The sequence below is a fragment of the Rhizophagus irregularis genome, chromosome 26 (genome assembly GCF_026210795.1).
Source record: "Rhizophagus irregularis chromosome 26, complete sequence".
NCBI classification, from domain to species: Eukaryota; Fungi; Glomeromycota; class Glomeromycetes; order Glomerales; family Glomeraceae; genus Rhizophagus; species Rhizophagus irregularis.
The window spans coordinates 1,379,600-1,435,717 of NC_089454.1; the positions used below are offsets into that span (position 1 = coordinate 1,379,600).

General features: G+C 28.0%; 14 protein-coding genes across 15 annotated transcripts in view; 4 read left to right on the forward strand and 10 right to left on the reverse strand.

The window, feature by feature from the left end:
- Nucleotides 1-399, reverse strand: part of OCT59_017472 (uncharacterized protein) — a gene marked incomplete at both ends in the record, with an annotated part of 540 nt that extends 141 nt beyond the window's left edge. Inside the window, one exon of the mRNA XM_066137513.1 lies at nt 4-399. Within this exon, the coding sequence (XP_066004091.1) occupies nt 4-399 (396 nt within the window). The remainder of the gene's footprint in view (nt 1-3) is intronic.
- Nucleotides 400-2,485: 2,086 nt separating this feature from the next.
- Nucleotides 2,486-3,213, reverse strand: OCT59_017473 (uncharacterized protein; the record flags this gene model as incomplete). Its single annotated transcript, XM_066137514.1, has 3 exons — nt 2,486-2,504; nt 2,700-3,003; nt 3,177-3,213. 3 exons carry the CDS (start codon nt 3,211-3,213, stop codon nt 2,486-2,488), a joined length of 360 nt encoding a protein of 119 aa, XP_066004092.1.
- Nucleotides 3,214-4,721: 1,508 nt separating this feature from the next.
- OCT59_017474 (uncharacterized protein) lies at nt 4,722-5,050 on the reverse strand (the record flags this gene model as incomplete). Its single annotated transcript, XM_066137516.1, has 3 exons — nt 4,722-4,797; nt 4,867-4,980; nt 5,037-5,050. 3 exons carry the CDS (start codon nt 5,048-5,050, stop codon nt 4,722-4,724), a joined length of 204 nt encoding a protein of 67 aa, XP_066004093.1.
- A 15,220-nt stretch (nt 5,051-20,270) lies between these two features.
- On the reverse strand, nt 20,271-23,546 carry OCT59_017475 (uncharacterized protein; the record flags this gene model as incomplete). 2 transcript variants are annotated; one of them, XM_066137517.1, is made up of 11 exons in its annotated part: nt 20,271-20,503; nt 20,604-20,644; nt 20,712-20,891; nt 20,957-21,058; nt 21,134-22,172; nt 22,258-22,465; nt 22,531-22,620; nt 22,684-22,766; nt 22,848-22,962; nt 23,250-23,437; nt 23,513-23,546. In XM_066137517.1, 10 exons carry the CDS (start codon nt 23,544-23,546, stop codon nt 20,605-20,607), a joined length of 2,079 nt encoding a protein of 692 aa, XP_066004094.1. In that variant the 3' UTR covers nt 20,271-20,503; nt 20,604. The 2 variants fall into 2 exon arrangements, with proteins under 2 accessions (XP_066004094.1, XP_066004095.1); XM_066137518.1 differs by lacking the exons at nt 22,684-22,766; nt 22,848-22,962; nt 23,250-23,437; nt 23,513-23,546 and having other exon boundaries at nt 20,356-20,493; nt 22,531-22,641.
- Nucleotides 23,547-24,445: 899 nt separating this feature from the next.
- Nucleotides 24,446-27,039, reverse strand: OCT59_017476 (MAP kinase kinase Wis1). The gene is made up of 8 exons (XM_025317121.2): nt 26,505-27,039; nt 26,237-26,426; nt 25,943-26,161; nt 25,819-25,870; nt 25,545-25,669; nt 25,250-25,479; nt 25,077-25,122; nt 24,446-25,011 (listed from the first exon to the last, which is right to left on the reverse strand). The coding sequence occupies exons 1-8, from the start codon at nt 26,594-26,596 to the stop codon at nt 24,910-24,912; spliced, it is 1,056 nt and encodes a 351-aa protein (XP_025178881.1). The 5' UTR covers nt 26,597-27,039; the 3' UTR covers nt 24,446-24,909.
- A 181-nt stretch (nt 27,040-27,220) lies between these two features.
- Nucleotides 27,221-29,390, reverse strand: OCT59_017477 (uncharacterized protein). Its single transcript, XM_025323279.2, has 9 exons — nt 29,260-29,390; nt 29,121-29,193; nt 28,955-29,043; nt 28,684-28,864; nt 28,483-28,610; nt 28,294-28,402; nt 27,969-28,219; nt 27,747-27,884; nt 27,221-27,676 (listed from the first exon to the last, which is right to left on the reverse strand). Exons 1-9 carry the CDS (start codon nt 29,326-29,328, stop codon nt 27,563-27,565), a joined length of 1,152 nt encoding a protein of 383 aa, XP_025178882.1. The 5' UTR covers nt 29,329-29,390; the 3' UTR covers nt 27,221-27,562.
- A 211-nt stretch (nt 29,391-29,601) lies between these two features.
- On the forward strand, nt 29,602-30,061 carry OCT59_017478 (uncharacterized protein; the record flags this gene model as incomplete). The annotated part of the gene is made up of 3 exons (XM_066137519.1): nt 29,602-29,612; nt 29,694-29,762; nt 29,908-30,061. 3 exons carry the CDS (start codon nt 29,602-29,604, stop codon nt 30,059-30,061), a joined length of 234 nt encoding a protein of 77 aa, XP_066004096.1.
- Nucleotides 30,062-30,433: 372 nt separating this feature from the next.
- Nucleotides 30,434-32,851, forward strand: OCT59_017479 (uncharacterized protein). The gene is made up of 3 exons (XM_025317122.2): nt 30,434-30,667; nt 30,741-30,888; nt 30,995-32,851. Exons 1-3 carry the CDS (start codon nt 30,441-30,443, stop codon nt 32,540-32,542), a joined length of 1,923 nt encoding a protein of 640 aa, XP_025178883.2. The 5' UTR covers nt 30,434-30,440; the 3' UTR covers nt 32,543-32,851.
- A 169-nt stretch (nt 32,852-33,020) lies between these two features.
- On the reverse strand, nt 33,021-36,216 carry OCT59_017480 (uncharacterized protein). Its single transcript, XM_025310769.2, has 12 exons — nt 36,150-36,216; nt 35,940-36,073; nt 35,482-35,776; nt 35,263-35,410; nt 34,841-35,180; nt 34,585-34,771; nt 34,331-34,513; nt 33,979-34,241; nt 33,780-33,911; nt 33,614-33,697; nt 33,402-33,530; nt 33,021-33,325 (listed from the first exon to the last, which is right to left on the reverse strand). The coding sequence occupies exons 1-12, from the start codon at nt 36,190-36,192 to the stop codon at nt 33,173-33,175; spliced, it is 2,091 nt and encodes a 696-aa protein (XP_025178884.1). The 5' UTR covers nt 36,193-36,216; the 3' UTR covers nt 33,021-33,172.
- A 183-nt stretch (nt 36,217-36,399) lies between these two features.
- Nucleotides 36,400-38,769, reverse strand: OCT59_017481 (uncharacterized protein). Its single transcript, XM_066137520.1, has 10 exons — nt 38,482-38,769; nt 38,284-38,390; nt 38,133-38,219; nt 38,008-38,064; nt 37,812-37,934; nt 37,460-37,742; nt 37,336-37,383; nt 37,165-37,267; nt 36,638-37,078; nt 36,400-36,525 (listed from the first exon to the last, which is right to left on the reverse strand). Exons 1-10 carry the CDS (start codon nt 38,654-38,656, stop codon nt 36,477-36,479), a joined length of 1,473 nt encoding a protein of 490 aa, XP_066004097.1. The 5' UTR covers nt 38,657-38,769; the 3' UTR covers nt 36,400-36,476.
- Nucleotides 38,770-39,706: 937 nt separating this feature from the next.
- Nucleotides 39,707-41,643, reverse strand: OCT59_017482 (Golgi to ER traffic- protein). The gene is made up of 8 exons (XM_025317124.2): nt 41,457-41,643; nt 41,195-41,358; nt 41,059-41,101; nt 40,871-40,970; nt 40,602-40,752; nt 40,389-40,493; nt 40,186-40,324; nt 39,707-40,100 (listed from the first exon to the last, which is right to left on the reverse strand). Exons 1-8 carry the CDS (start codon nt 41,566-41,568, stop codon nt 39,892-39,894), a joined length of 1,023 nt encoding a protein of 340 aa, XP_025178886.1. The 5' UTR covers nt 41,569-41,643; the 3' UTR covers nt 39,707-39,891.
- A 136-nt stretch (nt 41,644-41,779) lies between these two features.
- OCT59_017483 (uncharacterized protein) lies at nt 41,780-43,399 on the forward strand (the record flags this gene model as incomplete). Its single annotated transcript, XM_066137521.1, has 5 exons — nt 41,780-41,980; nt 42,085-42,126; nt 42,217-42,379; nt 42,468-42,870; nt 42,940-43,399. The coding sequence occupies 5 exons, from the start codon at nt 41,780-41,782 to the stop codon at nt 43,397-43,399; spliced, it is 1,269 nt and encodes a 422-aa protein (XP_066004098.1).
- A 107-nt stretch (nt 43,400-43,506) lies between these two features.
- On the reverse strand, nt 43,507-45,136 carry OCT59_017484 (uncharacterized protein; the record flags this gene model as incomplete). Its single annotated transcript, XM_025325888.1, has 8 exons — nt 43,507-43,625; nt 43,702-43,801; nt 43,904-43,996; nt 44,072-44,364; nt 44,445-44,558; nt 44,646-44,788; nt 44,859-44,933; nt 45,006-45,136. The coding sequence occupies 8 exons, from the start codon at nt 45,134-45,136 to the stop codon at nt 43,507-43,509; spliced, it is 1,068 nt and encodes a 355-aa protein (XP_025178888.1).
- Nucleotides 45,137-45,328: 192 nt separating this feature from the next.
- OCT59_017485 (uncharacterized protein) lies at nt 45,329-47,040 on the forward strand. Its single transcript, XM_025317126.2, has 6 exons — nt 45,329-45,548; nt 45,640-45,765; nt 45,882-46,099; nt 46,177-46,301; nt 46,501-46,601; nt 46,698-47,040. The coding sequence occupies exons 1-6, from the start codon at nt 45,351-45,353 to the stop codon at nt 46,884-46,886; spliced, it is 957 nt and encodes a 318-aa protein (XP_025178889.1). The 5' UTR covers nt 45,329-45,350; the 3' UTR covers nt 46,887-47,040.
- Nucleotides 47,041-56,118: the final 9,078 nt, after the last annotated feature.

A 56,118-nucleotide genomic window follows, 5' to 3' on the forward strand; every position in this document is an offset into this window, starting at 1 on the left:
TACCATACCATGCGAAGTAAGTTGCTGAAAGATTCTTGTGGTATTATTTAAAGTTGAAATAATTTGTTGTTGATAATTTTGATCATTAATATTCTCATTCTCAATATTTGAAAAATTAAAAACATTATCAATCATGTTGGTAGTATGCTTGGAAGCTTGACTGATCACATTGGAAACTTCTTTATCGATTTTAAAAAATTCATCTGGATTATCTGAACTTAATTCAATTCCAGTTGATACTTCTAAATTTTGCTCCTCTATTAGTATAAATGGTTGTAATGATTTCTCATTTGGAGTAGAGTTCATATCAAGTGCTTTGGCAAGATCTGATGCTAATTTATATGAAGTTTTAATAGTTGAAGTAATATCGGTATCTAATGGCCAAATACACAATGTCATTAATTTGCTCACATTAATATTTCCTATATTATAATCAAAATGGTATCCTATTTTAAAAAAAAATATATCAAAATTAGATAAATAATTTAATAAATATATTCGTAATTAATAATTATACCCTTACCTTCATACACAGATTTTTCTTTTTCTAATATAATATTTTTTGTTCTTAATGCTTTGGCGCATTGAGAAATTTTTGGAACTAATTGTAATAATTCAGAATAATTAAAATCTGAATTAATTTGACGCGCCATACCAAAAAAGCGTTCACAAGCCTCTGATCCATGCATCTATAGTAAAAATGGATAATTTGGGTAATATTCCTGATGTACTTTTACCAATAAAACCATAGACTCCGCAAGAGAAGTAAAAATTGCAAAGCTTTAATCCGCTGAAAAATTCTTGCTCACAGAAACAAAATCAGAATACTTTTCACTCATATTCGTTATATATTCTTTTCAAATTCGTAGGAAAAAAAAGGATGTAATTGACATTTTAATTCTTTCTAATGGAGTTATTTCATGGTTTAAGTAACTATCAATAAGTTTACCTAATAACAAATTTAAAAGATATATTAAAAATAACGAAAAAATTTTATTATTTATAATAAAATTATTTTTATCCAACTTATTACCCATAATAAAAAGGTATACAAAAAGTCCTTGTGTGTCTTCAATATCACGGCAATTTTGTAGATTTCTTGAACAAAATACACGATATGCTGCACCATCGTCTTGGCGGTCAAGCTTTATTACATGAGAAGGTTTGACAATTTTAATAATTGTTCAAATCGTGCTGTTGACTTTCCTAAAGTAAGAAGACATGCACCAGACATAATTGCATTCTGACTAATTTTTTTGGCGTGTTTGGGATCTTGTACACAGATAACAGGGCCTATATTTGGAAAAACTGGACAGCTAAAATCAACACCAAGTTTTTTATTTTGAAAAGTTAACTGCTCACTTGTTGAATATAATTGGATTGCAACTTGAGCTTTAAATTCAACAATAGCACCATCTGATCCAATTGATAGTATTGGAAGGTTAAGCTGTAGTGCTATTTGAGTTAATAATTCTTGATGAAAGCTGGTTATAGTTGATGCATTATCGGATCTGTCATTTGCAATTAATGCAATAATTACTGGAGGGAAGTTTGGTAACGGTATCTAATAATTGGTAAAATAGAATAGTAAATTGTTATTAATATAATTAAGGGATTTAGTCATTTAGATAAATAAATTACCTGCAATATATAAGCATGAACATCCTTCGCAATCGCTTTTTTTGTTTTAATATTATTAATAATTGGTTGAATATCTTTATATGTATTAATTTTAGTTTGTTCAATTGGTAACGTTGATCTGATGATACAGCCTAAAATAGAACTATAATGAAGAGCAGGTTTCAACTTGGTATTATCTGACATAGCAACAATTAGTCCTGATAATTTAGTGTATCGATAAGCCTTTTAAATTTGGCAACATTCTCAAATGTAAGAGCAGTATTTGTAAGTGTATTTTCATTGTTAGTCCAGAGTTTACTATTATTTTTTATAATAAAGATATTTTTTAGAAAAAATTTCAAATAATATTAATAAATAAATAAAATAAATAAAATACCGTATATTTTGAATTGTACGTCCTTCCAAATTTTGACGAAAAAGATCAAGAGCTCGAGTATTAAAACTTTCCAATATAATAAGAAAATTTGTAAAATCTTCATTATATTGAATATTTTGTTTGCCTTTATTATTATCTTTACGAATTGCAGCTTGAACCATTATATCACAAAGTCCCGTAAATACAGGTTTTTCTTTAAATGCACCATTATTTGCTTTATCTGCTAATGTAATCCATACATTTGTATTATAATCATCTTTAATAATAGTTCAAATTTCATGAAGATCCTGATTTTGCAAATGTTTTTTTAAAGAATTATTCTCAAAATAGAATTTTGACGTAAATTTGAAATTTTCAGGTGCAGGTTTTGGTATAGTAATAAGACAATGATTTAATATGAGATTATACTTTAGTGTTAAGCATTTGTCACAAATTGTTTTTTCAGATTCAGAATATCCTATGCATTCTTTAGCACGCATAGCAACACCTATTAATAATATTTGGAAAAGATTTTTATTAATAATCGTTAAAGAAAAAATATATTAAATATACTGTAAATAAATACTTACAATCGTTATCGACACGCCATTGAGATTCTGCATAAATTTTCTGATTTAATGCATGTTTTTGAAATAGTTTAAGTTTTTTTTTTGTAAATTTGTGAGGAAATTTCTTAGGATACATTTCTTTAGCAATTACTTCAATACGACAAGCTCCACCATAACTTGCTGGTGTTCTATCAACATATTTTGCAATCAAATCTGAATGTAATCCTAAATATGGCTTTCTTTTTCTATCTGTTTGATTAGTTTCTGGACTAATAATAATCTCTATATTAACATTTCCTTCACCATTAATTTCTTCATCATTTTTGTCTACTGTAATAATATCATCATCATCCATTGTGTTTTCTACTTCACTTTCCCAATCATTCCAATCATCATCTGAATTTATATTATCCTCATCATCAGCTTCTTTATCAGTCACTATTGGATTAAAAAAACACAAAATACTTTGTTGTTTTTTTCGGTTGCATCCTGGAAGGACCCCGAATAATACTGATATAACTCACAAACGGGTTTGCGTAGAGTTTATATGAAATTACTTTCAAACCCATAAATTGAGTTTGCGTAGATCGGTCAATTTTGGGATAACTCACATATCACGTTTGCGTAGAGTTTATAAATATATTGCATTATATGTTGATCAATTGTATAATATTGATAAAAATTAAGTTGCGCAAAACCATTAAGGATGGGTCCGTAATATATTTATGAAATTTGCAATATTACAGATTTTGGTAATTAATTGTATATAGTAACAAAAAGTAATGCATTTCGCATTATTTTAATATTTTTTAATAAAAAAAAAAGTGCGAAATGCACTACTTTAACAAAAAATGGTGAATTTCGCACCATTTTATTAACATTTTAATAGAAAAAAGTGCGAAATGCACAATTTTAATAAATAATTGGTGAGTTTCGCACCATTTAATTAATATTTTAATATAAAAAAGTGCGAAACGTACCATTTTATTAATATTTTAATAGAAAAAGTGTGAAATGCGCCATTTTATTAATAATTTAATAGAAAAGTGCGAAACACAGCGTTTTAATAAAAAAATCGGGAGTTTCGCACATTTTATTAATATTTTAATATAAAAAAGTGCGAAACGCACCAATTTTAAGCTAAAAAATAGAGTTTCGCACTATTTTATTAATATTTTAATATAAAAAAGTGCGAAACGCACCATTTTAACAAATAAATGGAGAGTTTCGCACCATTTTATTAATATTTTAATATAAAAAAGTGCGAAACACACCATTTTGACAAATAAATAGAGAGTTTCGCACTATTTTATTAATATTTTATTATAAAAAAGTGCGAAATGCACTATTTTAACAAATAAATGGTGAGTTTCGCATGATATTATTAATATTTTAATAGAAAAAGTGCGAAACGCACCATTTTAACAAATAAATGGTGATTTTCGCACCATTTTATTAATATTTTAATAGAAAAAAGTGCGAAACACACTATTTTAATATAAAATGGTGAGGTTTGCATGATTTTATTAATATTTTAATAGAAAAAATGTGAAATGAATTATATTAGTAACAAAAATTTTTTTGAACTAAGATTTGGATTTGCGTAGCGTTACTATGAAAAAAAAGTTGCGTAGAGTTAATAGTAAATGCATGCCGATCATTTGTGAGTTATATTAGTATTATTCGGGGTCCTATCCTGAACCATTTGCATGCCAGTTAATATAATCCTCATCGTATTTCCTATTAAGTTTTATTGCAGCTCCACATACACAAATTACCTTTTTAGCACGTGCAACTTTAGCAACAAATGGATTTTTTTGTAATCGTTGTTTTGAATATTTTCAACCAGCCATAATGTAAGATAAGATAAATATGTAAAGATAACGATAATATTAATAATGAAGTGATAACGATATGTAAAGATAAAGATGAGTAATCGAAATCTTTTTTTAAAATATATAAATATGATAATTGCCAGATTTGGTATTTGCTACGCAAACTCAATACTAAGTTTAGTTAAATTCATGCCTTGTTACGCATTTATAAATCTGACTAGTTTAAAATTAAACTATTGGTTAAGCAAATAAAAATCTCACATGTGATAAAATTTCCTATGATCGTTAAGTAAACTCAAATCTAACATATTTGTATATTGTTCAGGGTCCTATTTCAATTGCAGTTTCTTCAATTCGACTACGACCTACAATTTTAAACGCTAATGCTATTGGATATCTAAACAATAAAATAATTAATTTGGTTATTAATTTTAATAAAAAAAAATTAATATAATATATAATTTACCTGAATTTTGCAGGTATCTGCCATTTATTTAAATTTTTACTAAAAGTTTTCATAATATGAAACCAACATAAAATTGGTTTATGTGAAGCATTTTGGATAGCAAGTTTAGATGGTCTATACTTATTAATTAAGATATATGACTTCCAATTATTGTTTTGACATTCACGAACTTGTTGAAATCCATTTTTAGATAAAAGATTTTTATAGTACCACTTGTGTTCACAGAACTTGTTATCACATGGGATATTTTTTTTTAATAGCGTCAATAACCAATTTTATAGTATGATGATTTTTCTTATTAAATAGCGCTAATATATATATTTTATTTACAATTTAATAAATTACAATAAATTATATACTAAATAATTTAATATATGTCAAATTTTATTTATCAAATGCAACAGGTAATCCACAACCAGCACTATTCTCAGTGACAATTAATAATACCAGTGTACGATCCAAATTTAAATCATATTTACCATCTATTCCGATACAGATTTTACCGTAATCACAAGCATTTTTTAACTAAAACTCATCAGAAATTGTAAGTTGATAATATCGGTTAGGTGAATCAGCTGGTTGATTAATGTCTGCTATTTGATAATATAATATAAAACCTTGAGATTTTCATATTGGCTGATTTGTCTACTCTGCATTAAAAAGAGTTATTGATTGATTTTCACAATTTTTGTTACTCAAAATTGTTTTGTAATACCTAAGGTTGCTTGCCGAAACCTAGGGATTTAGGCAAGATGGCGTTTCGCCGAAAAGTGAAATTCTGCTGAAACTATATTAAAGTTATATTAAAAAACTGGCGAAACTTTGGAGAAAGGCGAAACTGCCAAAACTTATTATAAATGCCGAAACTGCCGAAACTCTGCTGAAACTATAATAAATCTATAGTAAAATTTTGACGAAACTAATCGTAGGATTTTGAAGAGGTTTAGACAAGCAACCTTAGTAATACCAAAAAATCATCTGATTGATAATCACTTAACTAAATAATAAGTTGAACAAAAATTTACATTTGCAAAACTTAAATTATTAAATGTAAAAGAGCTGTAAAAAAACCCATTTCACTAATAAAAAACCCATTTCTCATATATATGGAATTTTTAACATATATTATTAAAAAGTAAGTATATTTTAATAAAATATAAAGTAAAATAAAAATTTATATAGCCTTAGTAGCTATAAATGTTTATAAAAGTATAATAAAAATATCATATAAAAGATGGTATCATAATGAATATTTTCAAACAATAAAAATAATTATTTTATATCAGAGTTTGTATTACCATCTTTAAACGTAAATATATCAAGATTCACTGATCTGTTTTCTATAATTTTAGGCTCGTTGGAAAGCCTTTGTTCTGGACTTTATAGGCGAAAAAAGAGCTCGCCGATTGAATCATTAGATCCAGAGATATTTACATTTAAAGTTAAGATATGAACTTTTTAACATGCTTAAATGCAAATATCTTGGGATTCACTGATCCATTTTTTATAAATTTAGGCTCTTTGGAAAGCCTTTGATCTGATCTATATAAACGAAAAAAGAGCTTGCCAATTGGATCACTGGATTTGGAGATATTTACGATTTAAGTTGAGATACAAATTTTAACATATATAGTAAGTGCTAAGAATTATATTAATTTAAAAGAAATATTTACCAAATTATAGTATAATAACATTAAATAAAAATTTTTTAATACTCATTTCTAATTTACTGTATATTATATAGTATTTTGTATAATAAAAATGTAATAAAATTAATATTTTAATTAAAGGTAGACAAATTAGCCCATATGTAATATATTATTTACTAAACTATCAAATTGAGTCCAAAGACCAGTATCATCCTTTAATTTCTTATCATCTCTAGCAGCAAATTGGCGGAGTTTGTTATTATTACATATTATACGTTGGCTTGCTAATGCATTGTTAATTACTTCTTCTAATGCACCATTAAGTGATATTAATAATTTTGCTTTTATCCTTTTGGCTGTCCTGTGGTCTGCTTTTCTGTTTAATGCTATTGAATCTCTGACAAAATAAGTTAAATTTATTCTTGAAATTTTAGGAATATTATTATTGTGAAATGTATGATGAATTCCTTGAATAGTAATTTGCAATGGATTTTCTAATGATAGCTAAGATAACTGACATTTAGAAATAACTCTGACACTACAATGATGCATATCATTTCCATTTTTCAAATTATTTCGTAAATTATAATTTTTGCAATTTTCATTATATTTTCCAACACTACTGCATAATCTTTGACAGTTATCTCCATCTAGTGTTCCGAACGGGTTGGGTCGGGTCGGGTAATCCGTCTTACCTGACCTAACCCAACCCGTTTGACCCGTTTGACCCGTTTGACCTGTGTATCAAAAATGATTAAAAAATAAAAAAAACCCAGGTTTTTTAATTGAAAACGTCAACCTGACGTTTTTTAGTTAAAAAAAACAAAAAACACCAAACTTGACATTTTTCTGTTAAAAAGTAATGTTTCGGCATTTTTTTTTTAATATAATTTACATGAAAAAATGCCAAAACGTTTTTTCTTAATAATTAATATAAAAAAAACGTTTCAGCATTTTTTTTTAATAATTTTATATGAAAAAATGCTGAAATGTTTTTTCTTAATAATAATACAAAAAAAAAAACGTTTTGGTATTTTTTTTACATATTTGACCTATCTGACCAGAAATATTATGTCAGGTCAAACGGGTCAATGGGTCAGGTCAAACTGTGACCCAACCTGAGGTCGGGTCATGAATTTGATGACCTGACCTGAAATTTTTGGGTCAACCCGACGGGTCACTCAAATTGCCCGACCCGTTCAGAACACTATTTCCATCACCCGAACAATACATAACCCAATACCAACATTGTTAGTTTTTGGCTAATTCTAATTCAATTTGAGAAACCAAATCTCTTTCTAAACTGGTTAAAACTAAAATATTATCAATACAATTTGTTAATTTTACCGTTCCAGTTTTAGTTTTCCATGCTAAGTAATTTATTGCCCCTTGTACATGTTCTACCGTTAAGATTCCAGCTTTAACAAGTTTAGGAGTAACTTGTTTATTTTGATTTTTTAAGTAATGATTTTTTAAAAGATTTATATTTGATATATACCATTCCGCAGCATAACAAAATGGTACATTTACTGAGCCTCATCGTTGTATTTGATTTGATTTTCATAAGTTTCTATATTATAATATATAATAACATTACACAAATTTATAGAAAAAAAATTATTACAAATAATTATCACGTAAAAAATATAAACAAGGTTATAAAACGCAAAATATTTTATAAAAACTATTATATAATAAAGAAAAAAATATCAAAAGAGAAATCAAAATTTTTGAAAAAGAAAAAGAATTAAACCATTTGTTATGTGAAGAAAAGTATTATGTGAACGCATTAAATGTTATACAATGATACATTAACTTATTTAGTATAAATTAAATAAATAAAACGTAATACTATTGAATAATCAAAAACGATAGAATTTTTTTTTCAATAATCAAAAATGGCAGAATTTTTTTTCAATAATCAAAAACGATACAACAGTTTGTACAACTAACTTCTATAATCAAAAGGCATCACCTTAGGGATTGGAATCGATTATCATTATTAGAATCAATTTTAAAATCAATTAATCGCGATTAATTGTTTCGCAAAATTTTGATTCTATAATTTGATTTTTGATTTTTGATAATTGGATTTATACTTCAAAAACAATACTGTTTTATGGTGCAGCATTTTGTTAAACGTTTTAATAAACTTTTTATTTTCTATAATTTGTAATTATAGAATTTTTTTATACTTAAAATAATGCATTTTTTATATTTTAAATTTTAATGAATTTATTCAAATAACTAATGTCAATTTAAAATAATAAATTTTTTTATTTTTTAAATTTTAACAAATTTATTCAAATAACTAATGTATAATAATATCACTATCTGCTAGAAAATTTGATACTTAGACATCTTCTACTCCATATATATCAATATATTCTCTATTTCTTTTTAAAAACATGAGCTGGTTAATAACAGATGAACTCAAACGGGTTCTTAGAGAAGTAATTAAGTTTTTAGCATCAGAAAAAAGTCTTTCTGATGGCATTGAAGTAGCAGGTATAGAGAGATACTTCATTGCTAGTTTGTGTAATACTGGATATTGATTTTTGTTTGTTGACCACCATAAATAAGGATCATATTCTTCAAGAACAGGCAATTCTACTAAATCAAAATAATGTTGGAATTCATCCTTTATTGGTGCAGCTTTAGCATTCTTTTTTTTCCAAAAACTACTCATTTCTGTCATTAAATCATTTGTATCCTTATCAGCAGATGTTATAGAAATATCAATTTGTTCATTTTGTTTAAAGATCATAAACTCCTCTCTTAACTGGCTAAAAATATCATCACATTCTTCTTGAGAATTAATAAAATCTAAGCTTTTGAAGCGAGGGTCAAAAAAAGATCCTTTCATGCATAATTCTTGGAAAATATTCCATCTTGATGTTAAATCTTCTAATATTGCATTTTTGCAATATTTTGCATCACTAGTTTTCAATGAAGTAAAATCAATTTCAAGTCTTTCTCATAAATTACATATGCATGGATATGTAAAACCAATGGTTGGATATTTTACATCACTTAAGAGACATGTTGCAGCTTCAAAAGGATTTAAAAGCTCTACTATTTCTTTGATTACTTTCCATTCATGAATTGTTGGATACAGTTCTTCTAACTTTTCACCTTCTTTATGAATATTTAAACTTACATTACTTATTAGGGAAGCCTTTAACATTGCAATTGCTGGTTTTAAAATAATGAGTTTTTGAAAAGCATACAGAGTTGAATTCCATCGTATATTGTTTACTTTTATAACATCAAGATAAATAAGATTTTCATCTTCTTTTTCCAACTCATTATTATCCTATAAAACTTCTTGCTGTCGATGTAAATACATTTGTGCTTCCTTTAACTGTTATTTTTTCTTATCTTCTGCCAAAAAAGTAATGAGATGCTTACATTTATCAACTAATTGTCTTATCTTATCTAACCCCTTTTCAATGCTCAGTTGGAATGTATGGGCAGCACAAGGAATTCTTTCACCAATACCTATTTCATTACATGCTTTTTTTATATTTGAACCATTATCAGTTACTAGTGCAATTATCTTTGATTCAATCTCCCATTCATAAAACAAATCAATCAAATGTTCCTGAATTTCAGTTGCACCATATGGATATGGTAACTCTTTTATACTGAGAAGTACTTCATTTGGCTCAAAATCAGATGTTATCCAATGGGCTGTAACACCTAGATAAGGCAAATGTGCTGGTGAACTCCAGGCATCTAATGTCAAGGAAATATGTTTCACTTGTACCAGTTGATTTTTAAGTGTAACTTTTCCTATTTCAAATGTTTTTGAAATCCTATTTTTAATGGTTTTAGTGCAAGGAACCTTATAATGCTTATCAAATCCATTTATCATTTTAATAAAATCTGGATCTTCTACAACATTTAAGGGTTGTACTGTTCCAATAACAAATCCTATGACATTTTGAGTTAGAGATTCTTGTTTAGAATTTTTATATGACTTAATAGAAGATTCAGAAGGATTTTTTAATTCTTCTTCATCATGTTTCATAGCAATCTCTTTGGTAATACCATGTGCACCTGACAAATGTGTTGCTAATAAGCTTGGAGAACCACACCATGTGAGCATTTTTTCACAACCACTAATTTGACATACAGCCTTGGTATTATCTTTATTGAGCTCAAAAAACTGCCATATCCAGCTTGTTTTTGATCTTCTAATTTTAGTTGATGCTTTTTGCTGTTTTGATTGTTTGCTAATTTCTAAATATTCTGCTTCAATATCATCAATAGTTATATTAGAAATATCAGCAGATAGTGTAGTAATATCTTGCAGTAACACATGACTGTCTTTAGCTTCATAATCAGGATCATTTTCACTTTCTTCTATTGTTAAATGACTTGTTTCAACCTCATAGACTGAGTCATCTTCACGTTCTTTTATTACATCCTGTGCTAAATTTTCTTTCTCTACTACTGCTTCTTTGGCCATCTGTTCCATTTATTTATGTTTACTTCGTGTAGTAGTTGCCATTTTTTAAAAAAAAGTTTTATGGTGTGGGAATTTTTACGGTATTGACAGAAATAAAAGATAAATGATCGGCATTATAACCTGATTAAAACTTATTTTTTGGTGTAACAGAAAAATTTTATAATGATCATTTAATAAACTACTTTTATTATCAATACTGCGTTGCAATAAATAATTTCGATTTTTGTTCGATAATTGATTTAAAATCGATTCTTATCAATTTTCAATAAATTCGATTATTATAAAATCGATTCCAATCTCTACATCACCTCCTTAATCAAAAATGATATATTTGCATTTTTTGGTATTACAAAACAATTTTGAGTAACAAAAATTGTGAAAATCAATCAATAACTCTTTTTAATGCAGAATAAATAAATCAGCCCATATATAGGGTTGATCACCCTATCTCAGTAATTGGTTACTAAAACCTTCATTAAGCCTAAGTATGGTGAGGTCGCAGGTTCAATTTCTATGATCACGAAAATAAAAAAAAATTTTACTGCAGACGCTATTACCAATAGCGAGAAGATACAGGGATTAGGTAGTTGGATTGCACTATGATGAATTAGTGTGTATGGTTAGGCTGCACATTTTAACAAAGGGTCATGATGTCCTTCTAACGTTCCCTATGAGGTCATTAGAATGTTTGGAGTAGTGCTCCTAACAGATCGGTTCAGATCGGATTCAGCTTAAATCTGATCTGATCTGATTTTTATTTTAATAGATCTGATCTGATCCAAATCCGATCAGATCTGGTTCAATTTGATCTGAATCTGGTTCGGATACATTTGAATCCGATTTGAATCTGATCCGAATCTAGTTCAGATCTGGTCCTTGTCTTAAAAAAAGGAAGGGAACATTAATTACGTTCCTCAAGTAAAAGAAAAAAAACAAAAAAAAGAAATGAACTTACCATAGTTCATTTTTTTTTTGAATCCCGATCGTTCAGCTTCGTCTTACGTCCAGGTTCCCTAAAAAAAAGAAAGAAAACGTTAATTAGTACGTTCCCTTAAGTAAAAATACAAAAAAAACAAAAAAAAAATGAACTTACCATAGTTCGTTCTTTTTTTTAGATCTTTGTCGTTCAGCTTCGTCTCATGTCCAGGTTTTCTAAAAAAAGAAAGGGAACGTTAATTAGTACGTTCCCTTAAGTAAAAATAAAAAAAAATAAAAAAAAAGAAACGAACTTACCATAGTTCGTTCTTTTTTTTGAATCCTGGTCGTTCACCTTCGCCTCACATTCAGGTTTTCTAAAAAAAAGAAAGGGAACGTTAATTAGTACGTTCCCTTAAGTAAAAATAAAAAAAAAATAAAAAAAAATGAACTTACCATAGTTTGTTCTTTTTTTTAAATCCTGGTCGTTCAGCTTCGCCTCACGTCCAGGTTTCCTAAAAAAAGAAAGGGAACATTAATTACGTTCCCTTAAGTAAAAATAAAAAAAAAATAAAAAAAAAATGAACCTACCATAGTTCGTTCTTTTTTTAAATCCTGGTCGTTCAGCTTCGTCTTACATCCAGATTTCCTAAAAAAAAGAAAGGGAATGTTAATTACATTCCCTTAAGTAAAAAAAAATAAAATAAAATAAAAGAAACGAACTTACCATAGTTCGTTCTTTTAAATTCTGGTCGTTCTTTCGTCTCACGTCCAGGTTTCCTAAAAAAAAGAAAGGGAACGTTAATTACGTTCCCTAAGTAAAAAAAATAAAATAAAATAAAAGAAACGTACTTACCATAGTTCATTCTCTTAAATCCTAGTCGTTCCTTCGTCTCACGTCCAGGTTTCTTAAAAAAAAAAAAGAAAGGGAACGTTAATTACGTTCCCTTAAGTAAAAAAAAATAAAATAGAAATAAAAGAAACGAACTTACCATAGTTTGTTCTTTTTTTAAATCCTGGTCGTTCCTTTGTCTCACGTCCAGGTTTCTAAAAAAAAGAAAGGGAACGTTAATTACGTTCCCTTAAATAAAAAATAAAAAATAAAATAAAAAAAAGGAACAAACTTACCATAGTTCGTTCATTTTTTTTAAATCCTGGTCATATTGTTAGGCTTCGTTTGTCCAGGCTTCCTACTAAAAAAGAAGGGAACCGTTAATTACGTTCCCTCAAGTAAAAAAAACAAAAAAAAGAAACGAACTTACCTAGTTCGTTTTTTTAAATCTTGGTCGTCCGGCTTTGTCCGTTCGTCCAGGAAAAGTTTTTTAAAAAAAAAATTTTTTTTTTATTTAAAAAAAAATCTGATCCAAATGTTCAGATCGGATCAGATTTTTTTAAATCTGATCTGATCTATGGATCAGAATTTTGAAAACCGAACTAGATCTGACTCAGATCAAATCTGCGGATCCAGATCAAATCAGATTTTTTTCAGAGTACTAGTTTGGAGTTCTATCTGTAAAGTCACTGCTTGCATACCTTGGGGGTAATTCCCTGTCCAGGTGGTCACTTAAATGATACCGCTTGGGGTCTAATGTGGTTAGATGGTTATTATAGATGGTAAAATCCTAAGTGCAATGACTTTGTGATAGTTTACCTTTTAATAGGTTTAGGCTAACTAGGATATTCCTAAACAGACAGGTGTACTAGGTGAGATATGGGGTTCAATTTCCCACTAGGCAGATACTGAGTGGCAACTTGGATGGTAAGGCACCACTGGGAATAATTCCAAACAAGCAAAGTCACAATACTATTTTATGTTCTCTCTGTCTCAGTGGTCACTACTATACCATTGGGAAATTCATAACTGTACCTTAGGACAAAGGAATCATGGGGCTGTAGTGGCCTTGAGTGAGCCTTAATTCAGTTCTGAAGTGTAAATGTTAGTACAGAAGGGTTTCTAGATGATTGCCATTACATTTGATACTGAAAGTCCTTCATTACTAAGACATGCCAGGGTGACATATAAATTCGAGCTTGTCTTGCCTCTAGAATGGATAAAGGATGAGTAGGGGGTTATAGCTAGCCAGTTAGTATTTTGTTAATAAATAGGGACTATCCTGAAGTCAAATTAAAATGGCAGTTGTAGTGTTTTAAGGTTTGGCTGCTGACACCAGTTGGATGGTAGTCGTCAAGTCATCATTACCTATGGACTACCAAGCTATAAATAAGTTTTTAAATGTAAACCTTTATCCTAAGTCAAATACAAAAACAAATCAGTCCATATGGAAAGCCTATTATTGTCAATTACTTAAAATTGCACGTATTAACAATACTTGAAATTTTAATGTGTTAACATAGGTTTTTAAGAATATAATACCAAATTTTATGCATATAGGCTGATTTGTCTACTCTGTATTAAAAAGAGTTATTGATTGATTTTCACAATTTTTGTTACTTAAAATTGTTTTGTAATATCAAAAAATCATCTGATTGATGATCACTTGACTAAATAATAAGTTGAACAAAAATTTACATTTGCGAAACTTAAATTATTAAATGTAAAAGTGCTGTGAAAAACCCATTTCTCATATATGTTGTGCCTCAGATCGATTCTTGCCTCAGATTGAAGCTCATGCACCTCACATTGAGATTGTCACCTGACGCATCTCATTTGAATCATTCAATAAAGTCTGTTTTAAGTAAACTTTTTTTCTCATTAATTAAACCACTTTTTGTAACATAAACAAAATTGTATGCCATAATGGGTTACATGTTTCCTGAAATTCCAATTTATATTGAAGTTTATACTTGTGTTTTATCTGAAAAATCATTAAATTTTAAGTCATTTTTCAAATGAAAAGATTTAATGAGTATGATTCCAATTAATCTGAAATTTTAGGATTGTATACTTAAAATAATGATAAATAAGTTTACTTAGTACTTAATTAAAAATTGGAAATTTTGATGTTTAATTATAGCTCATTTTATTAGCAATTGAGGTTCGTCAGATGACAATCTCAATCTGAGATGCGTGAGCTTCAATCTGAGAGCGAATCGATCGAGGCGCATATATATGGAATTTTTAAGTTTTAACATATATTATTAAAAAGTAAGTATATTTTAATAAAATATAAAGTAAAATAAAAATTTATATAGCCTTAGTAGCTATAAATGTTTATAAAAGTATAATAAAAATATCATATAAAAGATGGTATCATAATAAATATTTTTAAACAATAAAAATAATTATTTTATGTCAGAGTTTGAATTACCATCTTTAAACGCAAATATATCAAGATTCACTGATCTGTTTTCTATAATTTTAGGCTCGTTGGAAAGCCCTTGTTCTGGATTTTATAGGCGAAAAAAAAGCTCACTGATTGAATCATTAGATCCTGAGATATTTACATTTAAAGTTGAGGTATGAACTTTTTAACATGCTTAAATGCAAATATCTTGAGATCCACTGATCCATTTTTTATAAATTTAGGCTCTTTGGAAAGCCTTTGATCTGGTCTATATGAACGAAAAAAGAGCTTGCCAATTGGATCACTGGATCTGGAGATATTTACACTAGTCAAAAACCAATATATCGGGTAGCAGATATATATCAGATATGTACCCGATATGTGTAGTATTAATGCAGAAAATCAGGTACCCGATATGTGTAAGATATGTGTAAATATATATATCGTCTACATATCATTTACATATCATATACATATCAGTACCCGATATGTATATGATATATATATTTACACATATCTTACACATATCGGGTACCTGATTTTCTGCATTAATACTACACATATCGGATACATATCTGATATATATCTGCTACCCGATATATTGGTTTTTGACCAGTGTTACGTTTTAAGTTGAGATACAAATTTTTAACATATATATATATATATATATATATTTTTTTTAAGGATTTATATATGCTTTATTGATATGTAGTTAATTTTTAACATATATAGTAAGTGCTAAAAATTATATTAATTTAAAAGAAATATTTACCAAATTATAGTATAATAACATTAAATAAAAATTTTTTAATACTCATTTCCAATTTACTGTATATTATATAGTATTTTGTATAATAAAAATGTAATAAAATTAATATTTTAATTAAAGGTAGACAAATCAGCCCATATGGCTTCTAACTTACATACAACTGTATTAATTAAAAAAAGAATTTTGATAATTGTTATACTAGTTAGATAAAAGTAGTGGTCTCTTTATATTTGTTAATTGAAAATTGCACATATTAACAGTGCTTGAAATTTTAATATATATTAACATAGATTTTGAATGACATAATATCAAAATTTCATACTTCTAACTTTTATACAGTTGTATTGATGAAAAAAATTTAAAAATTTCTGATTGATCGTTAAATTAAAAAAAATGGGGACTTTTAATGATATTGTTAATTTGTTATTATTTTTAGAAAAGACAAAAATATAAAAATTCATATATTTTTCTAAACTATATTCTTTATGATACAAAATAATTTTGAGAAAATGTGAAAGTACAGCACTGTTGTTTATAAAATTAATTTTCTTTTGATTTTTTCATAATTCATATAAAAATAAAAACTAAAAAAAAGAAATTTTGTATATATACATTAGCCAGGACACTGTACTGCTACATATTAAAATTTTAGGTATCATTGCTATGTACAATTCTAAATAAATTGACAGTATTGGACTATTTGCTCACTTTACTCACTTTTATATATAGTTAATTATCAAATTTTTGTTTTAAGTTTTTTCTAATTAAGAAAATTATATGAAGGCTAGAAATCTAAAATTTTGATATTATGTTCTTCAAAATCTATGTTATTATATATTAAAATTTCAAGCATTGTTATTATATGCAATTTTAAGAAATTAATATAATAGGATTCTGTTTACTTTTGTGCAAATAGTGTACTTTCTGTGTGTGCTTTTACACAATATTTTTTTTTTATCCTTTAGGAAGGAGAATTTTCAATTAAAAAAGTTTGAGAAAGAAAACTGGTGAATTATTATGGAAGTAAAAGCCAGACATAAATGGATTCTTCTAGTTCAGAATATCAAGAAAAGCCAAAAAGGGTGAGCAATACTACGCATATTATGTTACTTTGATACTTAATAATTGACTTTTTCTGATTCAGCCTAAAAGAAAATCTACCAATATTGATGATAACAGGATTTCAGATGAACAAATAGCCCATTTCAATCACATTTTCTGTAATCTAAACCCAGAAAAAATGTGGACCTTTAAATCTGGTCGTATTATTGAAAAAATAATTTATGAATATGCAAGAACTTTGAAATACGAGTTCTGTTTACACTCCTTCATTATTAGCAATATTGATAAAAAAGCAAAGTCATTATTTCGAAATGAAGAATGGAAAGAGATATTTTTTTCAAATTGCAAAAAAATGCCAAAAATTGACAAACTAGTTATTGAGCTTCTGAAAAAATATTCAGTAACTAATCTATCTTTATTTCAAAAAATTATTTTTAAGTCTTTCTTACTTACTAATGCTTTATACTTCAACAGGGAACACTTTAACTTAAATTATGTGAACCTTGTATATTGTGCCATACATACACTCTGGAAGGATGATGACAATTTCACTCTGGATTTATCAAAATTAGAGGGATAGTTTCAGCATAACATATGGAGTTTTATTATTGATCCTGCATTCTGTATTAATTTAAGGATTAATTTAATACGTAAAAAAGGTATGAGCCTAGCATCTAGCAATAGAAAGAATGATACAAGTTGTGACACAGATCATAAAACTTCATTTAATGATAGTCGTGATGTAGATTGAAAAAAAATTGGTAGGAAAGGGATTTTTAGGTTGAAAGGTGATAGGTTAGAATTTGGAGCTATTGAAGCGGAAAGAAAATGGGAAGATAGAAATGGAAGAAAATATATTACTGATAGTCTAAAACTAAAGCAAAATGTTAAAAGATATGCTAGTAGAACTTATAGCAAAATGTAAAGGCAATGAACAAATTGCTAAACAATTACAGACCGTTAGAATGTTAAATAGTAGCAATCGATTTTAACTTCTAACTATAGATGTTCTAATAGGATATATCTGTCAGGCTTAATGCCTTGACTTTTACGAAGTAGCTGGTTGTATAAATGATTCACCATTAGTATTCGTGATAAAAGATGTATTAAGGGTAAAGGCAATTATTATGCAGACATTGAAATTATATTTTAAAAAATTTTTAATTATATTTTAAATATAAATACTTTTTATAGGGTATGATACAGTAATACATAACTATAATAGACAAATATAGCTTGAACTTGAATTTTATTAATTAATGCCATAAGTCACTTTAGAGAATACAGAGTATTCTAAAAAGAATCACAACAAGTGCAGAACTAATAGAAAACAAAGAACAAATAATTTTCTGAAATTACAAATAAAAGAAAAGCTAAGATTATAAACCCCACCCTCTTTATATAAATAACTACGGTTACTCCCTCCAAATCTATTTCAAAATAGGTAAAGTCGACTATGCTATACGTAACCCATCCAGCGCCGTACCCACTCCTAGAATCGGTAAAGAACCTCCAAGCTACCATTAGCACTATCAGAAATGCATAAAATTCAATTTCCCCTATTTAACTACATATTATAGATAACAAACCTACTTCACAAAGGCCTCTGAGAACTTTTTAGTGTTATGCAATTCAGCTGATGAGAAACTTTTTAGTGTTATGCAATTCCCGAAAGGACATTCACCTCATTGCGAACAATCTTTTGGCCTAAGATCTACCTAGATAAGTCAATCCAATGATAGTCCAACATGTGACCACCATGATCAGTATACTACAAGAACTGCGGTACTCAATCTGTTACCCTTCTTATCACTCAAGTGATCATCGATTTTAAAAATTAGTAACACCAAGCCACCATGATGATCAAATTTTCCAGTATCCCCCATCCCAAAGAAAATAAGGTTACACTGAAAAAAGCGACCAAGAAAAACAAAAAGCAAAAAATAAAAACATAAATCTCAGGAAAACTCGAAGTGCAATGAGAAAAACCTGAGTAAAAAGTACCAAACATACATCTCAACTCCGTCTCCTTATTTTAGAAGATAACTCCCCTGTTAACAACATCAACTAGTAAGAAATACGTTTGTTAAAAGCTCCTTCCAAGAAATAATAGTCCAGCCTGTGAACCACTTGGCCAGTTAGACTTTAAAGGTGTAGGAACTAAGACGCATTACTTTTCAACCTTTCAGAAAGTCCAGAGGAATATTCGTATGGAACTGCCATCTTACGTCATTATTAGTAACTCCAAGACTTATGATAATGGTCCTAACTCAATATAAACCGTAAGGAGTTCAGGCAAAACTAAAGACCTCAGTAATAACTTCATATAACGTCGAAAAGTCTTTTTACTATCACTCAAGGCAAAAAATCCTCATATTTTTCATCCATGTCTTCTTGGAAAAAAATGGGTAGAGCCCAACAGGAGAGAAAGTACAATGATCAATATTACATAACTATAATAAGATCCTGGACATTTCTTATATAGATTATAACTGACTTTTTGTTAAAAAAAGTCCAATTTGCTCTTTTTTTATTTTCAGTTTTTTGCAATTATTTTGATATCCAGTAATCTGATTCATACAGATTTTTTTTTATTTTGTAGAGTTTGATGAGAGCTACAAAACAGAAAAAAGTTCACATAAATTGGACCACTGGATGCCAAAATAATCACAAAAAACCCAATTTTTTTTTTGAAATTTAGGGTCAATTTGTGAAAAGCCAACCTCTGAGTTGTATATGTAATGTTTGAGGTCCTACTATAACAGCAGAAATATCACGTGAAATTTAGGGATACAGGATAAATAGCATATACTTCCTGGAATTCTTTAAGATTTCACAAATTTTTATAGAAGTAAAATTATTTGAATGAAATCACGTTAGATAATCTTTATTCAAAAAGAAAGTTAGCAACAGTCAAAAATTTTTATTACTATGTACTGTTTTAAATTTATACTGCAAGTACTTTTATTTTATTATTTTGGCATCAAAAAATCTAAAAAAAATATATAAATTGAAAAAAAAAATGTATGAATTAAATTTATAAATAAATTATTAATTGATTCCACTTTATTTATTTATTTATTTTTTAAATTATTATATTTAAAGGAGAGTGGTACTAATCATTACAAAGAAAAATAAATTTACATAACCTAAATAAACAAAAAAGTGATTTAGATTATGATAATTCAGGTTGGTATTATCACAATATGTAGAATTAATCTGAATTATTATAAGTTTTAGCCAACATATTTTATTACAAATTTGGGCCAATTATATAAAAATCATGTAATTTCAAATACTTATAACTAATTATTTTTCAATTTAATAATATTTCTAATGATTTTAATAACAAATTCTTAAATTTTGAATACCTTATTAACCTACTAAAATTTGGATATTCTGGTGATATATATTTTAATAATTCATTTTGTTAATTAATTAAACCTTAATCTTATACATAATATATAATACTATTTTTACCTATAGTATTTAATATAAAACATATTTAAGATCCTTAAGATTTCTTGTGGGTAAAAAAATGAACCCATTTAATAAAACTTACTATCATTCTTACATAAAAAATATAAGGCCAAGAAAAATCATTTAATTTTTATTTTAATTACCTTAAGAACCTGTGTGGTGGCACTTTTGTGCATGTTTATACCTTATTTAAATAGGAATGATCAATCAATCTAGGATTATAAATAATTTAAACCGAAACTAAAACTTACCAATAAATTTCTGGGACCAAAACATCTTTATCACGTGGAGATTGGTTTAAAATCCATTTATTGCATTTATGACAAAGTGCTTCTTTCATACCAGTTTTTTTATTAACTCTTTCTGCAGTAGGTTGTGCAAATGGCCTCCCAGTAATAGAAGAAACACCATGTTGATAATTAAGATGATACCTAAAAAAACGTGAATTTTGAAAATAGTTTTATAAAAAAAAAGAGTATTAAATTGTACATCTTACCAGTAGGCTGAAATTTTTGTTTTAAGCCATCTCGCAGGTTCACAATGAGGACAAAGTCCTTCCTTTGATTTACCAACTCCACGTACCCACCGAGGAGTGTACCTAACCAAAATAGCGTAAAAGATTACAAATTAAATTAAAGGTACATAAATTTATAAATTCAAATAAAAAACTCACATATCTCCGTCAAATCGCGGCGGCTGTTTAGTCACTTCTGGACCATTATCTGGTGGGGGAGCTCGGTCTAAAGATCCAAATCTTAGTTCGTCTTGATTAGAACTGACATCAATTTCCATTCCTGAACTTTTGCTAGTAAAACTGCTATCATCGCTTTCATTGCTTTCATTATCACCCGACATAGGAGTATTTGGAAGAGCTAAATCAGTAGAATTTTGTTTTTGACTAGTTATACTAACTTTATTTATTTCTACTTTGTGGGGAGTGAGTTGCGGTGACAAAACTCCTTCGTCACCACCATTATTAAGATTTTGAGTGCTAATACTATGTAATGGAGAACCATTTTTCGATTTATTTTCGTTTTCTTTAACTAGGTTACATACTTTAATGCGTTTATGACCACTAAGTAGGTTATATGCTGCAACTTTGGTATCTGCATTTTTATCTGAACAGTTCTTACGTTTTGAGTTAAAATTCTTGCAATTGATACACAACCACTGAATGTCCATTGTTTCTATGGAAGGTTTTTCTCCTTTGCTGCAACATGCAACATGTTGAATAACATGACAATTTATGCAAGATACTAAATGTCCACCGATCTTTGAACATTTTTGACATTTCTCATATAGTGAAGAGTGAATTGTTGGTAAACTTGGAATATTAATATTTGGTGATGAGATTGATGGCGAAGTTATCGGCGTGGTACCAAATATACTTGAGATTGTCGATGAAGGAAGAAGTCTCAAGAATAATTGTAATACATTATCTTGATGGATATCTCGTACTTGCAAATCTTCATTCCGTGTCATTTTACGCAAAATTTGTAATACTGGTCGTTCTTGAGCCAATGGAATAAGTGCGAGTTTTAACTTGTGTAATGCACAATTAAGTTTTTCGTTATCTTTTTCTAAAGATTCATATCTTTCTAATTGTTTATTATGTTCCCGTGTGAGTCTAGTAACCGATTCTTTAAGCGCATTAGTAACTTGGTTTTGGCGAGTACGCGTTCTTTCTAAATTACGAATAGTATTATTTCTTTCTACAAAAATAATAGTAAACCTATTTATTCCAACGATCAATTATTGAGTATTATATATGTTAGTCTAATTTTAACTAATTATTACCTTCTTCACATAAAGCATATTGACATTCAAACTTTGAAGGTAAAGCTTCAATTTCTTCCTTCTCATTATCATTAATAGCGGTAATACTCGTAAATTCTCCAGAAGTAATAAGTTTTGGTTGTGTTGAAATGCAGTTATTTTCGATATGTGGCGCAGACGATCCGGCTAAACATGTGGTCATATTCATTTGAGGTCTGCAATTTGATTGCTTATAAAAATAATTTTCGTTAGTTTATTGAAAAAAAAAAGGATTGAAATGTTCATGAAACTTACTATTTGGTCCGATGCTTCCAATAGTAAATGCAAAGGATTCACTGGTGGAGTATGGTTAGTTTCGATATTGTTATTTAATGGTGTATGAGACTACAAAATAAATTTATTAATAAAAAAAATTAAATAGTAGAAAAATGCTTTAAATTTAATTACCGAATAGTTTTCACGTGGTGGCATACATTTTGAGCAGTACCATGGTCGATTGGGATCTTGAAATCCGCTTTTCATTAAGCACCCTGAAAGTATTAATTGAAAAAAACAATTACTTTAAAATTCATTATCTACTTGATAAGGAATTCCATAGAGTAACAACCTACCGGTATGGGAATAAACAATACAATTTGGTGAGGCGCAAGGTACCCAAGAATTGATATCTTGCGGATTTAAAGCGGAACGGCAAAAATAACAAGAATAACCGATTGGCTCCTGATTCTTTAATTAATTCATAGCTGTATTAGTAATTGTATATTTCCTTTAACATAAAAACTTGTATTGAATCGTAGATCTGTAATGTAGATCATAAGATCTTAGATTGCTCGACAAAAAAAAAAAGATTGCAGATGTCAAATCTCAAATTTGGGAATTGAGCAAGCGTGAAAAAATGTGTTAAAAATGTCACCAAAGTTGACGATTAAATTGGCAGATGATCATATCATAGTTTAATAGTTTAATATAAAAAAACAAAGAATTAAGAACTCTTTATTGGTAACACAACTCACCCAAAATGTTTGAGGATCTTTATAAATTTTCGTTACCGTTTCTCCGGAAGTGACTTGACCAACAACTCTTGCATAAGACTGTTCATTATTAAATGAAGTTGTATATGGAGTTGTTTTATGATAAGAAAGTGCACTAGAACTGTGAATCTTGCTGTTTCCAGTATCATTTTTGAAGTGAAACTGTCCTCCTGAAGAAAACAAAATATTGTAACATTTAATTTAGTTTATAAATAGACCTTTTTTTTCGTTCTACTTTTTTTTACCTCTCAAGCTTTCAGTAGAGTCTATGGGGTACATTTATTAAAACGAGAACTTTTGGAGATAGAGAAAAGTTTATATGCGTCGAAAAATTTTATCAAGATATGCGTAACACTTTTCAACGCGTTTACGTAAGTTTACGAAAATTTTAGAAAAAGGTAGATATTTAATAAGTTGCAAAGAAAGGATAAAGGAGTTAATAAACACAAATGGAAACCATCAAGTTTAATAAATACTGTTACCTGAACAATGGGCACGGCGCACATGCAACCAAGTAAGAAAAAAAGTATAATGATTAATTGTTTTTACTATTTTTTGAGTAAAAAAATTTAGTGTGAAAAAAAATAAGGTATAGTCATAAGAGAGAACAAAATATTATTATTGAAAATCCGAATATTCTATATAGACTATATATACAAAAATCAAACCAGTTTTTATTGATAAGATTACTTTTACGCTAATCGATGGGAAAAATTGGGAAATATAATGCGGTAATTAAATCTATAAACATTTATTTTATGTATTTTGATATTTTTAACAAACTATTTTTTCGGAGGTTCAAATAAATCTCTTCATTGTGATTGATTGTGATAATTGACGACTACATTTTTATTTTAATACCTCAGCGCATGATGCAACAATTTGATATTGATCCTTTATCATGCGCTTCTTATGCTAATCGTTATTGATGCACATCTCCTTGATAAATGATATGTACATTTGTTGAAAAAAAAACCAGCATTGATGCTCGAAATCTTTGATTGATGTATTATAAAACAATTATAGTTTTTTTTCTCTAACTAATGGTACCTGCGTTTTATTTAACAATCGCGTTAACAATGTAACTATTTAACGCAAATAATATGTTAAATATCACCTGACTTGTAAGATAGTTAGCAAAACAATTGATCGTTATTTTTGGTTAATTTCTTAAATATTTCAAACAAAAAAAAAAATTATTTTTATTTTTTTATATAATAAAATATTATTATACAAAAAATTTCATTAACTTTGTTAAATTTTATATTGTTCAGAGTCCGTAAAATCAAACATATTAAATATATTCAAAGGTTTTGATACAAACAATAATAATTGTTTTTAAATCACTTTGATGCGAAAAAGAACTTCCATATCAATTCTTTATACATTATATCCTTAATACATTCTATTGAAAATATCTCTAGAATATTATAAGGTGAAAAGGAGATAAAAAGGAACGAAACAAAAATTATCAAACCCGAACTTTAAATAACAATGTGTTTAATTACCATCATATTGATGTTTTGTTCCACAAAATTGGATTTTCTCCTAATTTTTATTCCTGTTATCTTAACTTAAAGGTAGCTTGATGACTATTTAAACGTAGATGAATAATAGATAAATTGTATCATTTTTAATGTGACTATGATTGCCTTAACAGATCTTTTCGTGAAGCATATGCTTGTTTGGCCCATGCTTTCATATCGACATCGACATCTTCGTACTTTTTCAAAAAGGGATGTTCCTAAAATAATTAATAATGTTGAATAAATATGTTTGTCTGAAAATTCCTCACTTAAAAATTCTTACCAGTAGTTGTGCGTAAGTAAGCCGATTTTGAGGATTTTTATTCAAGCTGATAATGAAATAAAAGAAAGAAAGAAAGAAGAAAAGAAAAAGAAAAAAAAGAAAGGAAAATGTACGATTTAATAGCTTATAAAATAATAATAATGGTAGAATATTTTTTTTATGCAAATTATTACCATTGTGCTACAAAATCGCGACATTCTGCAGAAAAATTATCTTCAGGTAAGGAAGGAGGATCTCCTTGAACAATGGCATTTAATTGAGCGAATAAACCAACTCTCTCGTTCTTATCCGGAACAGGATAAGGATATTTACCAGTACCAAGTTCAAGCATAGATAGCCCAAGTGACCAAACGTCAGATTGTACTGTATATGTACTTGCATCACCTTGAATTATTCTTTCTGGCTATAATATGTATTGAATTTTAATAATCAATGTTAATATTACAATATAATTAATAATAATCATACCGCCATATAACTTTGGCACCCGATATTGGTTTTTGCGCGTGATTGTATTAATTGGCCGGAAACTCCAAAGTCACATAATTTCACTTCTCCTTCCATATTTACAAGAACATTTGTGGGTTTCACATCTAAAAACAAATGATGATGAGCAATATGATACATATTATAGTGAATCTCGATAAACCGGACTCATTATACCCGGTTTATTGAGATTGCTTGTGTTTATTTATCAATTGATTGCCTCCATAATGAGTATTAAAGTACTTAAATAACATACCACGGTGTATAATGTTTAATGAATCTTTTAGAAACTTTAACCCTTTTACCATCTATTAATACAAAAGAATTGTTATCAGATGAATGCTTACTATTACTTTTTGGACATAAAAAAGATACCATACCGCAAATGTAATTTTGGCGAGAACGTCTTCAGGAATACCCCCTCCGTATAATTTATCCAATGATCCTGCGTCCATATATTCCATACAATAATAAACACAAGACTCAATGAAGAAAGCACCATAAAATTCAACAATATAGGAACTTCGAGATTGATGAAGGATATCCAGCTCCATTAGTATTTGATTTAATTTAGCTTCATCAAGTTCAAGACGAATTTCCTAAAAAGAAAGATATAAACGTCTGTTTGGAAATTCCTTTGAATAAACCTATCGTATTATTAAACAAAAACTAACCTTCATTGCCATAGTTACGTTGGTAGGCTTGTGAAACACCTTTTGTACTGTACCATATTGTCCTTTCCCGAGTTCTTCCAATAATTCAAACTCTTCCATATTAATTTTATAACTGTTACCATTACTAAAATCCACTCCTTGAGCATGTAAAACTGCCTTTCCATCAAAATTAAGTTTTCCAGAAGGATCGCTAACGAAAAAAAACAGATAGAATAGTATGAATATATATTAAGAATTTACAATTAAGCTTTTATAATATAATACTAACACAAACGGCGAAAAGTTGGCAAACGGCGTTTTTGTTGGACCGCCCATGGCTTCTGGTAGTTTCATCACAGGCCCTTTTCTCGTTGTTCGCATTTTAGTTTCTTTCTTTAATTTGGACGCCGTTTGAATTCCACCTGGAGTAGTAAAAGGGGACTTGTTTGGGACAGGTCTAACCGGAGTAGAGACTTCGGCTTTGCTGTCAGTAACAGCCAAAGAACTTTGTTCGTTGAGATCCAAACCGGCAATATTAATTGGTAAACTTTTTTAAAAAAGATCGAATATAATCGAAAAGTTGAAATTTTTGAATAAATTAGAACGTCGAAAAACAAAATTGTAAAGTTGGTTGTAATATAATTAATTAATCATAAACTTTCTCGAACTATAATTTGCTATTTTTATATGCACCGGATATTTTTACGGCAAATTTGAAACTTTAACTTATTATTGTTAGCCGCATATATGCATATAGATAGTATATAGTTAATATATTATATAAACTTCTCAATCAGAAATAATAAATTGCTGGAAAAATTAGGTCTAAGTACATAAGTACATACACTACTACTAATTTATATCAACTATTTAAATCCTCTTCATAAGATACCAGTAACTACAGGTATTTTATGGTTTCTAAATCAGGTATTTTATACAAATTTCAAACCAATACCTAGGGGTATTATAGGTGAGTGCTAAATGAATGTTCATTTAGTCAATTAATTATATCAATAAAAAAAAAGGTTTTATTTATTATAAACAAATGTAAATAATTAACAAATACGGAAGAAATAAAATTTAATAAACTATATTGATTGAAGTTGAGTGTTATATATATATTTGGCTATAACTATGCTAAACTATTTAAATCTGACTTTACTGTCCCGGTCTTAATTCTTGAAATATAGGGATCTAATCTCACATACCAATACAAAATATAAACTATATGAACTTATCCTTCGTTTCGATGACATTAAAAAAAAAATATAACAAGGAATAACTAACAAATAAAATATAAAATTGCAAGATTGGGTCTGGTTGCTACAATTCCATGAATAAATAATTTTAATCATCCTCATGTGCATGATCAAAAAGATAGTTCGCTGCCATCTCTTCATTACGCTCACAAGCAAGGAAAGCTTCGATAGCGAGAGCGCGTTCAAATCCAAGGGCTTCCAGCTACCAATTATAATAACAATCATTAATACAGTTGTCTATTTAAAAATTAATTATTAACTTCCAATTTTACCCTATCAATTGCTTCCTTTTCTTCCTGTGTAACAGAAACGTATTGTGGAGGTGGGAGATTTCCTTCACGTGTTTCTTCACCACCGCCGCCACCTTCTTGCAAAATCCGGAGAAAGTTTGCAGGATCATTATTAATAAGCTGATATTCGATGTTAATGTAAAATAAGATTTAATTAATATGAAATGAATAGTTTATTGCAAATTAATAATACTATTAATTCACCTGCAACAATTGAGGATTTGAAGCTCCAATTTGTTGGACTAAATGTTGCAACAATGCCGGATTTTGTTGAACAAGTTGCCGCAATTGTTGAAGTTGTGGTTGATTTCTCAAACCAGCTAGTGCATCAACATTCCCACCTTGTTGCTGCTGTTGCTGCTGTTGCTGTTGTTGTGAAAATGCTTCAAACAGGTTTTGTGGTTGTGGTTGTGGTTGTGGTTGTGGTTGTGGTTGAGGTTGTGGTTGTGGTTGTGCTATGGAAATAATAAGTTTTTAATGTCAAATTCCTAAAAACTTTGGTATTTTAACTTCAAGATTAAAATTCTACCTGTTGTTGCACTAGTGTTGGTTGATACAGGTACTGGTTGGGTAGGTTGATTTGCTGTTTGTTCTGTGGCAGTAGGTTGCTGCTCATGTTGTGCAATGTCAGGAATACCCTAGTTACAGCATAAAATGACATTAAACCTAAAATTATTTTCATTTTTATCACTACTTTACTCTACTAATTGACACATACATTTATAAGATATTCAACAGCTCTATCTGGATTATTAAAACTAGCACGCATAGCCCTCGCAACTTGATCCCGATCATACCCCATCTCCATAATATAGTTAACAGCATTTTCATAGTCGGATCCAGTAACTTAACAGCATTAATATAAATTTAGAGATATAGATCATCTAATTCATTCATAATTTAAAAAATATTTGAATACCTAGAGTGCTAGCATTGCTGTTCCATTCTGGAGATTGTATAGATTGTGTAGTGGCTGGTACGGTTGTTGCCGTAATTGATGCAGGAGGGACTGAAGGACTTGTATCAGCGACCTCAGTACTTGATTTCGAAGTAACTTCGGATCTGCTTGAACTTCCCGATGGTTTGATCGGTGTTTTTGGCTACAAGAAAATTATACATATACTTGTTAAGGTTCTCTGTGTCGAAGTGGAATTATATATTTATATTTATTTATTAAATTCTTAAATTACCTTGGGAACCTTAGAAACCATTAATACTAAAAACTCATTCTCTGAAATGGGATATTCAGATATTTTCTTTTCATCATTCAAAACTTTTCCTGAACAAAGAAATTTACGTATTTCAATTAAGATGGATAGACCATATAACAAATCATAATAAAAAACAATATCATACCTTTAGAGATGAGCTTTTGGAGAGACACAGCATGTCCTTGACTTTCTTCAATTTTTTGCTTTAACTGAAGAATCTAAAAATATATTTACACAAATGTTAATAAATTTGTTAATTATTAAACCTAAAACACTTTATCTACCGTTGTTTCATTAGGATCAACATCTAATTGAAACTGTGTCTGTTGCAAGGTTTTAAACGTGATCTTCATTTTAACGACAGTTAAGTCTTCTCACTTAGTCTTTCGATCAGTGCTGTCTTAAGATTTTCGACAAGGTATTTATATTACGAAATTTTCATACCTAGAATCTTACGTGTTCTGTGTATCGTAAGACCGCTGCGTCGTTGATAGAAAGCTTTTTATTAGTCATAGCTGCGCATAAAAGGAGAAAAAACTCTCACGTGCAGTATGAATATGCACAATCGATATTTACGCGAGTACTTTTCTCTCTCATTCTTAGTACAAGGAAAAAATTGCATAATCATGAATGAAAGGTAAATTAGGACAATAAACCTATTCCACACCGTCATATACCTCGTCAAGGTGTATTTTGATTTATTTTACTTATTTTTAAGTATGTACCAAACCAGTGAAAATATCAGTGTTTGGATAGTAGGTGGGGAGCAATTAAAAAAAATATTCAGGTACGATCAAATTATATTTCGTGAAAATAATAACAAACATTTCAATTCAAGGATGTGTATTATTTGATTGGAAAAAAAAATGCAAAATTTTTTTTTTGGCAGAATTTTGAGAATTTTGACAATTAACTTTCTGCTTATATTCAAGAAACCTATTGCCACGTGAAGTGCCATCTAAAATGTTTTATAATGCATCTTTTGCTCCGAATTATAAATTTTTATCAAATATCAAATATATTTTAACATTGCACAATTTACAATGTAATAAAAATTTAAAATATAATCATTTGCTAAATGAATAAATAGTGTTTCCTGAATCCTGATGTTTATAAATTAAAGAACTAAATACATACAATAAGAAATACTATTGTAGTTTATCAGAATAAAATAAAAGAGCTTAAATCAGAATTTTTGTATTGTAAAAGCATATTAAAAAGATTTAGCGAGAAAGATTCTTGAAGAGAAGGCTTACCTATCAAATCATAAAAGCTTAGAATAAGATTTAAAACAAAAATCAGAATTTAAAGATATACTAAAATTTCATGTTGCGGGGACCAATACTCGGCGCAGTATACGCAGTCAAAAAAATTACGGGTAAATCGGGCAGTGGCGAGATTAGTAACTCCGGAGCTAATTCGATATAAAAGATTCCATTATTTCGTTTGGTCTCCTCTAAGCAAAATGAGTAGCGGCAAAAGAGAATATCAGCTCGAAGACGGAAAGTTGATTTTAGATCGAGTACGCAACTATTTCTGCGTTCCGTATACGAAACCACCGACAAATATCGAACTTTCTAAGGATGATCAATTATATATAGACATTGCCGCTTATTTTGGAGATCAACTAAAAGAAGTTTTTTGTAAAATTACTTCGATTTCAATCTTACAAAATCGAACTGTTTGGGAAAGGTAGATATGATGTAATAGCACACTGGAGTTTTTGGAATTGTCTTAAACCAGGCTTTTTTCTCCTTTCAAATAGGTATCAACAATATAAGGATTTACAACAAGCCATAGAAAAAGAGAGAGAAGCGCGGTTTCAAACTAATTTTGAAACGGCGTTTAAGGATACAGTCTTATTTCATGGAACACAACCAGATAACGTTATATCTATATTGGAACACGGTTTAGTACGTGTAATTATTTTTCCTTTGATAATTTAATAACAATTTATTAATTTTGTTAATTATCTTTGATTGGAAAAAAAGGAGCTAATTATTTTTTCTTGAACTAAAGGATGGTCGTTTCTCAAAGGAATATGGTAATTGCGGACCCGCAATATATTTATCTCCGAGTTTTGTAAAATGTGATATTTTTGCTAGTCGCTGTAACCCTACAAAAAGAGCATTAGTCGTTTGCGTAACTGCCCTTGGAAAAATATTCGATAACACGATAAGTAAGACTGTAAACCCAAATACCAAGTATCCCCCAAAGGGATTTCACAGTGTCAAACATTATGTTTCCACGGCCGACGAATATGTAGTGTACGATAACGACCAAGTACTTCCGATTTTGGCAATATATTATGATAAATCTGAGGAAAATAACCTTCACCCTTTCATACCAGCAATTAGTTCAATAGCGGGATTTAATTCATTTGCTGCATCAAATCAAAGTAATTTTAAAATGCCTATAAACACGTCACCCCACTTTAATTCTGCCTTTGGTTTAAACTCTAATGGATTTAATTATACATCACATCACCCATCGACTACTTTCAATCTTCCTCCGCTTCCAACGAATTTTAATCGAAATGTACCTCAATTACCATCTATTACACTGTTTACTCCATTTGCTAAGTCCTCTATTTCAAAATCTACGAATGTACAAACAGAGAGTCAATGGACTATTCGTAAAGCACAAGGAATGGTACAACAATGGGAACGACAGGTTAATTTATCAGGAAAAATCTCCAACTTTTATGGTACAGCGATGGCTGATAAACAATTCTGGCCAGTAAAACCAAATGGAATTTATCCACACCTAAAAACATATTTAGATCTTGTTATGTCAAAACAACCAAATATGTCTTCTTCGGAATTAGACCAGGGTTTCATTAATATGTTAAAAAATCTTAATAGCTATGAAGGAATTGTATATGCTAGAAGGAAAAATGTTGAAATGTCAAGATCTATTAATTTGAATCAGGTCATTTCTTTGGCTACACAAGATCGACTTCAAGAAGCAGCTGCATCACAAGAAAGCTGTACTATATGTGCAGAATCGGTAGTAACTTTTAATCAACCTTTAGATGTTGTAAAAATGAACAATTGCCCCCACATTTTTCACAGATCTTGTATAGAGACATGGTTGTATATGCCTTCATCACAAATGATATGTCCAAATTGTAAGACTCCTTGCCATGATCCTATGGCACCACCTCCAATAGGCCCGATGCCGGATGGAGAGATGGCATATTCCTTTAGTGAAAAATTTGGTGCTTGGTTCATATGTTATTCAATTCCCCATGGGGCACAACTTCCTTGTCATGCAGCACCAGGAAAACCTTTTAAAGGTGCTACTCGAACCGCTGTTTGTCCGATTTATTTAAAATGGGGTCCACTTTTATTCATACGTATGGTCGCAGCTTTTTATTATCATCACACCTTTACAGTAGGCACTTCTCTTACAACTAACATGTCTGATGTTATAACTTGGAATGGTATACATCATAAGACATCAATCGATGGTGGTTTTGGTTTCCCTGATTCAACTTACGAAGACCGAGTTTCTTTGGAGTTGGATGGGAAAGGAATTCTTTTGTTTTTAAGAGATCTGATATAGTTATCAAAAAAAATAATTATTCAGATATTTATATATTTTATCCAATGCATGAACATTTGGTATATTGATTATTATGCAAAAGAGTGAAAGACAACCAAAATAAATGAATAAATTGTTTATGAATTTTGTATTCCTGTAATAAAATATTCTGATTGGAAAGACAAATAGGAAATACTTGTAATTTTCTCAATGATAGTTCTATTAAGTACTATTTCTATAATGATCAATTATTGAAATCATTTTTTACAAAAACAAATTACCAATTTTCAACACATCAATAAATTGAATTAATTATCTTTCGATTTATAAGAGTAATATTATTGTTTTTATTGTTTTTGATCATAGAAAGTAGATTTAATTCATCAAAATCAATGGCTCTGATTATAAATTGTATTTTTATATAAACTTATTTTATAAAGTTAGATTTATTTCTAATAATTATTTTTGTAAAAATTTTCTATATATTATATATTTTTAATTCTCTCGCATAAATTGATGTATTATATGTTATTTGCATATTTTATGATTGTTAAAATAAATAGAAAAATTTATTTTGCTACATATATTTTTATATATAAAATCACTATAAACTATCATTCAAATAAAATGTAGAAATATGCTTTTTTGCATCTATTCATTTTTTGATTCTTGATTATTTTGACTTTCTTTAAGTAAACCATTAATACGTTCTTGCAAGTCTTGTTTTTCAATTGACAATTGAGAATATCGTTGTTGAAGTTCAGACTCACGCTTGCTAAGGTAATCAACTTCATTTTGGATAGCCTAAATATTAATAATAAAGAAATTAATGATATCACACAGTAAGTTACAGAATACTATATATAAATAATAAGGGTACCTCAATTCGCTTGGGTATTGCATTTTTCTCGGATATATTTAACGATTGAAAGGAATTCAATTCAATTTTTGCTTGATCAATTTCTTCAAATATTTCCGTAATTTTTTTTGATAAAGTTCGTGATCGTGTCTTCATTTATTTATTATAAATGTTATAAATGGATTATTGATAAATGGATGAATTAAAAAATAATAAACAATAATAATAATTACCAGATAACCGGCTAACGTAATATTTAACTTCTTTTCTAATTTGGATGCTTTAGTGGTGTCTTTAACCATAATATTACGGTTTATCTTTTTATTTTATTTTTAAAGAAATAAATTAATATCATAAAAATATTATTTAATTTGACAATAATACTAAAAGGAGACTTACTTCTAGCTGCTTTTGTGAATTGTCAGTTTCAGCATTTTCATGCAATAGATGCCACATATCATCATGAGAATCATCGGGTTCAGGAATGGTAAAATTATTAATAGCAAGTTCTTCTTCAATGGCTTGTCTTGCCTGCAATATAAAATTAGTAACCAATTAAATTCAGCTAAAATAAATAAATATATATATAATACTTTACTTTATCCATTAAATCATCAGAAAATTCTTCAAAGGATTCGTCTACATCTTTACCAACAATTTTACTTCCATGAACGGGATACATGATTGCATCATGGTTCAGTAATTGTATCATTTCTGTGTTTATTAATCTTTCGATTTCAAAAAGTTCACTAGGAGAATCTTCAGATAAAGAAGCTTCTAGAAATGATTTTGCATTGATTTGAATAGGACGGGGAAGATCGCGTTGAATAGCTTGAGATCTACGTAAAAGTCGTGCTTGCTCTATATCAGTAAATAATAATCAATTTTTAATTGGTTGAATTATCTTTTTTTATTCTAAAAGACGATACCAGAAAATTTTAAATTATAACCTTCTTCTTCAAGTTGGGCTTTGATTTTTTTATCCCTTTCACTAGCATCTTCTTCTATTCCTTTCATATCATCTTCCTTATCTTCCTGCATTTCAATTTCAGGCAAAACGATTTCAAAATCATTTTTTGGTGCTGGCAAATTAGATAGTCCAGCTCTAAGTTGCTTTATTGTTGCAGCACTGGCTGTTATATTTAATAACATTAGCATAATTTATTTAATTATTTTAAGAATGTATCATTCCTTTGAAATATACCTGAACCTGGCGTTCTTGGCGTTTTAAGAGACAATATAGTAGCAGGAGTTCTTGGTGTTTGCATAGACCCACTAGGTGTCCTTGGAGTTCTTAATGGTAAACTAGTAGATGGTGTATAGTCACCAAGTGAAGCAGTTTCTCCTACAACAGCTTTAGTGTTTTCCCCAGCAAACCCAATTTTTACAATCTAACAAATGATATACAATGAAGTTAATTTATAATTTAAGAGAAATAAGCTAAAAATTTATTAACCTACCTCTTCAAGTTCATTCTCTCCTACTTGTGGAGCTGGAAGAACAAGTTTTCTTCTCTTACTAATTTGTTCAGCCTGTTTAAGCTTATTCAATTGAGAATTTTTGGCAGGTACAAAATTAATCGGACCACCCTCATTTTCGCCCTTATTAGTTTTTTGCTTTTTCCCTTTTTTCTCATCATTAGCATCAGATCTTCGTTTACCATCTAGTTTATTAGAGAGTCCTTGATCTAACTGACGATTTTTTTCCTCGGAAATATCATAAAATCCAGGAGCTGGTTTCTTTTCGAATGGTATATCAGCATTATAATCCATCCCTTTTTTCTTCTTTTTAACTTTTAAACTAAAAAAAAAAAATTGAATGAAATAAGAATAAATACCTACAAATATAATAATTAATAAAATATAAAAGTAGTAAAGCTTACTCAATTCCGGCAGCTTTTAACTCTCGTCGCTTTTGTAGCGAAGCTAATCGTCTAGCTTCTTCTAATTGTTTTTCACGCGCTTTACGTTTAGCTTTTTTACCCTGAGTATTGGCCAAACGAGCTCGAGCCTCTGATAACATTTCCTTTTCTTTAGAAAGGGTCGAAATCGTTAGTGATTAGATAGATAAATTTCTAATAAAGAAGTTATAATATAATTACCATCCTCATCCATATCAACAGGATCTGGCCTTGCAGGTTTAGTTTCAGGATCAGGATCAATTTCTCCAGGCCTCAATCTTCGAACATCATCAGCACTAGGACCTGCATCTCCAACTGGCCCTGTTAAACCCAGATCTGCTCCTTCCTTAGCTTCAGCTTCATCTAATAATCTTTGATATCGTTCAAGACATTGAGATGGTGTCCTTCCAACGATAGGCGCAATTGTACGCCATTGTGTCGGCATCAATTTAGCAAGGTGAAGTAATTTTTCATCCTCTTCTTTTGACCACTCAGTCTAGATTTCGAAAACAAATTTGCATTATTAATATTATATCTAATATATGAATGAAAAATTTTCAAACTATTACAGGACATTGGATTTATACAGAAAAGCTTAACTAAAAACGACAATTTAAAAACATATATCCATATCAGCAATAAATAAGATAATAACTTACTTTTTTAATACTGGGGTCTAACCATTCATACCACCTAGCTTTACATTGTTTTGGTGATTTTCTAACTAATAACGAAGATATACGGGCCCACTGGTTTTTGCCATATTTGCTAACTGCAGCCTTCAAGATCTCGTCTATTATTACATTACCAACCAATGAACTTTTATTATACTTCGTGCTTAAAATTAAAAATACGATCACTAAACTTACCTTCAGTATTTTTCCAAATACCACCCTTTATTATTATCCTCATTTTGTGAAATTTTATTTTGAGAACGGATTACTTCGTTATTTACTGTTACTCCTCCTTATGTAATATTTGAGTCATGTGATATTTACTAATTTTATCATTAAGGATCGACAAATAATATATTTTTTTTTTTTCCTTTAAATTGCAAATGCCGGTTCAATGAAATATTTATAGAAATGTAGAAATAGAAATTTTATATTTGCAAAATTTGGTTTAAAATCACATTTGTGCTTGTTTTATTTTTATTCATAAATTATTGAAACTGCATAGAAACATGAATTATATTATCAAACTGCTCTAGGTCTTTTTGCCACTTGTCCTGTATACTCATAATTGCTAGCATTTATTTATAAAAAAAAAGAAAAAAAAGGATAAATGGATAAATAAAATAAAATAAACCAATCATAAATTGATAATTAAAAATTGCAAATAAACGTAGCTAACTTACCCCGGTAGACTGCATATATTGTTGGATCTTTTGATTCCAGTTATTTGTCCGGTAGTTCCCAAAGTATTCGTACCTTGATTATTTTCGTTCCTAGCTCCATTGTAATTGAAATTATCCTTACCGTTATTCTTGGAACAATTCGGACTATCAACTTTTTGAGATATTCTCGATGGTTCAATATTAACTGTATTGGTCCACGTAGAATTAGAATTGGACGAAAAACTGTAAGTATTATCTTTTAAAAAGGGTCGAATATGCTTATTTTTGTCATTAATAGGATTAAACTGTGAAGCCTCATTAGTCTTATCCAACGTAGGTTTAGATAACAACTTATTGTGTTCCATCTGCAAGGACTGATTCAATGATGAGACTTGAAGACTTTGTGTAATACGTGTTGGATAAGGTGAATGACTCGATTGTTCAATCGAAGCATTATTAAAACTTAATTCGCAATAAAATTAATAATTTTGTGAAATTATCTAGAAATTTATAAGTTAAATGAATATAAAAAACAAAATCAATGTTACCAATCCAGCCTATCTTCATTTGGTGAGTGCTCGACAAATGAATCAATTTGCGGTGATAGATTGTCGAATTCAGAAAACAAATGCGCATATTGAGAGTCCAAGGCTAAAAAATAATTACACTATATAAATAAATTATTAATTTTGCTTATTCTCAAAGTAAACATAACTTACCATCATATTGCGCATTAATCGCAGACGGGCTTAAATTGTTTCCTATACCTATTGAAACCAATTTTATTAGTATTTTCTAAAGAATTCTTTTCAAAAAAAAAAAAAAAAAAATTTTTAAACAAACCTTCCGTATTGGTTATCTTAGTTTGTATATTTGGCGTTAATAATAAATTATCAGAAACCTTATTACTTGGATCATTAATTGTTAATCGTTCTGAATTTAAGGATGTTTCCGGATTTTCTATACTATTTATGAAATTTTGGGCTAGTTTTTGAGTAATCTCTTGATTTAAATATATATTTCCATCTGATTTTGTGTTATTTATTGTTATAGGAGGTTCGGGAATAGGTATTACTTTTGGAGCGAATTCTGCTTTCCTATATAACTCGTCAACAGCAAATTTTGACTTGAAAACAATTTGAATATAATTTTTAATTAATCTGATTAAATTCTCTTGAAGTTTATTTACACCTACCGAAGGTACTTTCACTTTAGCTATTTCCTGTCCATATTTTTTATCATACATGCAATTACCCATCAAATTTCCGAACATTCTTAAAGCACGCTTTAGTGCATCCGTCGCCGCTTCTTTTTTTGCCTTTCAGGTCAAACATTTCTCATTATATGATTTGATCAAAATATCCAAAAAAAAAAATTTTTTTTTAATCTACCTTTTCGAAAGCGCCTGCCTTGCTTTTCAAATTATCGCAAGAACCATATCCAATATCCTATGTATAAGTATATTCACTAGTATCCCAATTATCTAATAACGCGTTCCACAAACTATAATTTTTACCTCATGAAATGTCCCATCCTTGAGGGTTACTCTGCAGGTTACCGCTACGCCAATAGAAAACTTACCGGTATCGTGATTGCAATCAACCTGAGATTGTGAAATTAGAAACTGGGAAATTGATCAAAGATTTTGAAAAATAAAACTAACGTACAAAATCGACCGTTATATCAACTATACTTGACGACCATCCATTAAAACCAAAGACATCATTAGCTAAATTCATTGCTTTCCATCCTTCTAAATAAATTACTTTGCCACCTTAAACGTAATTTGTATTACTTTGTCACAAAAATAAACTCTCTCAAATTCACTATGCAACAAATATGAAGAATTAAATGTCGTTTTTCACCTCCGGGACCTGGACGACTGCTAACATACTCTGGTCCTAATTGTTTAGAGAGGTTAGCTTGAATGGTTTTGTATTCCTCTAAGGTGTAAGAGGTAGCTTCCCAAACTGGAGACGCGTTGCCTGTTTCTTTATCATTCTTAAATGGTCTTTGTTGGTGTCCCCCGTTAAGTCGCATGATAAACCAAACTTTAAATTTTAAAATATATTAGTGCGCCAAAGTGTGTAACACTTATCGATTTAAAGTTTAGACTTTAGACTTACAGACCGAGATCAAATGTTTACTTTTTTTCACGAGGAACGTGGAGATGTGGCGCAGCATATACAACGAACAATCTACCTAGTTGGATATTACTTAATATAGAAATCATTAATGCCGATTGGCGATCATATATGAATTTTCGCTTTCACGTGTTCTATATCAAATTTTTACAATTTATATTTAATATATAGCACAGTTATTGAATAGTGATATTGAAATATTATCCAAAATTCCAAATTAACTTTGCAGTTTAGTGATATTTTCAAAAGCATATTTGTATTTCCTATTAAATTAACATATTTTTATTCTTTTATAATTCTAAATTATTATTGCTGTTTTCTTTTTAAATATTAAAAAGAGAAATCATTTATATATTAAAAAGTTTTATTTATAATATTTTAGATTAAAGTACAAATTATTGGATTAAGTCTTTTAATAATAAAAATACTTTATAAAAGCTTATTATTATTATTATTATTATTATTTTTAAAAAAAAATGAATTATAAAAATTATATATAGGTTTTAATTTGTATAATTTGTTATTCATTGCTAGTAATAAGAAAATATATCTTTAAAAATTAAAATGAAAAATTTTAACTGCTAAAACTTGTCAAATAATTTTGTTGTTTTAATTATACCCCTTTATCTTTTCAATCTTTTTATACAAGTTTTAATTCTGAAAAATTTTTATAGATGCATATTAGAAATAATTATACTAAAAAAATTTATGTAGTATGGATTTCTTCAGTATAAATCTTTTTCTTTTTGACTTCAAAAATCTGCCTTTTTGCATGGCAATAAAAAAATTATAAATCATATGCCAAATTAAAAATAATGTTGCAGCTCAATTCAGATATTATAAACAACATATTTAATTGTACGATTTTCATTTAAGGAGTAATGGTTATGAGATATTCTAATGCGTACAAAAAAAAAAATGAAAAAATTTTTCTATTGTTGCTTTTTTTTTAAATTAAAAATAAAATCTTTATAAACTAAAATGATTTATACAAAACAATCAATGTCAAACAAAAAGATAGGTCTAACATAAAATAATGATAATATTTTTTTTTTTTGCTACTCCTTTAATGATAACATTTAAACTGAATTTTTTGTTATAATGCTTATAGTGCTTTATACATAAAAATATTTATTGACTAACATCCATTAATAAATCATCAGGCGGTACGTAAGGCTTAACCAACATTTCCGAAAATTCCTTAATATCTTGTGTGCCGCGTATTTCTTTTGTTAAAAGAGGCATTAGCACAATATGGAAATCTTCATAAAGATCATAGATTTGATCCAAGTATTTTCGTTGCATCTTATGTCGAACTAAACATTGTTCACAATTGGAATCTTTAAAAATAAAAATAACATTAGAATGAATAATAGAATAAGTAAATAATAATAATAAAAAAAAATCTATATTTGATAATTATACCTTTCCGCGGGAATAATAGTTGATTTACAACGATATTGTGAGTATCAATTTGGTAAGTAGTCAATTCTTGAATCATACGTTCAGTCTCATAAAGAGACAAGAATTCGGAAATACATACACAGATAAATGTTGTCTTTTCCTGTATGTATAGAAAGTCATAAGTATCAGCCTCATTACAAAGACATAATATGTTTAGAACTTACTGGATCTTTAAATTGATTATTAACTTCTGTAATAATGGCACGCATCCCTTCAAGTTTTCCAAACATATCTTCTTGATTGGCGTTCAATCCCATCATACCCGACATCTATTGTAATAACATAATAATTATTAAATATATTTCTATCTTTTAAATAAAAAATTTTTTTTTTTTTCCTCTCTCATATAGTTCTTATTTCTAATTAATCAACCTTACTTGTTGAAACATTGGCCCAAACCGTCCACTTAATTGCGAAATTTTTGCCAGTGCTTTTTCTAAAACACTGGGAAAGCTCAAAAACCGCAATGTGTGACCAGTGGGCGCAGTATCAAAGATGATTACTGAATATTCCATTGTTTTTACTTGCCTGGAAATCGAATCATGATTTAAATAGACTAATTAGAAACAAGAAAGAAAATGAAAATGATTTACGAAGAAATTTTTTTTTTTTACTGAAAATTGCAAAAATTAAATAAAATATTTACTTCATGACTTCAGCGAATCCCATAGCCTCATCAACGCCAGGAATGGCAAATGCAAGGTCTTGCATCATAGCTCCCATAGCTCCACCACCTTGTTGTTCGGCTAAAAACATAAAACGAAAACCAAAATTAAAATTGATATTTAAACGATGCTAAACTAACTCACTTGTCAAATAATAAATAATATATACATTGATCCAGCATCTCTTGAATCGACGATGTTGGATCAATTTCCTGTATTAAGTTAAAAATAATTTCAAATATTCACATTAAATTGATGCGCTTGTAATCTAAGACAATAAAATTTGTTTAAAAAGCTCATAATACCATAGCGTATAAATTTGTAAACCCTTCTACTAATGTTGCCTCTTTGCTAAACTTTTGTCCGAAGGCATCGCTAAGATTATGTGCCGGGTCAGTTGATATCAGTAATACGGAATCTCTTACTTTACTTAATTGTACGGCGAGTGAACATGAGGTGGTCGTTTTACCTTATCAAAAGAACCAACATCTGGTGAGTATTATTTTATAGAAATGAAACTAACAGGCAACAAAGACTTTAGTGTATAATTGATGAGAGAAGTTTTACCAACACCACCCTTTCCACCCACGAATATCCAGTGCAAAGATTTTTGGTCTAGCACATTTTGTAAGGTAGGTTCAAGCTTCTCGAATTCTTCGTCAGAGGATTCGTGCGACATGTTGATAGTAGTGCAAAGAGAAAGTTAAAACAAGATTTCTTCTATTTTAGTAAGTAAAATATACTATGGAATGATAGAATGACTGATTTGAACTTTTGAAGCTTTTTATCACGTTAATTTTACACTAACCAAATTTGGCTAGATTAATTTACTATATATATGCTAATGGTACAAAAAATCAAAAAAAAATTTATGTTCGATTTTCTTTACGATGTCGGATTTATCACTTAAGACTACGCCTTCCACTGGCTTTTATAATATAATAGTTAGCGGAAAATCTTTTAATTTGTCAACTACAGCTCTTTACTCTGATAGTCCGAACTATTTCACTGACGTGTTCTCTTCTCCCTTAGAAGAGTCGCGTACAAAGGTTATGTTCGTTGATAGGGATCCAGAAGTGTTTAAGGATATCGTGAGTGGTAGAACAAAGTCAAAATATTGCGGGTTTGAAGATTATCCTGATGAAGGTTGAAAAAGTTTTTCTTAGAAGAATTTATTTATATTTATTACCATTAGGTAAAACATTTGCAAGGTTATTATGTAACTCCTCGTGACGAGGTAATTTTTTTTTTTCTCTTTTATTTTTTTTTGAATAATCATTTTCCGAATTAATTTTGAATATACTATTATATTTGAATTATCTTTTAGAATCATTATGCGGATCTTATAGCCGATGCAACTTATTACAATTTAATGAAATTGAAAGCACAATTACGCGCAAACTATATTGTTAACGTTGGAGGAAAAGTTTTTCGAGTTGATAAAGAAATTTTGGAAAAGCGTGATGCACCAAATTTCTTTACTTCCTTTGGTTATTATTATTATTATTATTATTCAAATTATTAAAAAAAAAAGCTATATATACTTTTAAATAAATAATAACATTTAATAATTAATAGGATTTGGATATGGATGGGAACCATCGGGGATACCGCCTACCCCTTTGCCGTTAACAATACCACCACCTATACTTGATCGTGATCCGGAATTATTTTCTGATATTTTGCGATATCTTCAAGGATATGAAATTGGTATTAAAGATGAAGTTCATAGACAAAATTTACTTAAGGATTCACGATTTTATCATTTAAAAGGATTAACTGAAAAATTATTGGCATCTAGTATGACAGTGAATGGTTTTTCTAAAGAAGAAAGCGCGAGAAATGAGATATTATTTCGTTTAAAAGATATTAGGCCTGCAAGTGTTTTGTTACCAGAGAATAATAATAATTATAACAATAATAATAATAATGACGATATATTGTCGGAAGAAATTTCCACGGGGTCCACCAGTCACATAATGTATAAAAATAAAGAAGGAACTGTTTACGTTTTGTTAGTTGAGATACATAATATTCATCTAATTTGTAGATATGGAGCACCATCATCTCCTATGACGGCTACAACCACTCCAACCACAAATCCCGCTACACCCACCAATGCATCGAAGATTCAACCATTATTGCGACCAGTTTTGGAGCTAGTTTTATCCGATAAGGACATACAAAAACTTAAAAATATTGCTAAATCTATCAAAGCTTCGGAGGAAATTGTTACAACAATTCATTCACCAGATACTTGCGCATTTGAAATAGATGGTAACAAGTGCACTTTAGAAGCGTTATCAAATACCGACAAGTTATCACATCTGATGAAAAATGATGATGGTAATCGATATTTAAAACTTTATGTCACGAGATCTATTTTAAGATTAATCACTAATAATGGTAAGGTAGAAATGGAAATGCTTAAATGTGAAGCCTTTAGCTCGGAAAGAGGATTTAATTGTAAAAGAGAATTCCTACCAGATGAAAAAAGGATTGCGCTATAGATTCAAGCGAATCAAGAGTTTAACTTGTAATAATATATATATATTTTTAAGTGATTTTGGGACAAAAATTATTAGATTAATAAAAATTATTAATATTATTCGATCCATTATATTGATAAATCATCATCAGGATCCTCATCATCAAAATCATCATTTTTATCAGGTTCATAAAATATGTTTCCGCCACTAGTTGTAGTATTCTCCCGATTTTTTTCTTCATATTGATCTAAAGAAAAGAATTTTAATATTAATTAATCCATAATTTCATGAGACTTAAAATAATTAAAGTATATATATTTTACCTTGTATTTTAACATATGGAAGAACGAGTTCATTTTTCGCCTTTTTCTGTGATTCTGTTAATGATAAATTAAATAACAAATTCGCGGTAGTTGGGTCGGGCTAATAGATTTTAATATATGGAAATTCGTTTAAATTATCTAAATACATACATACATACAATACATACAATACATATACGTATATAAATTCATAAGTTCTTACCGTATTACTTTCAGGGTCTAGATCTTCTTTTACATCTTTAACTAATTGGATTATCATATTACCATAAGATTCATCAATATGATATGAATTAGTCTATAAATATACAAAAAGCAAAACTTAATTAATTTATGTTATTATATTATACACGTGAATATTAAATGATTATACCTCATATAATACTTTTCCGGATTTTTTTCTATGTTCTATAATACAAATAGAATTTTCAGGAAAATTCATATACGCATTAATAATCGCGTTATTCTCCGTTATGATGTAACCATGTGAAGTTGATTCTTTACGAAATTGTTCGGTATTTTTAATTATTATTGTGGTAGATGCTATATGGTGTAATAAAGTATTTCTTACATTAAGATAACCTGATATTCCAGATGATGGATAATTTGGTATATCAGAATGATAAACTGTTATTATAAGATTTGAATTCGTATTCGTATTTATATCTGGTATATAGAAAGTAAAAAAAAAAGTTAATATTTAAACGAATAATTAAATAATTTTTTATTAAAAGTGTTTTGTTTACCTGATAATGTCAAACATGATGAAATTCTTTTCAAAAAATTAAATGTTAATGAAGTATCAATTAAAAGTAGGGGAGAAATCGAATCGATTATTAAAGTATAACTGGAATATGACACTAAATGTAAAATAAAAAATATGGTAATATGTTAAATATATTTTTTTTAAAAAAAAAAATAAATACAAAATTAAATTGATTATATACATTTTTTAATTGTGTCTTTAAGAATATTTATAATTTCGGATGTATCTTTGATATTTTTTATGAAATTATAATTAAGATCTGAGATTATATCATTCTCAAAATCATATGAATCCGATTTAGAATACGCATCAAATATTACTAAACTTAAAGGAAATAATTTGATTAGTCACTTTTTTTCATTAAAATATTAAAAAAAAAAAAAAAATTATGTACTTTTTATTTGAATTGATATTTTCCAGAAACCACTCAGGTGAAAATTCAAAACATAATAATAAAACACACCGATTTCTATCGGGGTTTAAAATAAAATAATTAAATTAGTTTCGTTGAAGTAAAGATAGGAAATAACTGATAACATACTGGTTCTTTGCAACTTTTTTGATAAATTCTTTCAATAACACATAACCCGACTGTAAAATTGTATCTTCTATAACAATGAAATTTGCTGATTCTTTATGATTTAAAAGACGTTCTAACAAAGGTGTAGTCATTTTTTTTTTGATTAAAAAAAAGACGTTGATAATCAATCAATCAGCTTAAAACCGGTAATAAAAAGTTTAATGTCATAACGCGAGCCAAACTATTTATCACTACATCGTGATGAATACTATGGAAAAAGCTCCGGTTACAGATCGGTCACGTGCAATTTGTAATACTTGCTTGTACTTTGTTAATCGAAACGAAAAAAAAATTCTTATCTAATTGATGGCAGATAATAATACTCTAAATATTACAAACTCATTAGAATATGAGTGTGTTGAACCAATTAAAAAAATAAATGATCAAGCTGATGTTAACGAATGGGTAAATACTGAAGCTTTTCGGAGGTTAATGAAGTTTATTGAACTTTCGAACGAAAGTGTCATAAATCGAAAGATTTCTGATCCATGTCTTGTCTCTGAGGTAAACGATAATAAAAATACAAAATAGAAGTTTAAGTAGTTTAAAGTGATAATTTTTTTTTTTATTTCTAAATAAAATGATTACTTTATAGTTTGTACAAAGAATTATCAATATGTTGGACACTATGTTATCTTGGATTGACGAGATCCCACCATTACCCACACCTCAAAGGTTTGGTAACAAGGCATTTCGTACATGGATTGCTCGATTAGAAGAGGTAATAATAACAATAATAACAATAATAATAATGATAATAATAATAATATGTACTGTATATGCGCGCATATATACATATACATATATATTGACGCGTGTAATCTTTACTTATTATAGAATTCTGTCAAATTACATCAAGATATGTTACCCGAACATTTACATGGAACTATTGTTGAACTTGTCGCATATTTTAACGGTGGATTTGGAAATTCTACAAGAATTGATTATGGAAGTGGACATGAATTAAGTTTTGTAGCATGGTTATGTTGTTTAAGCTTAATAGGAGTAATTAAACAGGAAGATTATACAGCTGTCATATTAAAGATATTCACAAAGTAATTTATTTTATAATGTACACATATATTAAAAAAAAAAAAATTATGAGTATCATCAATTCATTATAATTATATAGATATTTAGATTTGGTAAGACGATTACAACGCGTGTATATGCTTGAACCAGCTGGCAGTCATGGCGTGTGGGGATTAGATGATCATCAATTTCTTTCTTACTATTGGGGAAGTGCACAGCTCAAAGGTATATATCATGTGTTCACGTTTCTTAATAAAAAAAAAACAATGTGTACATAAATAAATAATATATACATGTATACAACAAATATATATATATATATATATATGTATATATATATTTATAACACATACATTTTTTATTTTCATTTTAAAAAAAAAAATTACATAATTTAATACAATTTATATATTATTTATTATCCCAGATCATCCCAATCTTAAACCAAAATCGATATTATCGGAAGATTTTGTCAATATGTATGCAGGAGAATATATTTACTTTGGATGTATTAAATATATACATGAGGTAAAAAAAAACAAAGGAGAAAAAATAAAAACAAACAAACAAAAAAAAAAAAAATCTTTTACAAATTAGTTAAACCGAATTTTTTTTTTAATTTAGGTCAAAAAAGGACCATTTCACGAACATTCACCTTTATTGCATGATATATCAGAAGTTCAATATTGGGCAAAAGTTAATTCAGGATTATTAAAAATGTATATAGCAGATGTATTAAAAAAATTTCCTATAGTTCAACATTTTTTGTTTGGTAGTTTATTACCTTTCAAGGCAGCAAATCAAGGGGGATAAAATATAATATAATACAATATAATATATATATATATATATATATTAGAGAAATTCGAAATTCTATAAATAATATTATTTACCCGAGATTTTAAAATTGAATCAGAATCTAAAAATAATTTGATTATCCTAATAAAAAAAATATATATATATGGGGGGAAATCGAATGATTGATTAAAAGTAGAAGATTTTAAGATGATCCGCATTTGATGTAGTTAGAAGTATACACGTGTAAATAAGAAAAGGAAAAAGGCGTAGGTACAAAAAAGTAAGATGGCTTAAGGAAAAATATTTACGATATTAAACTTAATTTAAAAAATTGTGGAGAATAAAAAAAAATAATTATTTTCTCAATGAATCAATGAATTTGTTTTAAATGATAAACAATTTGTTTGTTTTTTAAAATTTCGGAGACTGATCCGTAAAAACATTCATAATTAAAAAGAAATCAAATAAAAGTTTGGTATACATTGTTTGTGAAAATTATTTGTCAGCATTTGGTAAGCAATTGTTTTTTACATAATTATATTAATCGAAAAAAAATACGGTAAATTACTAATTTTGATCATCATAGAAGCATTTCATTGATTTGCGTAACTTTGCGAAAGATTTTTGTGGTTCAAAAATTAAGCAGCCGATGTGATGATAATATTATTGTGATAATATATTATTTTACTGTAACCAGTACCAGGGTATGCCCGAATTACGTGATATTAAGTTTCAAGTGATTGTATTTTTATAAAGGAAATAAGGGAAAAAAGAAAATTTTGCCATATTGCTTGTTCCAATCTTTTATTTATTATTATTATTTGGTAAAATAAAATAAAATTCTTTTTTTTTTATTTTTTTCTTTTGTTTTGCTTTGTTGTTTGATTACGAGATTTCTTACATTAAAAAAAATAAAATGAGGGCGATACATTTACAACCCCAAATTTAATTATTATTATTATTTAGATGGGGCTGTGTAGTTAAAATTACGCCAGGTGAATGATAATTGATGATCAATACAAGATGCATATTTAGGGCTATATACACATGTTGGTAATACAAAATGTACAATCGAATTTTTGAATTTTTAATTCTATGATGATCATTTTTATTGTATTTTTGTTTTTTTTTATTATTATTATTTCAATTAATAGAAAATCAAAATTGATCATGAAATGATCTAATCCCCGAGGAGAATAAAAGAAATTTAGAAATGGTATGATATTTTTTTTTTTATGTAAAAATTTACAAATGATTACTAATATTTTTAATCACCGGCATCGAGCGAGAATATATCGCAAAAAAAATAAAAGGATAAACTTTTATCCGGTTGATTTTAAAAAAAAATACGATTATACGCAAAACGCCGTTTTATCTTTACTTGTAAAAGAGTAGAAATAATGACACGCTTTTACGAAATCGAATTCTCATTTTACTCGGTAATTGGCGCGAAAATCACGATTTTTTGATTTATTTTCATGGGATAAATTTCGGTTATATACGCAAGTTACGAAAAATTATATCATTCTTTTATTATCACGTAATTTTATTTTTATTGTTTTTTTTTTTTTTAAAATTCACGTACTTTTCCTTATTTCCTCTTTCTGGGAATTTACATAAATCACGTGTGATTCAAATGAAAACCATAATCGTGAAAACATTAATAAAATTATGATTCGTATGATAAGTATGTTATTTGTGTACGCATACAAGTTATTCTAAACAATAAACTTTTATGCATAAAACCTGACTTAGAGAACTTTTTAAGAACCAATGCTTCTATATCTGAAATTGTCATACATTAATTTACAATACCTATAGAAACGCCAATTGTAGATTTGCATCTTTACAAATCCAAAATCTAAATTATCTAACTGTATCAGGAACCTGTATTTTTTCTTTGTTTTCCAATAATTTCCGCATAATTAATAGATTAAGTAAATAAATGGTTTTTATATCACACACACATATATATATGAAAATATATATATTATTTTTTTTAAAATGTACAAATATGTAAGTGAGAAGATTTTATCTGATTATATTTTAAAATTTCAATTTTTTCCTCCGGAAATTTTTCAATTTAATTTAAAATCAAATTATTCCGAGGAAATAATAATAATAAAATATATTATAAAAATTATTGGAATTCCAATTCTTGAAATTCTTGATCTAATTTAATGTTTAAATAATAATATCTTATTAAGTTATACACATTATATCATTTATTGTTCTAATTATGAAATAAAAATGTCACAAAATTGAAAAAAAACACGTTTTTTCGATCGATTTGTTTTTTTAATAATATTCTATATATATAAATTATAAATTATAAATTATATAAATTATATATTATATATTATGTATTATGTATTTATGTATTACTTTTATATAATATTTAATTCGTACAATTTTATTAAAAAAGGAAAATTTCATATTATATTTGTATCTTTTTCCCTTTTTTCTCATTCTATCTTTTTTCGAACGCGTCTATATCAATTCGGTTACACGTAAATATGATCATTTCCTTGATTGCAAAAAACTTTGTATAACCTAAAATAACCTGATGTTCCTGATCTTCCTTTTTTTTATTTACCCGTGTATCACCACATATTATTAATTATATACATTATTATACAATTTATATATTGTATTAATATATTCATTTCCAATCCATCCATAATATTCAAAAGATTTCCATATATTTGGTAAAGGAATTTAATTGGTTCTAAGTTTGAACATTACCAATTGATGGGGAGAATATTTTGGATTATTAATTAAAAAAAGTAATAATAAATTAATTATTATATTAAATAATTACCTAATTACTTTCCTATACGTTAAAAAGATTATAATGGTTATTTTTTTTTTCTTTTTTCAGTTTTTTTCCTTTAACACTGCCCCCTCCATAAAAATATTTATTGTAATTATAACGCCACTTTTGTATTCTTTTAAACCAAAGGAAATAATCGTATGTTTCTCGCTGGTCATACTCAAATAAAATTACTGGAATTGTATTACAAATAACCGGGATTATTTGGTATTATATTCATATTCATATAATAATAATAATATTATAATAAAAAATTTTTATGTGTGTTCGGTTAATTTCTTTTTTTAAGGTTTACGGATGTGCAACTTTGAAAAAAAAAATTTTTTTTTTATACTTTTTGACAGGTTAAGTTGGAAAAATTAACAAAGGAAATCATTTGGCGTTCATAAATAAATACAATATTATTTATATTGTATGCAGGTTATTTCACTTTTAGGAAATAACATATTGTGTCACCTCATAATTTTTTTTCTTTTTTTTTTTTTTAATATACGGGCTGATGATTTTTTTATTTCTAGTTATTGTGATCGTCGATTTTTATAGTTGATTCAATATAAATTTTTTATTAAAAGGGGTTATATAAATAAACTAAAATTCATTTGTCAATAAATACAGTTCTGATTGGAAGTGATTCCAGGTCAGAAAAAAAAAAAAATTTTTTCTTTTCTTTTTTTTTTTTTAATTGTTTAAAAAATTTATAATATACTTTTTATATAAATTCCCATAAAATAAAAAAAAACCTGAAATAAATAAAAAAAAAATTTTTTTTTTTATTCGTATCACTTTAATATATAAATAGGTCCTACTCCTTTTTTTTTTGTAAAAATAGTTGGGGATCGATTTTTTTTTTAAAATATAAAAAAGAAGGCGGGGACCCTTCATATGCTAACTTTTTTTCAAGACTCCACATCCCTATCGATTTACGATTATTCTTTTAAGTGATATTATTGTTTCAGATTTTTAATCATCTGAATTTTTAGAGTCTTCATCGTACATAAAAACTGCTCAATTTTTCCCCAATTCTCCATTTTTCAATATGATTGATGTTGTACATTCTGTAAATCTTGACCAACGTCTTGATTTCCCTCACGATCAATATTTTCCTAATAATACACCTGCTACTATCGCTACCACCACGCCTGTTCAAGCGTCTTTTGGTTTCGATTTACCAGGTGAACTTACTCAATCAACTTCTTGCGTCAATAATTTTTTCGAAATACCAAATTGGACGCTCATTGCTGCAATGACATTTCAATTATCAGACCAGGATATAAATATTAATAACTCACCTCAATCGAACGTTTCGACTTCCCAACAACAAAATTCGCGACAATATAACGATATGACCGCTACCGCTTTTTCTAATCAACACCAATATTCTCACGATTCCTCGGTTCAACAAACTTCTATTTTACCTTCCCCTCCTTTTGTTGAACCTTCAGGAAATTATATCGCGATTTCATCAGCTACTAATAATACTCAAACTTTACCTTATGGTTATCCTTCTTCAACTTTACCAACATCTAATACATTAACTAATAATTTGGATACTGGTAATCATATTGGTAATAATTACTCAATCAATTCTCGTAACGCTTATACAACTCAACAACAACAACATCATCAACATCAACAACAACAACATCAACAACAACAACATCAACAACAACAACATCAACAACATCATCATCATCAACAACAACAACAACCACAACAACCACAACAACAACCATCTCGTATCGAAATTACAAATCAATTAATTTCAGGTTATAATTTTAATCCAAATCAATGTTATCAAACTTCGATTCCTTCCTCTATTGGCAATAATTCACAACATCATGGTAATCATCAAAAATCGAGATCTATTAATAATTTTTCTCGTCAAGATGCTACAACAAATTTACCTATTAGTATAGCTCCAAATTTGTTTATGCAACAATTTAATAATCAATCAAGTAATGGTTCAACAATGTTAGTACCATTATATGATCCTTCTACAATTTTTACGGCCAAACCTAATCCTACTCCCACTCCTACTCCTACTCCCGTTTCAACAACGATTTCTATTTCACAAAATTCCACCCCTACTTCTGAAAGTACTTCACCAATAAAACAGACATACTCATATAGTGGACCTCCAAAGAGTTATTATTCAAGATTACCATTATATGACAGACCTTTCAAATGTGATCAGTGCCCTCAAAGTAAGTATCATCATTTTTATTTTTTTTTTTATCTTTATCTTTGTTAATTTAGTTAGAGACTTACCAAAAAAAATTTTTTTTATATTAGGTTTTAACCGGAACCACGACCTCAAGCGGCACAAAAGGATCCATTTGGCCGTGAAACCTTATCCTTGCCAATATTGTGAAAAACAATTCAGTCGAAAGGACGCGCTTAAAAGGCACGTCCTTGTTAAGGGCTGTAACAATACATCGAATAAGAAATCAACTTCGTCTAATAATAATAACGGTAATAATAACAACAATAATAAAAATGTTATTGAATCGTCATCAAATTCTTCGATTTCTACAACAACAATAGAAAATTATGTTGATAATGGAGATTCGATAAAGACCGAACCAACAAACGATAATGGTTTTGGGATTTCGATATAATTGAACCTTTTTTTATGAAAAAAATAATCGTTTAAATATAAAAAATTAAAAAAATTAAAATTTATGCGTCAAAATAATTTTTCCCGATTAGATTTTTTTTTTATGAATTTCTAAGTCACCTCTATAATTAATTCGCATTACGTATATAATACACTCCCAAAGGTGGCTTTTTTTTTCTTGATTTTTTTTTTTAATATGTTTTTTATTTTTATGTATATAGGGTTCGTATTTCTTTTTTATGATATATATATAAGAGGTTTTTTACCAGCCAATTAAAAAATTATACAAAATACACACACATATATATATATATAATCAATCACATTATGATTTTGAAAATTAGTATACTATAAATAGTTTTTTTTTTCGTTTAAGAAAAAATTTAAAATAATGTTAACATTTTATGAAAAAAAATCAGTATTATAAAAAAAAATAATAATAAAAAAATAATAAAAATATAATAAAAATATAATACTAAAAAAAAAACTCTCATTTTCGTCTAATTATAATTGATACATAAAACGGAAAACAGTATATATGTACACATGTCATAATTCGGAATTGATATATATGAATTACATATATACGTACACGTATCATAATTACATATGAATTACATATAATATTAACACGTACACATATAATACAATACATAATTCGGAAAACAGTATATATTATATACTAAATGTGTAATAAATGTTAACAAAAATAACTAAATCAATCTGTATTCGATCTTTTCGTGTAATGTGGTTCCGAGTTCCGGAATGGGTCGGAACTTTATTATATTTACAAACCACTTTTTCCATATTGTTGCAATTAAAAAATTAAAAAATTTAACTACAATATAAAATTATAATAGATAAAACAAAAGATTTCACTTGGCGGAATTGTTGTTTAGATTGTTTTATATAAAATTATATTTAATCTACTTTAATTGGATCTGAAAAAAAAATTTTTTTTTTTTTTGATTTGATTTTGTGATTAATTAGATTTATGATTAGTAATTATTAAAAAAAAAAGGCCTATTGTTTTGACTGGGAATTTTTTTAATTGGAACCTTTTTTTTGAAGACAAAGTTAATAAAGAAATTCATTAAAATTAGTGAATTACCATAAGTAACATAGTGAATTTTTTGATCGGCAACTCAAGTTATGCTTTGTATGGATAATTAAATGGTTTATAGTAAATTCTAGTTGGTTCCTTAACGCCGAACTATTTTAGTAAATTTTGTGAAACATTTAACAAGGATTAATCAAAGTTATCGGATAAAACGGACGTTTATCCGATAGACCGATACACGCAGTTGGTAACACACCATTATAATTGAATTGGGCAATACTAGATCTTTTACTTGATTATTTCTAGAATCACATTTTTTCTATTTGTACTACAATTAAAAATAATGAAATTCAAAAAAAAAAAAAAATTCATTATTGTTAAACATGATTTTTGGCGGGTTTTTTTGTGAAACTAAACTATAATGCAATATAAACTATATATTTAAATATAATTTTATATAATTATATGGCTTACAAAGATTTGAACATGAGAGATTAACAAGCTATTCTGAGTCACATTGAAATATGCGGTTTGGCTGGTTTTTTAAAAAAACGCAAACGCACTAGGAACAATAAAAAAAAATTCATATCGCAAATTATCGCATGATGGAAGGATGAAAAAGAATAAATTTTTTTGCTGACAAAAAATTTTGTAATCTACTTTTTTAGTAATGGCCGTAGAATTTAATATTTTTTAACTATACTCCAAAGAAAGGCGTAAAAAGGTGGGGAAAAAAAAATATTTTTTTTTTTATTATTATTATTATTATTTTTTCGAACGAATATTTTAGGAAATTTTTTTTAGTAAAGGCAAGTTCCAGGACGCAGTTCGAATGTTCTATTGTTTATCATATTTCAAATGGCACATTTTTTTTTCGCAATTATCCCCAATTTTTAATTTGTTTAGAATATCAAAATTGGTAAACTGGTAAATTGTCGAAGACAATATAAAGATAATTTTATTGGATAAATGAAATGGTTTGATACTTTTTCTTTACCAAAAATCGGAAAACATTAATGTTTGAAAAAAGAAATTAGTCAGCGGCGGTGTAAAAAAAAATATGCCGGTGTAACAAAACGGAGGTTTCCGTTTTGTGAATAGATTTTCCTTTTTTGAAACTAATAAAAAAAAATGTGTTCCAAAGATTTGGTACATTATTTTATATATTTAGCTGCTTACCAAGGATTATGAAATATAATGTAATCAAAAGGGTTCAAAATAACAACAATATAGTTAAATTTTTCATTGACCGGATTATTTTTGTTATCGTACCCTTTTTATTTTATTTTTTTTTTTTGACCCCTCAAAATAATTCATGTTTTTGTTTTAGTGTTACAAATATCATTAAATTAATGGAAAGGGGCTTTTAAACAGATAAGGCTATCGGGCAATTTATTAAACCCGAAATCGATAGGTGAAACCCCTTTTCAAAAATCGGATGATTATTTTAATATGATCTTCGGCGAATTTTAAATCTAATTATTTGTTTATTGTTTGTTCTATTAACTTTTTTATTTTAATTGACCATTTTAGTAAATCTGGAAGGATGGCGAAATTTATTTTAAATTATTCCAATTATTTGCATTGTTTGAAACAACAAAAAGCCCACCGCCATTTTACTTTCATTATTTTTTTTCTGCCTGTAGATCCGATGATCTGTTGTGCTATTATATATTTCTCAATGAACTTTCTATCTCTTACAGAAAATTAATTTATACATATAATATAATATATAATATTAAATTATATATTAATTATTATTAATTATTAATTATATTATATATTTATTTATTTTTTAACTTTTTTTTTTTTGGATAAATGGCTTGAGCGCTTAAACAGATAAAAATTCGGAGTTATACGAGAAGTATCACATGAATTATACGCGTTCTTATTTTCCTAATTTCAACAAAATCAAATTTTACAAATTTTAATATTATTCAAGCATTGGAAAAAAAAAATAGAAGCGAAAGAATTAAAGGCTTAAAATCTTTATTATCCACTTAAAGTTCTGAAGTTCTGAATAAACAAGAATGATTAATTAAGAAATCTATTGTTATCAATGAAAAAAAACTTGTTTAATTCTCGTTTTTTTTTTTTTTTAAAAAAAAAAGAAGAAAATTGGTTCTTAAGATTGTTTGAAATTTGTGAAACTATGAAATCAAATATCTCCTTATTATTATTTATTATAATCATGTGATTACGATTGTTGTTACGATTGTTGTTACGATTTTTTTACGATTTTGTTACGATTTGATACGATTTGTTGACGATTTTGTGAAAATTTTGTAACCCTCAAGTACCTAACCTTGCATGATTTAATCCTAGGTTTTTTCCGCCAAAAAATTAATAATGTCACATCCCCACATCCCAACGTAATTGATTATTTTGTCGATCGTTATGTATTGTTATCATTTAAAAATTTAAAAAAAACTAATATTTTTTAGGTAAGTAATCGCGCGTAAAAATACGCGTCAAATTTCACGCGTTAATTTTTTTAATTTTTTAGTTGAATCTAATAATATTATATATTATCTCGTATCAAATAAATAATGTTAATAAAAAAATAAAAATAAAAGAAAAAAAAATTCATAATCTTTATAAAAACTTGGTTTGTATTAAGATAATTTCAGGACGCGTTTTTTTTTTTAAAAAAAAAAAAAAAGAAATAAAGATTATTTAATAAATATATTATCATCATTTAAGAAATAAAACAAATTTATAATAATTAATTTATAAT

Bases quoted from the DNA above. Each gene is read 5' to 3' on its own strand.
- OCT59_017476 (XM_025317121.2), bottom strand. From the start codon at position 26,596: ATGCGAACAACGAGAAAAGGGCCTGTGATGAAACTACCAGAAGCCATG. The intron at 26,427-26,504 runs GTTAGTATTATA...TTTTTTCGTTAG, and splicing joins GCCAACTTTTCGCCGTTTGT to CGATCCTTCTGGAAAACTTA. The intron at 25,480-25,544 runs GTATGATTATTA...TACATATTATAG, and splicing joins GGTGCCAAAGTTATATGGCG to CCAGAAAGAATAATTCAAGG.
- OCT59_017485 (XM_025317126.2), top strand. From the start codon at position 45,351: ATGGCAGATAATAATACTCTAAATATTACAAACTCATTAGAATATGAG. The intron at 45,766-45,881 runs GTAATAATAACA...TACTTATTATAG, and splicing joins GGATTGCTCGATTAGAAGAG to AATTCTGTCAAATTACATCA. The intron at 46,100-46,176 runs GTAATTTATTTT...ATAATTATATAG, and splicing joins ATATTAAAGATATTCACAAA to ATATTTAGATTTGGTAAGAC.
- OCT59_017480 (XM_025310769.2), bottom strand. From the start codon at position 36,192: ATGAGGATAATAATAAAGGGTGGTATTTGGAAAAATACTGAAG. The intron at 35,181-35,262 runs GTAAGCTTTACT...TTTTTTTTTTAG, and splicing joins TTAAAAGCTGCCGGAATTGA to TTTAAAAGTTAAAAAGAAGA. The intron at 33,326-33,401 runs GTACCCTTATTA...ATTAATATTTAG, and splicing joins CAATACCCAAGCGAATTGAG to GCTATCCAAAATGAAGTTGA.
- OCT59_017479 (XM_025317122.2), top strand. From the start codon at position 30,441: ATGAGTAGCGGCAAAAGAGAATATCAGCTCGAAGACGGAAAGTTGATT. The intron at 30,668-30,740 runs GTAGATATGATG...CCTTTCAAATAG, and splicing joins AATCGAACTGTTTGGGAAAG to GTATCAACAATATAAGGATT. The intron at 30,889-30,994 runs GTACGTGTAATT...CTTGAACTAAAG, and splicing joins CTATATTGGAACACGGTTTA to GATGGTCGTTTCTCAAAGGA.
- OCT59_017481 (XM_066137520.1), bottom strand. From the start codon at position 38,656: ATGCGACTTAACGGGGGACACCAACAAAGACCATTTAAGAATGATAAA. The intron at 37,743-37,811 runs GTAGGTGTAAAT...ATTGTTTTCAAG, and splicing joins CTAAAGTGAAAGTACCTTCG to TCAAAATTTGCTGTTGACGA. The intron at 37,384-37,459 runs GTTTGTTTAAAA...TGGTTTCAATAG, and splicing joins TAAGATAACCAATACGGAAG to GTATAGGAAACAATTTAAGC.
- OCT59_017477 (XM_025323279.2), bottom strand. From the start codon at position 29,328: ATGAAGATCACGTTTAAAACCTTGCAACAGACACAGTTTCAATTAGAT. The intron at 28,865-28,954 runs GTAATTTAAGAA...ATTTTCTTGTAG, and splicing joins TGGTTTCTAAGGTTCCCAAG to CCAAAAACACCGATCAAACC. The intron at 27,677-27,746 runs GTAAAATTGGAA...TATAATTGGTAG, and splicing joins AAAAGGAAGCAATTGATAGG to CTGGAAGCCCTTGGATTTGA.
- OCT59_017482 (XM_025317124.2), bottom strand. From the start codon at position 41,568: ATGTCGCACGAATCCTCTGACGAAGAATTCGAGAAGCTTGAACCTACC. The intron at 40,753-40,870 runs GTAAATATTTTA...TTCGATTTCCAG, and splicing joins GGATTCGCTGAAGTCATGAA to GCAAGTAAAAACAATGGAAT. The intron at 40,101-40,185 runs GTATAATTATCA...TTATTTTTAAAG, and splicing joins ACTATTATTCCCGCGGAAAG to ATTCCAATTGTGAACAATGT.